Source organism: Gallinula chloropus, assembly GCF_964237585.1.
Source record: "Gallinula chloropus genome assembly, chromosome: 28".
Lineage (NCBI taxonomy): Eukaryota > Metazoa > Chordata > Aves > Gruiformes > Rallidae > Gallinula > Gallinula chloropus.
The window spans coordinates 3,183,015-3,233,986 of record NC_140113.1 but is presented as its reverse complement, the minus strand read 5'-3'; the positions used below and the strand labels follow the sequence as shown (position 1 = coordinate 3,233,986).

General features: G+C 61.0%; 1 protein-coding gene across 1 annotated transcript; it reads right to left on the bottom strand.

Moving 5' to 3' along the window:
• Nucleotides 1-6,020: 6,020 nt before the first annotated feature.
• On the bottom strand, nt 6,021-49,470 carry EFNA2 (ephrin A2; the record flags this gene model as incomplete). Its single annotated transcript, XM_084276542.1, has 4 exons — nt 6,021-6,142; nt 7,252-7,317; nt 10,875-11,164; nt 49,349-49,470. The coding sequence occupies 4 exons, from the start codon at nt 49,468-49,470 to the stop codon at nt 6,021-6,023; spliced, it is 600 nt and encodes a 199-aa protein (XP_084132668.1).
• Nucleotides 49,471-50,972: the final 1,502 nt, after the last annotated feature.

Genomic DNA, 50,972 nt, shown 5'->3' with positions numbered 1-50,972 from the left:
TGAGTCGGGAGCAAAGGTGTCAGAGCAGCTCCAGGAGCAGCATCGGGAGCCGGCGTCCCTCGCCACGTGCCACCGCCTGTGCCGTGGCCCCGCACGCTCCTCGCTCCCGCTGTTTTCATAAATCACCCCCCCTCCCCCACCCCCCCCCCACCCCCCCCCCAATCCTGAGCCAGTACTTCAGCGGGTGCTCGGCAGCCGGCAGCTTGTTACGTGGATGTTTCGGGCTGTATCGCTTGTACCTATCAGGAGATAAGGCCTGGGAGAGGGATGGGGTGGGGGGGGAGGGAGTGCAGATGACAGCCTGGGAGCCGAAAACGAGCAGCAGGGACAGCGGGTCCCCCCGCGCCGCTTTATCAGCGCTCCCCCCGCTCCTCTGCCTCGCGCAGTGATGGATGCACGTTCTTATCAGAGCTGTGCTGGAGCCCGTGCCAGGAGCTGCTGGAGAGACGCGACAGGAGGGGCCAGAGAGGCCATGGTGAGTGCAGGGTGCTGGGGTCCTCCCCCACCGTGTCCCCCCCTCCCCGGCTCTCTGCTCTGCACCGCTGCTGGGGACCGCAGTGGCAGAGGGAGCGGGATGGCACAGCGCAAACCGTGGGTATCAAGCTGGTGCATGGCAGGTCCTGAGCTCTGTGGCATCCACACACCACGTGCAAGGGTGTGATGCTGTCCCTGAGGGATGCCAGGGAGTGTGGGGCACAGCCTGGCCCAGGAGATTCGGTGAGATGCAGCAAATGAAAGCCAGGTGCTAGGGAGGGGATGGGGTGGGGGACAGCTCACCAGGACAGAGCCCAGCACATGGGGCAGGGAGGCAGGCAGCATTTTGGGGGTGAGGGTGTGCTGGCCAGAGAGGGGCTCAGCAAGTTTGGAGAACTGAGTGGGCTCCGCAGAAAGGGTCAGTTTGAGCACAGGTTGCTCCCAGGCCCCCACTCTGCCTCAGCCCAGCCCGTCCTCACACCGTGAGCATCCCACTCAGCACATGGTGACCGGGGCCGCACCAAGCGTTGCCGGACAACCAAGGCAGCATCCGGGCCTTGGAAAAGCCACCACAACGCACAGCGGGGATGGGACCTGCCCAGCTGAGCTTCCCTGCCCCTGCTGCACTGTGGTGCTGGGGACCCACTGAGGTGCCAACTGGATCCAGAGTCTCACCGAGGTGTAAACCCAGACGGTATCTCACCGGGGAGGGGGGGTATAGGGGGAGGCTGCACCTGAGCAAGCTGCGGATCAGGCTCCGCACGGTCCATGGCTGTAACTTGGCTCCAGATGGGATATTCCACGGGCCAGCGGAGCGCAGCGTGCCGCTGCCTGTGCGGGATTGAGAGAGAGAAACTCTTCACGCCGAACCGGAGCGCGGAGCAGCGGCCGGCGGAGACACACGGAGGGGTGATGGGGAAGGTGCTGTTGCAGGGGGGGCTTGGGAACCCCCAGCTGCCCAGGCGCCTCTGCACTGGGGCAGACTGGGAGCACCAAGGCGGGATACTGTGTGGTCACAGCACCCTCCCAAAGGTGCAGCTGGGGTGGCTGGACTGTGGCCACCAGCACCCGTGTAGACCCAAGGCCTTGTGTCCTCCCCATGCAGCACATCTGGAGAGGGGGCACAGCCCCCTGCCTCCCCCCCGATGAATCAACACAGCCAATATTCCAGAGGAAACCATCCCTCAGCCGAGTAGCATGCGGTTGGGAAGCTGGACCCTGGCCTGGAAAACCCCTTTCAGACACCATCACCCATATGTGATGCTCCCCCCTGCGTGCCGCCCACGCTCAGGGGCATCCCCCTGGCACCACTTTCAGCACAACAGCACCCCAAGGGTGAGGGGGGTCCTGGGGATGCCTCATCCCATCCCTCAGTCCTGGCTTTCCCCTCTCACTGCCATCTGTTCCCCTGGGGATGCCCAGCCCCCCTCCCCCCCCATCTCACACCTACTCCAGCTCCCTCAGCATCCCTCCCCACCAGCACAATCCCAAATGCAGCTGGGACTAAGGGCATTTGGGGGTAGGGGGGTCACAGTGTTAGGGGCTCCCCCCAGGCTGGGGGGGCTGTTTCCTCCTCACGCGCTGCCACCTTCAAAGAGAAGAAGGGATTTAAGGGGCGTTTCGCTCCTCTGGGTCAGCGCCCAGAGGAATTCTTTGTTTTCCAGCAGCACCAGGAGCTACAAATAAGGAATGAGATGGGAAACCCACTTCCTGACAGCCCCTCAGCTGCAGGGGGGTATCATCCCCCCCAATTCCCCCCCCCCCCCAGCATCACAGTTGCCCCCCACAGTAACACCGATGGGGTCTGGGATGCAGGTGGTAAGAAACAGGGATGCTCAGGCAGGGGCACAACTCTGCAGGGGCTGTTGAAGCCCCAATTATTAATGACCTGTCCCAAATCACCCCACAGCAGCATTTGTGGGATCCCCACAGCCCCTCACCCATTCGCACAAGACCCCCAGACCCTCACCAGCTGCTCCCTCCCCCCCCAATTAAACACAATAAAGGGCTGCACAGTGCTGGTCCCAGGGGGACACAGCAGAAAGAGGAGGAGCAGCACCCAGGGCTGGACCATCCCCACAAGTCCCTAAATCAAGCTCTGACACAAGAGAACCAGGCTGCCTGAGCTCAGCAATCCCTCTCAGGCCTTAAAAATCCACCACTCAATTAATTAATTACTAACGAGGATCAGTCTCAGCCTTGCTCCAGCCCGGTTGCTATTTTTAACTCTGTGGTTCTGACCCTCCAGTGTTCAAGAAATCACAAGTTGGGCTCCAAAAATCCCAAGTGGAGTTAGTTCTGTCCCTGCCAGGCTCCTTCCCTGGCACCTCTCACAATCAGCCCCCCCCCTTCCCCCAGAGCTCACTGTGGCACCCCCTCCTTGCTCCTGGCATGGAGCCTTTCACCCTCTGCTGGCAAACCTGAGAGCCTCGGCTGGGCCCTACGAGCCTGAATTAATTACCAGCAGGTTGTTCCTGTCCTGTTAATTATGCTGAAATAGCCATTAAACGCTGGGTGTGAACACAGGCCACACAAAATAGGTGGTTAGTGCTTGGGGAAAGAGAAGAGCAGGGTGGAGGGTGTCCCCCTCCCCTCCCTGGTGTTTCAAGGGGGAGTTGTGACTGGGGGACCAAAGGATGCTCGGGATGCCACATGTGAGCAGCCTGTCCCAGCTCTGGTGACCTTCCTACCCGACATTGCCCCAGCCCCATGGGAAACTGAGGCAGGAGCAGGAATGAGTCTGGAGGTGCAGCAGCACCTGGGGAGATGCTGGAGCATCCCAGCCCCGAGCGCCCACCCACCGGGGCTGCATCGCCTCCAATAATTAAATACTATCAACAATTGCATATTAATTAATTTAATATCCATTATTATTCATTAACGCAGTAATTAAATCCTTCCCGTAATTAACACACCACCCAGCAGAGCGGTCTGGCTCTGCAGCCCTGTGTCACGGTGGGAGAAGGATGCTTGGGGAGCAGGGAGAGAGCTGAGCTGCTGCCCCGGTACCCACCGAGAGCGTGTCCCCCCCCTCTTGGGCTCCATGGAACCACTGGGCCATGGGAAGGGAGGCAAAAGCAATTTCTCCAAAGCAAAGGGGGGGCCCCTTGACACGACATTTATTTTTATTTTATTATAAAAAAATACAGAATCCAACTGGGGCGGTGACCCGGTTCCCCATCAGCACGACGTCGAGGACGAAAAGCGGCGTGTCTAAGGACGAAGCTAGGCGGAATGGAGACCAACACGCAGAACCGGCGCCCAACGATGGGCTGCACCCCAAGGACAGCCCGGCCACAGCGAAGCACCACCCCCCCCTCCCCACCATCATCACCCCCCCAAAACCCCCTCACCAACCCCTTCACCTCGGCTGCCCGCCCCTGGCCCGCTGCCGCCTCCACTCCCCCCACTGCTCCCTCCCCCACCCCTTCCCCTTTCCCTACTCGCTGTACACAATATAGATATTTATATATATAATCTATATATATATAAAACACAGACCGGAGGCCAGGTTGTGCCACACGCCGCTTTCCAAGGAGCCGGCACCGTGACGGCGGGTGGGTGCTGCCGGGTCTCAGCACTGGGCTGGGTGGGTGGGTGGGTGGGTGTGCTCCCTCCTTCCCTGCCATCGTTTGCCTTGGAGAACCAGGACCTGGTCTGGACACACGGGGATGGGACGGGAGGGGATGTGAGTTTTTAATTGGGGTTTTTTTCTTTTCTTTTTTTGGGGGGTTGTTTTTGGTGGGGTTTTTGTTTTTGTTTTTGTTTTGTTTTTTAGGGGGGGGAGGATTTTTGGGATGGCTGAGATGAGCTTATTGCAAGAGTTCAGCTTCCTAGTCTAAAAAATAAAAATAATAAAATAAAAATAAAATAAACCCTTCCATAAAATCCATTCTCAACAATACATAAAAAAAAACGCTCACAGTATAGCGCTGTATGTACAGGGACGGGGAGCCCACCCCCCCACCCCCCTCTTCCCCAGCCCCTTCCCCAAAGGGTTTGGGGTACGCTTGGAAAAGGCGCCCGCAGGATGGGCTTTGCCTGGGTCTGAGCCCCTCGCCGTCATCCCCTGGGGCACTAATACCCCCCTGGGGTGTGGGGGGCTCTGCAGGACACACACACACACCTCCCCCCACCCCCCTGCAAAAATAAGGTGGGACAGCCCCAGGTTTAAGGCGAGGAGGAGTCAAGACCCGGGGCTGCGGGGTGGGGGGGGCGGAACACGGACCCCCCCTCCTTGGGGACCTGCCACCCCCCAGGGTCAGGGCCAACCTCGGATGGGGGGGCCTGGGGGCTGGGTGGGGGGGATTCTTATTAATGCAAAGAAGGAAGAGGGAAAAAGCCCCCAGCCCAGCCCGGGAGCACCAGTGGCAGACAGGGGCCGAAGGGCCAAGCTTGGGGAGCACTGCCATGGTCCTGCACGTGGCCAGCGGCCCCCTTGGGGTAAAGGGGGGGAGATTTGGGGGGGGGCTCTGGCACCCTTGAGGTGTTGGGGATGTGACGCGGTGCGAAGCAGAAGGAAACTCCTGCCTGGGGTCAGCACCCCCAACGCGCCCCGGTGAGATCAGCCCAACGCCGTTGGAGCAAGCGTGGCTGCTGGGCGAGCCCGGCCTGCCGGCTCCCAGCGCCCGGCGGTACTCCCAGCATCGTCCAGGCATCCACGACGCTCCTGGCATCAGCCGGGGTTCCCGGTGCCGGCCGGCTGCCCCCAGTGCTCCCAGCATCAGCTCGGCATCCCTGGTGCGTCCAGTTCGCTGTGCTGCCCGCGGAGCCGTGCCGGCATCCCGTGAGGATGGTGGTGACATCCATGGTCACCCCAGTGGGTGCTGGGTGGGGGTACGTGTCTGTCTGGGCCCCCCATGCCACCGTGGCAGAGGGGTGGCAGGGGAAGAGTGGCAGAGCCAGCACCGCAACGTCCTGCTGCCGGGGTGAGGGTCAGGCTGGGAAGGAGTCTGGGATGATGGAGCCGTCGGCACCATCGCCGGTGTCCGTCTGTCCCGGCGCTGCCCGCGGCTCTGCCCACAGCCGGGTGAAGGCAGCGTGCCGTGGCGATCCCGGTGAGGGGCTCTGCAGGAGGGGGCTGAGCGTGGCCCCGTGCGGGTCAGTCTGACACAGGGGGGCCCAGCCCGGAACAGCCCGGCAAATAAAAATAAACCCCTTTTTTTCTTTAAGAAACCCCCCCCAACCCCCAGCCCCCCACCCAGCCCCCCCCACGGACGCTGGATTTGGTCTGGAAATGTAAAAAGCGACATCGGACAGGAAGAGCCGGAGCCCAGCCGGCCGTGGCGCGGGGACGGAGCCGTGGGGATCGGTGCCGCGATGCCCCCCGGCGCGGGCGGCTGTGTGAGGACGGGGTTGGCTTCAGACGGCGGCACGGTGCGGCCGAGCTTCCTGCCGGCAGCACCCACCCTTCGTACCGGCGACGTCCCCGGGCACCGTCCCACTGCCGTAGAAGCCAGGACGCGACGGCGATTCGGATGGGCCGGGATCCGTTCCCCGGCTGCTCCTTCCCCGCAGAGTCACTCCCCGGCGCGTCGGCATCAGCACTACGAGGCCAGGAGCGTCCAGACGACCGGCACCACCACGAGCACGGCGTGCGGGACCCTGAGGCTGCAGCAGGAGTTGTTGCTGGTGAAAATGGGTTCTGGGGACTCGTAGAGGGAATCGTCTGCAGAAGGGGAGGAAGAGGAGACCCTGAGGTGAGCCGGAGAGGCGAGCCAGTGGTGGGAGCCGTACGGGATGGCACGACCGCGCTCGACACCGCTGGGGCTGGAGGGTGGGTATGGGGCGCTCCCGTTCCTCCCGTCCCCTCCTGTGCCCTCTCTGTACCAGAGGTGGGTGTCGCTGTGTGAAGGGGGGATAGCCATGGCACCCAGGGCTCCCACTCACCACTGGGTCCCACAGCCAAACCCGGCCTGGGGTGTGTGGGGACACAACAGCCAACGCTGCCAACTGGACCCTGAGCCAGGAAAAGCAAAGCCTGGTCCTGCCTGGGGACACTCCATCCTCCTCACACACCCCCTGGGGCACAGGGTCACCGGGGTTATCCCCCTCCTCACCGCCCCCATTCCAGGCGCTTCCAAACAAGGACTTCTCCCAGTTGAAGGGTGCCCAGACTGGGATAGACCCCAGGGATCCCCCGCAGCCCCCCCTCCCCAAGCAGCCCTTCCTCTCGGCGAGGCATCGGCGTCATAAAAATCCCAATATTATTAAAATACTACAAAATAATACCCGGGCAAGGATCCCACCCCCCACCCCCATCACGCCCTCGCCCTGCACAGAACACAAATGCTTTTTCCCTGCCAGTTTCATTACATTGGGTTTTGGTTTAAAGCCACGGAAATCAAACCCCCCCTGAGGAAGACATCCCCGTAAGCGGTGACATTTCACAGGCACTCAGCCTGTCCCTGGGGACAGCCGCTGCCATTTGCTAATTACACCTTAACAGGGGAAGAAAATTATTAATTTGTTTTTTTAAACGGCTGAGTTATTTGACTCCAAAAAGTAGCCACTGTGCAGATTATTATCCACCCCCACCCCTCACACCTCAAAAGCCCCCAGCCCCACACTCGGTCTGAACTCGCTGTCAAACATCCAGCACCCCCCGGCACGGTGCCCGCGGTGATTCGGGTACCATCTCCCATCGCGGGGTTACCCTGGTACCCCCGCTCGCTCAGGAGCAGCAGCATCCCCAGCACCCTGAGCATCCCAAGCATCGCTCTCATGCCACAGGGCAGGACCCCCACATCACCCCCCAGTGTCCCACAGGTCACTCACTTGTTGGCCGAACGTAAACCTTCAGCTTCAGGCAGGGCCTGTCCACCATGTTCGGGGGGGATGCAGCTGCAGAGAAGCAAAGGGGAGAAAAGGGGGTGAGTTAGTTTTGCGGGGGGGGGGAGCAGCTCAGAGCCCCCCCGAGGGTCTGTGGCATCGCCGAGGTGCCCAGGGTAGGGTGGGGGAGATGGGTGGCTGCACCCAGTCCTGCTGCACAGGACTGGTGATGATGGGGAGGGGGGTTCCGAGCTGGGGTGGGGGGTGTGCAGCCCCCACATGGGGTTCATGGCATCACCAAACCTTATCAGCTGCCGTGGAGGCTGTGCTGCACCAGCATGGCAAGCCCTGCCCACCCAGCCTTATCAGGACAGCATGGGGCTGGGGTGGGGGTCACAACGTCCCACAGGGACACGCTGGGACTGTGTTGTGTCCCCCCCTCCCTGGGTCACCTCAAATCAACAGCCTGAGACACAGACGGCGAGGCTGCTCCTCTGTGCTGCACCATGTCGGGCAGAGGGGAACCGGGGGGTCCCAGCACCCTCCTGCTTGGGACACAGCCCCCCCTCCACCATCCTGAGCCAGGGCCACATCCTGCGGGGAGCCCAGAGGGAGAGGGCACCGCGGGTCCCAACATCCCAGCAGCCCCCACCCCCCCCCCCCCCCGGCATTCCCCCGCCCCAAGTTACAGTGGGAGGAGGGCTGGGGCAGCCCAGTAAAGGGTCCCCAGTGGTTCCAGTACAGCTGGACCTTTGCTCAGGGAGGGGAGTGGGGCCAGGTTCTGCAGGGTCTTGTGCCCCCAGCTGCATTGTGGAGGGACAGCTGCGAGGTGAGGAGGGAGGCACAGGATGGAAATACTTCTCCTTGGGAGAGAGAAAGGGAGTAATTGCACTAATTACCCTGGCAAAGGTCTGCTCTCCATAGGAGGAATGTGGGGTTATATAGATGGTTCTAAAGGCATTTCATTTTCTCTTCTCCCTCTCTTCCTTTTGTTTTTTTTGGAATTAAAGGAGGGGGGAGAGCATTCTTCACAAGGAAGTTTAATTCCAGATGGAACGGGGGGGAATTGGGATGCTGCTTGCAGGAGAGCCGGTGGGGTAAGGGCACATGCTGCCCCTCCGGCGGCACCAGAACCTACTGGCCCCTCAGGGGTGATGGTATGGGAGGGATGTGGGGGGCCCTGGTACGGGAGGGATGCAGGGGGGAACCTGGTATGGGAGAGATGCAGGGGGGTCCTGGTATGGGAGGGATGTGGGGCCACAGGATCCTCTTGATTTATTCTAGCCAGATAAAACCACGGGGCAGCTGCAGAGGGAGCAGCACAACCCCAACACCCTCAGGCACGGCCGTTTCGGGGAGACACCAGCACCACCACAGACCCTCCCCATTTCTCTCCCACCATTCATCCCCCCACCTTATTTCCCACCCTCTCCAACTTCTCCCCCTTCCCTCCCTCTCCAAGGCCCTACACCCCACACAGGGAAGGGGAAGGTCACACCGAGCCGGACGGTGACAACATCCCGCAGCATCTCCGGCCGCCGCCGGCTCCATCCCCACGGCCGACGCGCTGCCCTTGACCCCGGATGGGGACCGCGAGCGCGTCCCGGTGCCTGTGAGGTTAATGGCATCCCAATTTGCGAGCTCGAGGAGGAGGTAATTTCTTTTCTTTCATGTCTGCTAAATAGGGTTCCTCAAAGAGGCATAATTCCTAATGTTCCGCATGACATGAATCCTAACCGCTTTAGCAATGATCAGCTTCGCCATTTACTTCTGGGTAATCTCTCCCTAACGACATTAAAAATGGGAAAAGGGGGAAAAAAAAAACCCCAAATAAAAAAAATACAAGGGGAGGGTGGGGGCTGGGGGGGGTTGGGGATGAGAGTTGTAGCCGCCGTTATTTCGCGAGTGACATTTTACAGGGGGAGAGGAAGAGGGGGGGGTGGGAATGGTAATTTAATATAGATAAAAGGAACAAATTAAGTGGGCTGAAAACAGATGCTTTAGGAAAAAGGGGGAGAAATAATAAAGGGAGATAAGCGAGCCGGCTGGCTCCCGCGTGAGAAGAGGCGTCCCTGTGTCCTGTGACGCCGTCGAGTGCTCGGGGAGGGGGGCAGTGGGGGGTGTCAGGGCTTCTCATAGAATCACAGAATCCCCAGGTTGGAAAAGACCTTTGAAGATCATCAAGTCCAACCATTCCCATCCTAAGCTAAATCAGATCCCTGAGCACCTCATCTCCCCTTTTTTAAACACACCCAGGGAAGGTGACTCAGCCGCTCCCTGGGCAGCCTGTTCCAGCCCTGACAACTCTTTCAGTAACAAATTTTTTTCTAATATCCAATCAAACCCTGCCCTGGGGCAGCTTCATGCCATTGCCCCTTGTCCCATCTCCTGTCACCTGGCTGAAGAGACCATCGCCCACCTCTCTACAACCTCCCTTCAGGTAGTTGTAGGTGGTGATAAGGTCTCCCCTCAGCCTCCTCTTCTCCAGGCTCAACACCCCCAGCTCCCTCAGCTGCTCCTCAGAGGATTTGCCCTCCAGCCCCTTCCCCAGCCTGGTTGCCCTTCTCTGGACTCGCTCCAGGACCTCAGCGTCCTTCTGATGGTGAGGAGCCCAGAACTGGACCCAGCACTTGAGGTGCAGCCTCCCCAGTGCCCAGTACAGGGGCACAATTATTTCCCTAGACCTACTGGCCACACTATTTTTGATACAAGCCAGGATGCCATTGGCTTTCCTGGCTGCCTGGGCACACTGCTGGCTCATGGTCAGCCTGCAGTCACCTATTTTGTTCTGTGGTTTGCTCCCCTTTATTGACTGCCTGAGCCCAGCCCCGAGCCCAGCCCCAGTCGCTCAGTTAGCCACAGATCCATCGGGCTCCTGAGGAAAACAGCACGGCTCCTTCCTGCTCCGGCGATGGGAATTCAAAGGCAGGGGGGACAGTCCCTGATCCACCCCTCCCTGGGGACCTGAGCCCACAACCTGCACCCGACACCCGTAGGAAAAGCTTTCCCTGGAGCGGGTTGGATGGTTTGGGCTTCATCTGTTTGGTGGGAAAGGGGAGGGAGAGCATCCTTGGAAGAGCATCCCTGGGAGAGCATCCCTGGGAAAGAATCCCTAGGAGAACATCATTGGCAAAGCAGCCTTGGAAGAGCATCCCTGGGACAACATCCCTGGGAGAGCATTGCTGGGAGAACATCATTGGGAGAGCATCCCTGGGAGAGCATCCTTGGAAGAACATCTCTGGGAGAACATTACTGGGAGAGCATCCTTGGAAGAGCATCCTTGCAAGACCATCCCTGGGAGAGCATCCTTGGGAGAAAATCTTTGGGAAAGTATCCTTGGAAGAGCATCCCTGGGAGAGACCCATATCCCCAGCATCCTGTATCATGCCCTCACCCCACGCCCACGGCTGCGTGCCAGGTGCTGCCTCCTCGAGGGGGAGATGCTGGTGCCGCCAGCGCCAAGGGCACAGCCAGGTTTGGGGGGCACCTCCACAGCATTTTGGGTCCCCAACACACAACAAACCCCGGCTCAACCCCAACCACAAAGTGATGCCGGGGACACCCCCAGGGCGTGCTCGATGCCGGACCCCTGCCCATCCCCTCCCACCCCTGTGGCAGCCCCTACTCACAGATATAATAATACTCGTGGCCGGGTCTGAACTCGAAGCCCAGCGAGAAGGGGGTGAAGAGCTGGAACTTCTCCGAAAACTTGAGGGGCCCGTTGGGGGAGTCGGGCCGGTTGCACTCCCAGCGCTTGAAGCCTCTCTGCCGGTAGTCGCAGGACGTGTGCCCCTCGTAGTTGACCATGTAGAGGATGTACCGCTCCATCCGCTCGGGCAGCGGCTCCTCGTAGTGCGGGCAGTAGATGTCCAGGTAGTCATTGATGCTCACCTCCACTGTGTAGTCCCCGCGGTGAAACCTGGGGGAGAACCAGCACCACATGTCACTGGCAGCCCCTGAAACCTTGGTTTGACCCTGACCCTGCCACGTTTTCTCCTTTCCCCATCACCCCCAACCCGGGTACCCCAATCCCCCTGGCCACCCCGACACCCACCCCCGTTAACCCCTCGGATTAACCCGGAGCATCACGCGGTGAAGCGGCACCGCCTGGTAACGAGTCGCAGAGGATTGAAAGAGTAAACAAACCCCAAATCATTATTTGGGGCGCTGGCGTCGAAGTGCTGGCACCACCACAGCCGCAGTCCCAGGGTAATTTGTGTTTCTGGCACTGATTATCTCAGAGATTAAGGGATTACTGGCCTGGAGCAGCTCCTGCCCGGCAGCCTCCCCCCCCCCCGCGCCGGCTCCTTGGGGTGACTTCTGCAACACCCCCCCAGCCCTGAGCTGTGCCCTGTGGTGGGACGGTGCAGACCCCCGGCACTACCAGCACAGCAGCCGATGAAGCCAAATGCCCCAGGAGCCAAAAGCTTGGCTTTTTGTGTCCTCTGGGGCTGGAGAGGGTGCAGCCCACAGCTCCAGACCCTGAGCAGCGGCTCCACATGCATCCTCACAGCTTGGCCCTGGGTGCTCAGTGCTGGAGGAGTCAGTGTGACCCTGGGCTGGATGATGATGGTGACCATGATCCCCCCGCCCCTGGCCACGCCAGTAATGTCCTGGGGCTCCCCAACACCCTCTGCAGCTGCAACCAGGGCTGAGATTGGCTCCAACTCATCACACTGGACACCCATGCACCACAGCGGGGGGTCCTCAGTGCTGATGAGGCAGGTGGAGACAGCAGCGAAGGGCTGGTGGTGGCAGAGAGTGACCCAAAAGGCACCCAGCACCCCAAAAAGAGAAGGGGGGGGCGAAGACAGGAGCTGTCAGGAAGTGGGGAGGCTGGGGGGGGGGGGCGGGGGCGAAGGCACTGGTCCTCCGGCCCCCATCCAGCTCATTACCTGCTTCATAAGCACTCTGATCACACAGGGAAAGGCGCTAATTAAGGAGCAGGGTTTCTCTCTCTCCTTCTCTCTCCTTTCCCGAGTCAGTTGTGCCAACCCTGCCCCTGGCAAGGTAACGTTTTAAAATGGAAAATTAATAACAAAGGGCCAGGATTTACTGGGAAACAATTTTCAAATGCATACAAAACAATAAAAAAATATATAAAATGTAAAAAAAAAAAAAAGAAACAAAAAAACCCCCCTCTCTCTTCTCTCTGCCTTTTATTTCAAAAAAATTATTGATTTTAATGATTGTTATTAAAGGCCAAGGAAAAGGCGGCTGCAACGGGAGGGCCCGAGCTCGTCGGGGGAATAATAATAATAATAATTATGGTTTTTGGAGAAAAAAGAAGGAAAAAGAAGAAGAAGGAAAAAAAAAAACCCCACTAAGTCCAAGGGCCTTTTCCAGACTGACAAATTGCTGAATTAAAGCTGATTAGCTGTGATAAATGGCACAGACGGAGACGGGCGCTGGCGGGGGCTGTGGGGAGGGGTCACCCTGTGCTGGGCTGGGTGGCTGCAGACCCCCATCACCGTGCACCCTACGTCCTGGCATCCCCCACCCCACCAAGCAGAGGAGCGACATCCCACCCACACTCCCCCGGCACCCCCATCTGATGGCTGTGGGTGTCCCACCACCCTCCCCACGCCCAGACACCGCACTTTCAGGTCACAGGGTGCAGAGTCTGGTTTAAGGACCAGAGCAGGTTTGGGGGGGGGGCAGGCATGGGGCGGCAGGGCTGGACGAGGGACGGTGGCACCCCCAGCATGGGGTGACTTTGTCCCAGCTCTGTCCCAGCCTCTTGCTGCTGACAGATGCTCACGTCTCCGGTTCCCCTTGCTGATTCACCCCCTCCTATAAATATTACATTTCTCCCTGATCAAATATTCCCTCCCGGCAGCTCCGCCGCGCTGCGACACGCGCAACCCAGGGCCCAAAGCTGCCTCTCAGCGGGAGCCTGGCCATGCCACGGCACCGGGCACCACAGTCCCAGCACACCAGGCACTGCAGCCCCAGCAGCTCCAGGGAGGGAAAGAGGGGGCTCACTTCGAGGTGCCCTGGGGATGCCCCTGGGAGGGGGATGGGGATGTGGGGATGGGGGTCTGTGCTCCGTATGGGGCACCCCATGCCCAGGATAAGCAGTTGGTGGAGCTGCCTTGTCCTTGTCCTGTCCCAACACAGGATGGGAGGTGCCACCACCTCATCCTGGCTAACTCAGGCTTGACATCCCTCCAGCTGACACCTGCACCAACAGCTGGGATCTAGGGGGGCACAGAGGGGACTGCAGCTCTCACACCCAGCCCCCATCCCTCCAGACATAACTCTGCAGAGCAGCTGGCACCACGGTGCCACCGGGACCCCAGCACCGGAGCAGCAAGGATTGGAACCAACACACCCCACCCCAAAAGCTGCCCACTCTGGAGCAGCAACACCCATGCAGAGACCGGAGCATCGCTGGGAGAGCATCACTGGGAGAGCATCACTCAGAGAGCATCGCCAGGAGAGAGCATCACCGGCACTCGGCCACGCTCAGATAACCGAATTTGCCGAGGGAGGTGGGGGTGTGATGGAGGCTCTCCCCGCGCCAGCCCCCGCGCACGCACGCATGGAGCCGTCTGTTAATTTGTTATCGTTTAAGTCGTTGGGTTCGCAAAATGTCAACAGCATTTTAAAGACCCGCCACCTGGCAAGCGCGCCGCCGCCCCGTGTAATACCCGCAGCAGGGCTGCCGGGCCGCGCTAATTAAAACGAGCGGGGTTTCGACTGTCTAAACGAGGCGCGGCGCTAATTCGTCTCCTTCGAAATGGGAATAGAATCAAATCCGCCTTCCAGGCGGGCAGGGAAAGGGCGAGCGGCTGGGGCAGAGCCGGGGGCTGGCACACAGCTCCCTCTGCTCCCTGGTTTTGGCACGCTCCCGGTGTTTGCGGGAGATGCCGCTTGGCAAACGGCAGGTGGGAGTTATGCCGGGAGCTGCAGCAGGTGCTGGGCAGAGCCCCCCGTGCCCGGTGTGTCCTGTTCCATTGAGGCACACACCGCTCCGTGCCTGGCACGCAGTGCTCTGTCCTGTCCGGCACACCTTGTGGCATGCACGGCTGGGGTCAGCACACACTGGCAGTCACCGTGCTGATGGTTGTCAACGTAGGGGGCTGGCGGGATGAGGAGCCCTGTCCTCAACTCTACAGACCCCCAAGTCCCCCAGACCTGGGCATGCCAGCTCAGGACACCAGGCAAGTCCCCAGATCCATGAGGAACTGCCATAAGCAGGAAGAGGGGCACTGCCTTGGCACACAACCAACACATGTCCATCACGGAGCAGCCATTCTCCACAGGACGGCTGTGCCGGGAGAGGCTGGGCTATCTCCCCAGTCCCCACCCTATGCCAGTGGGCACTGGGTGGTTTTGGCCGTGGGGGTGGGAGCCCACCCCGTCTGCAGGGCTGGCGGCAGCTCCAGCTGCCCTGGCTTCACACCTGGCAGTGCCTAGGAAAAGGACGGTGCTGGGCTGCGTGGCACTGGTGGGGTGTCTGGGGGTCACCTAGAATCGGTCACCCCTCTAGGACAGATGCCAGGACAATGCCATGGCCAGGGCAATGCATGGCATGGAGCAGGGCCAACGCCATCACCAGGGGCTGACACCATGGGATATGGCTGATGCCGTGGGACATGGTTGACGCCATCACTGTGGTTGATGCCACAGCCTCCCACGACTGTCACAGCTGTGCCAGGCAGGAAGCTCACCCGCCCGCCCGCCGCCGAAGGGGTTAAGGCTGAGCCATGTTTCCCTGACAGAGACGGATGGAGCAGCCTCCCCGCCTCACTGCCACGCTACACCTGACAACCCGCTCTGCGCGGCTTTCAGCTCCGTCAGCTACCATTAAGGCTGGGATCCCGGCTAATTGGGTGCTTCATTAGGGGCGTTCGTTACTGTTAGCACTGCCTGACAGCCAAGCAGCTCTGTAGGGGGGTGTTCGGTGGGCTCGCTCACCCCACAGCCCCTCTACTGCCCCCCACACATGGGGGGCCGGCAGAGGAGTGGAGGAACAGCCCATCCTCACACCCTGGCCGGGACGGCCACGACTCCCACCGGACAGCAGCACCATGGAGCTGGGGCAGCTCTGCCATGCTCCCACCCCCAGCACCCAGGGGTCCCATCACCACTGCCAGCTCTGCCCTGGCTCCACCTTGGGTTGCATTAATTGGTAACTTTTCCATCACGTGCCCGTCCCTTCCCATGACAAGAGTGGGAATCCATTGGAATGTAATTGCCTGGAATAAAACATCAGGGCCTGTGAAGCGGCTCTGCCGCACTCCCCTCCTCCCATGCCATGGTGGCACCACCCAAACCCTGCCCGTGCACCCCATGCTGTGCCAGGCAGGATGGTATATCCATGCTGGGAGCCTGTTGGCTTCCAAAGTTTTCACCTCTCGGATATTCACCATGGAGGACAAACCCTCCCAAGAGCCCATCCTGCGAACTCGGGTGCCAGCAGCATCCTCAGCCCTAGACCACCCCCCCCCAGCCACATCGCCAGCTGGCAGAGCCACCCCTACCCACACCCAACACCATGCAGCTCTCCAACCCCCGGTGCTGGGTGTCACAAAACCCCCTCTCCAAACCCTGGTGCTGGTCACTGGCACCGTGGCCAGTACCTCAGTTTCCCCTCAGGGTAGCAGCAACCCCCTCACCACGCTGGGGCCGAGGGCGGCAACTCGGAGCGGGAATGAAGCGGTTCCACCCTGCCAGACCAGCCAGTGTCCCAAGGGTTAAAGAACTGTGATTTTTCTTTCCTGAACAGCTTGAAAAGAGATATGATTGCGCCCGCCGAAATACAGGGGGGTGTGTGGGGGGGTATTATGGATGGAAAAGAGCTATTTAAGCTGAAGAACAGTGTTGGCACATAAACAAATGGGTATAAAATGGCCATGAATAAATTGAGGCTGGAAATTAGAAGGTACGTAACCGTCGGAGGAGCCAGGGGCTGAAGGGGCTCATGGGGGCAGTGAGGTGAGGAAGGGTTTTTGGGGCAAGGTGGTGCCGGTACTGGGGTGTCGGGCACTGGGGTCCCCCCAGTTCCAAGTTCCCCTGTCTTGGCGGGGGCCAGGCACTGAGATGCTTAAAACCCTCCCTTCTGCTTTCATCTCCCGAAATCTCCTTCATTCAAATAGTCACAGCGTGATCGGGAGTAATAAGCCTATTACTGAGCAAAATAAAACACAGCAGCCCCCACACACACACCCCCCCCCGCCGAAACCAGCCCCCAACCCCACCCGCTGCCCTCTTGCTGCAATTTAAACACAACCCCATGAAAATTCAGCTGTTGAGTGGACAACGCCAGCCCCCAGCCCCCTCACACCGTGTGTGTGTCCCCCCTCCCCACCCAGGGAAACAGGGACAAAGCGGCTGCCTGGCACTGGGAGGGGGGTGGGTGGGCAGGGAATGGCCCCCATGGAGGAAGCGCCTGCCCAGCTCCGCTCGGCAGCGTTACGGCTCTTTTTCTCCATTAATCCCGTTGCTCGGCTGGTTCCCGGCGTGTCCGCAGCCAGCGCCCGACTTCCCGCCGGGAACGTTTAAGCTGGTTTTCCCATTTGTGTCTGCTCCTCCTTGGAGAGCCAGGGCTGAGCGCCGTCCCGCGGGATGCTGAAGGCAGCACCAGGCGGGAGCCGGATGGGGATGGGGTTGGGGGGAGGATTTCGGCCAGGAGCCGATCACAGCATCCATCTCTCAGCTCAAGGGCGGTTGCAGCACTCGGGGTCAAAGAGCCAAGAGCCACTCGTGGGGGCTGGGAGAGGATGGAGTAAGATGTGCCTGGACACCTGGGTCTACCTGGCAGGGTCAGGCATCCCCCAGTCACATCCCACTGCCCCAGTGGCACCGAGGTTTAGTTTAACCATGATGGCAAACTCTTTTGTGGGGCCAGAGAGTGAGCACGGCCACCCCAGCATTGGCACCAGCACCCACTGCCTCCCAAACCTGCGCCGGGCTGTGCCAGAGGATCCCAGCATCCCAAGGCGGCCGAGCCCCGGTGTCCGCAGGAACGCGACGGCGATGCTCGGGGTGCCGGCAGGAACCACCCCATCCTCAGCCTCATCTCTCACAGCCCCAAAAACGAAGGCAGTGACGAGCCCCAGTCCCGGTGGGACCGTAGAGCACCACGTGCACGTTCCAGCGGCGTTCCCCAGCGCCGCGACGGTGGGGCCGAGCGGGGAAACGCGTCTGGGGCTGCGGCTCACAGAACGCCTGTAATGTGGTCCTGAGGGACCCGCCGTACACACGCCACCTAAATTATTTAATTTCTCCAAACTGCTGCACCTTTATAAATCATTAAAAGCTCCTTTTGATCTGTGTTAATGAGGTTTCCCGGGCGCGGCGGTTGGAAACGCACTTTGGCGCCTGATCGCGAATCGGCTAATTAAAAAAATAAAGAAGGAGCGAGCGGGAGCGCGGCGGGGCGGGAGGAGGGACGGGCATCGGCACGGGGCGGAGGATGCCAGGGCTCCCCCCGCGCCCCAGCAGGCAGCGATGGGGGGCCAGGGGGTGTTTTAGGGATGCCCGGTATGTATTTTTCCCCAGGGATGGGGTAACTGGTGCTCAGCTCATCCTGCCCCACAACCCGACCCGGCTGAGTGGGAAAGGTGGTGTCAAGTGAAACCCAGCAGGAACGATCCCAACGGCACAGACAGCAGCAGGGGGATGGCATTTACTGTCCAATTTCCCAAAGGTGGGAGCCCTGTGTCTGTCAGACACTGAAGTGCTAGGCCAGCCAGGCTGTGGGTGCCATCCAGCTGCCCATTTCCCCCTCCAAACCTCCCTTTTATTTCCCTTCCTGATAACCCATGAGCAGACCCAGGAGCTTCCCAGCCAGGAGCCCCAGGAATGCACCAGTCCCAGCCGCAGCCACATCACTGGGAAACTCCAGCGCTGGCAAAGCACAGGCTGGGGGGGTGTTATCGGTCCCCCAGTCGCCACTGCGGGGTGGGTGGGAGCTCCCTGAACCCCCCAGGTCGGGTAGGTGTGGAGAGAGGGCCGCGGGGACTGTTTTGGTTGAGGGTACCATCCCGGCGCACGCCACATCAGCCCAGTGGTTGAGAGCCCAGGGTTGGCCCTTTGCTTCAGTGACGAGCCACCACCCTGGCTGGTGCTCAGGGGGAGGGTCTGCTCTCTCTGGGGAGCAGTGGGATGGGTTGAGCACCCCAGGACTGGGGTTGCGCAGAGCCGTGGCCAGCAGGAGCCGATGGGTCAGGCAGCGAGATGCCGGCAGAGCAGGTGTCAGCGTCACTTCGCCAGCCCTGACAGCTTTAATATCAATATTTATCTCAACTACCAAACTCCAAGCCCAGCTACATATTCAGCAGCTCGATTACAGTTATCGGGAATGACGGCAACAGCTCCCACGGACGGGAGGTTAGTTTGGGCTTAATGCTGTTTGACAGCCCCAGCGCAGCCGCGCGACACGGATGGGGACCAGGATGGGGACCTGGATGGCGACAAGGACAGGGATGGTGTCCCAGACAGGGACCAGGAGTGTGATGGGGATAGGGATGGGGATGGGTAGCTCTGTATACCCCCATTGCCTGGACCAGAGAGGCTACACCATACTGAGAGCTGCTGGGCCGGCGTGTGAGCACCAAGGGTCGCCTGCAGCTCACCAAGCCCCCTGGATGCCCGTTCCCCCTGCAGCAGCTGGCAGAGGGCAGCCGGCGCCAACATCAGCCTCCTCACACCCGCTCTCCTCCTTAGCCACAGGGGCCTGGCCCTGCGTGCCCCAACTCAGCTCTGGCATCAGCCTCCATGAGTCACCCCCAGCCAGGTCCCGTGCAGCCCACGGGCACGGCACACCCTGGTATGGATACATCGTTAACAGAGTCATCATTGGTGTGTTCTTCCACCCGCAACTTGCCATCAAGGACGCGGCGAACCGGGTCTGGCTGGTATTGTATTCATGGCACATGTGGTTCCACAGCACTCACGGTTCCAGTTGCCCGTGGCTGGCTCTGCTGTGAACCCCAAACTTGCTCCTTCTAAAACCTGTCTTTTTGTCCACCTCTCTGTGGGTGCCGCAGAGGCCGCTGGCTCGCCCATGCCGGCACCACACGGTTATAGTGAGCCGGAGCACGCCGCAGGAGGACGAGCCGGCACATGCAGCTGCCCAGCAGGCCAGGGAGGGCATGGCATTGTGGGTAATGTATGCAAATTCCCATGCAGAACCATCACTTGATGGCTTGAGGAGCACTTCCCCAGCCCCAACACCCCTTGAGCCGGCGCGGGCCAGCACCGACAACACCATCGGTCAAAGACCGATGCTGGCACAGCTGGGACTGGGGAGCAGCAGTACCACCAGCCCTACCAGGACTCACTTGAGGGATATTTCCCTTTCCCTCCTTGTAATATAAATGCCAAAGAGCCCCACGTCAGTGGGAGAGTGGAGATAACCTCGTCCCAAATCGTTCTGGTTCCCACTGGAGACAACAGTTCCTGTTTCCTGGGGCAACGGCGGGGAAATTATGGCTGGCGCCTAAATCGCCATCATTATGCACCAGAGCCAACGCTCCCCACTTGCAGTTTATTGTCATCTCTTGCTTTAGGGAGATGCTGAGATATTACAGGGCCGGGTGACAGCGCGGGATGAGAAGGGACGCGCGACGAGAGGGACGCGGAGATAAATGGCTACACCGGGAGCTGTTATTTCAGCCTGCGTGTGGATGGAGAGAGGGAGCAGTGAGCCTCACTGCCCCAGGCTAGGGGTGAGCTGCTGAGGGAGAAGAAAACAAAATTTGCTTAAATGCAAGCGCCAGCCTGCCGAACCCACGGCAAAGCGCCAGCACCGCATCCCGGCAGCCGCTCCCTGGATACACGGCACCACGGAGAGGTTTCCCACCCAACCGGTGCTGAAAACCCTGCTGAAGCGGCCCCAGGTTCCCTGCTGCTGTGGGCAGAGGTGCCATGTCCTGGCGAGGAGGCACACAGCCACACTCCCCTCTTGAGTATCTTACCAGATTCGTCCTCTGCTGTCCCAGTTATTCAGAGGCAGGATCACGGCGGCACCCGGCAAGTGCCGCTGGTTTGGATGGAGTAACGCTTCCCACAGGCTTTCAGCTACAAGCTGCTGCTGCCCAGTGCAGGCTGGGGCTGGGACCCCACCTGCAAGGCCACCCCCAAGGTACTCACAGGCCTCAATGCCTCAATCCCCAAAGCGACCCGGCTCCCCTTGCTTCAAAGACATCGAGTTTTTCTCTCTTCCCCCCACCCCAGCCCCTCTATTTGCAGTTACACAAAGAAACGGCAAAGCCAAAGTTGAGCATCACTCCCCCTGCGCTGCCTGGGAGAGCTGTGAGGAGAAGCGGAGGGGGAAGAAACTTGGGTCTTTCAAGTATTTTCAAGGGAAAAAAAAAAAAAAGAAAGAAAAAACAGAAAAGAAAAAGAAAAAAGGGAAGGAGTTCAAAAAATGAGCAGCTTTTCAGGAAAAAGCCAGGGCGGCTTCGGCTCCCCGGCCCTGTGCCAGGCTCCAGGCTGCGTTTCACCACGCACAAGGAGGGATGGGAACCTGTGGTGGGTTTTGCTTTCTGCCTCCCAAGATCCCTTCCCAGCCCAATGCCAAGGGAAGCCAGAGCTTTGGGATCCAACTCAACCGGACAAGGCAGAGCTTTAACACCAGCGCTGGTGAGGTGGGAGCCAGTTGCTCGTGTCCAGCATGAACGGTCCTGCACGCTGCTCCAGCGACGCAGGCACAGACCGCGCAGGTTTCCTGAGCTTTTCATGAGCTCACTCACTTGCCTGGAATAAACCCCACAGGTGTCCATCAGAAATGGGTGTCTCTAACGCATGGATACCCCGTTTTCCCATGCCAGAGCCAATCCTGGGGGGAAGAACACACTCTCTAGCCAGGTGAAGCCTGTCCCTGAGGTAGCAGCCCCTTTTTGGGGTGCTCTGCTCTTGCCCCCCAACCAGCCACTGCAGTTCACACTGCTCACCCTTCATTAGCATGGATGCTCGTTAGCCCAGCACTGAGACTAATCGATACCACCATTAACAGTCTATCCTGAATTAATGTGTTTTAACCTGGCAGGCCTTGGGGTATCGGTCATTCTTCCACTTAACCTGGCAGGAGGAGGATTTTTCCTTCAACGGTGCCTGGTGAGCATGGCAGCAGCTCAGGGAGGGACGCTGGGGACACTTCATCTCGACCAGACGCTGTTCCTCCAAGATGCTGCTGAAGGGGAGCAGGACCCCCACCCAGGATCCCCCGGATGGGACATCTGGAGGTCACCACACCAAAAGCCCTTCTTTGCCAGGGCTGCAGCTGAAGGCAGTGCTGTGCCACCAGCTCTTGGCTTTGCCGCTTACTTCTGGTCAGCCCATGGTTTGCCAGATGCTCCTGAACCTCTAGGAGCATCAGTGACACAAGACAAGGACAGAGCAGCCCCATGGACACGGGGATGAGGACCCCAAAGATGGTTCTGTGGGCTCCACTGCAGCATGGGGACCCACAGGTGTTTGGTGCCACCGTGTCCCTGCAGCCTGTCCAGGATGGTCCATCAATCACCAACCACCCAGACTGGTCCATCAGCCCCCAGGCTGGTCCACCACCATTCAGGCTGGTCCATCACCCTCCCAGACTGGTCCATCACCCCTCAGGCTGGTCCACCACCATTCAGGCTGGTCCATCACCCTCTCAGGCTGGTCCATCCCTGTTTCCACAGGTCTCACCCCCCCAGTCCCTGCGCCCTCCCGGCCCCCGGGCAGCAGCAGCTGAGCTGTTCTCTCCCGGGCACCTCAGAGCCACCCTCCCCTGCTGCTCCCGCCTGCCTCGCAGTGCCTCTGGCTAAACAGAGATCAGAAATGTTAGATCTTTCCTAACATCTCCTGCCAGCACTGTCAGTGGCCCTCTCCAGAGTACCAGGGCCCTCTGTTATGTAAACACAGCACATTCTCTGTCAAAGATTAAAAAAAAAAAAGGCTCATTTGCACATAAAAGCCGCCTCTGCACTAGTTCGGGCACTGTGGCATGTAAGGAAGGCTGTAGGTTAAACTCCGTAATAAAGCGAGGAGGCGCAGAGGTCCCGCTCCAGCTCCCGTCCTGCCCCAGCTGGACTCTGTGGCCAGCGAGCCGTGCCAGCCATGAGCCCCCGCGACGAGGGTGAGGGAGCCCCAGGGGTGGGAGGTGGGTGCACGGCTCCAGTGCCCACCGCTGCACCATGCCTGGCCACCCTGGGACCCCCACCTCCCTGCCCTGATACTCCTCTGTGCCGCCCCTCATGCCAGCCACTCACCCACGGCACCCCCAGACTCTGCCGGACCCACAGCCAGCACCATGTCCATCTTCTCTACCCAGCATCCCAGCCGGATGGGGCACGCTGCCCCGCATCCCTTTGGCGTCTCCACTAAGCATCCCGCACCGCCCCACATCCCTTCGGCATCCCACACTGCCCTGCATCCCTTCGGCATCCCACACTGCCCTGTATCCCTTCAGCATCCCACAGTGCCCTGTATCCCTTGGCATCCCATGCTGCCCCGCATCCCTTCAGCATCCCACACTGCCCTGCATCCCTTCAGCATCCCATGCTGCCCTGCATCCCTTTGGCATCTCCACTAAGCATCCCGCACCGCTCCGCATCCCTTCAGCATCCCACACTGCCCCACATCCCTTCAGCATCCCATGCTGCCCTGCATCCCTTTGGCATCTCCACTAAGCATTCCATGCTGCCCTGCATCCCTTCAGCATCCCACACAGTCCCGCATCCCTTCCCACACACTTTTGGGAGCACCGCGTGTCCCACAGAGCTGCGAGTGATGCCGACCGCCGCCCTCACACCCCGGCACAGTTCGAGCGCCGGCACCACCGGACATCACCACAGGAGCAGCTCCGGGCGAACGAGGCACAAGGAAGGAGCCGCTCTCCTCTAACCGGGAATGCAGCAGCACCTCTTGCTGCCAGCCCTTGGTGCAGAGGTGAAGCAGTGCCCGCTCCACTCCGCTCCTCTCCAGCGGGACAGCACAGGGAGGCTGTCGCCACCAGCAGCTGCCCCTCGCCCTCCCCCAGGAGCGCTTGCGCCCGCCCGGCTCCAGGGATGGCGGCAGACAGCCGCATGTGCCGCCGGGGTCCGTGCAAATTAAATCAGATCAGAAATTTGTTGTCGGGAGAGACGGCGGCTGGGAAGTGTCACGGTAATTGCGTTAGTGCCAGCAGTCCTGCCGGCTTGCTGCGCTGTTCCGGCAGCGCCGCAGGGGCACGGCACTGCCAGGGCAGGGGGGTCACTGGGGGTCCCAAATCCTGGCAGGGAGTGGGCCAAGAGGACTGAGGGCAAGCAGGGCGAGCGCAGGCGGCCAGATGGCTCAGGGTTGGGCAGAGTTGACGTGGCAGAAGGTGTTTACGGTGGCGGCTGACAGCAAAGGTGAGAGGGGCACGGGGCTCTGGTGGGGGGGCGAGGGCACAAGGGGCTGCCCGCACTCGTGTGCACCCACACATGCCCTGCCCTGTGCACGCCCTGCCCAACACGTCTGCACCCATGCACACCCTGCCCGGCACATACGCAGCCTGCACCCGTGCATGCCTGGCCCCATGCAAACCCAGCCCCGTGCACACCCAGCCCTGTGCACACGCACACCTTGCCCCTTGCACACCCAGGCCTGTGCCCTGCTCACGTTCCCCCCTCAAAGCTGTGCAGGAGCTCCCACAGCTGTTGGGCCCGACACGTCGCTTCCAGCCAGACATGTGCCAGCCCGTGCACGAGGCCACGCGTGCTCATACGTGCTCTGGCTGCTCACGCTGAGCGCCCTAATTAACACGTCTGGCGACGCGGGCGGGCGCTGATAACGGGCACGGGACGGGAGCTGCTGGGGGTTATCTGACGGAGGCAGCCGGGCCCCCCACCGCCCACGCCGCCTCCGCGCCGCAACCGCCGGGACAGCCAGATCAAGGCGCCCGTTTGGGGGTCTCCCGCATAGGGACGGGGTAAACAGCCCCTGGGGCTGACCTCATTAGTCCTGATGTTCGTTAAGGCTGGCTCTGGCATGCTGTGGGCAGGCTGCCGAATCCCCAGCACCGCGGCCACCAGTGCTTGGCCCCAAACACTGTCACCACCTCCCTGCCATCCTGTAGTGCCATCGCCGGGACAAGGGACCAGCTTTCCTGGGAATGACCACCCTGCCGGGATGAAGGGAGATGCTCCGAGCGGCAGGTGACAGTCCCTACCTCGCCCCTCCCTAAGCTGGTACCCAGCAGGCAGCAGGTGCCATGGCCTGGCGATGCTGATGTTGGTGCTGAGCAGCTCACAGACCAGTGGCCGGGGCACAGTCAGGTGCCATGAGGCAGCAGCACACCAAGCCACCCGTCTGCAAAAGGCACCAGGAGGATCAGCATCACCCTTGGGTCTCTGAGCTGAACCAGCCGCTGCCCTGGCACTCCCCAGAGCCGCTTCACCCCATAAGCACTTAGCACAGACCTGCCGGGACACCGATGCAGCAGCTGCTACCTCTGTGCCTCAGTTTCCCTGTCCCAGTGTGGGACCACCCTGCTTGGCATGGGTCCATCAGCACGAGCAGCAAACCGGGAGCGCTTTGTCCACCCCTCCTGGCTTAAAACATCCAAATTAATGTGGATAAACGCGCATTATTCCATCACTTCAGTCATCCACCACTTTATTTTCTGTCAGTGTCTCAGTCCCAGGGGCGGGGGGGGGGGGAAGGAAGGGAGGGAGGGGGGCAGCGGGGGCGTACGGGCGACTCTTTAACCTTGCACCACTTTAATTCGCAGGGAATTTCACGCGAGCGGCGGGAGCGATTTCTGAGCGTGTTTGCCGGCGAGCGCGGCCGCCGCGGTAATTTGATCGGCAGGAGCCGGGGCGAGCGCTGGCCCCGCCATCACCGCAAAAAAACCGCCGACGAGGTGGAAATCGTGTCCGCCCGACACGCTGCGCAGCGGGACGTCGCGGCGAGGACAGGCAGGCGCTCGGAGGTGGACGGAGGGACGCGCCTCGGCAGGACAGATGCCACGGCACCATACGGCGGTTCGGGGAAGGAAGGGACCTGCCCACTCTGTGCCATCCTGGGGGATGCTGGGTGGGATCCAGGCCCCCGGTGACCCCTCAATCCCAAGGACAACGCAGGGCTTCTCCTCCCCACCCCGACGGTGACGGGCTGTGGAGCCGTAATTTATCACACCAGTCCCTGACAGCTCCCTTTGACGGGGTCCCCGGGGGGAGGGGGGGGTGTGAGCGATGCCTTTTGTCTGCCCAACAATTAATTATTTCCTGGCTAATGATGAACTCCGACTTGCAAAGCAGGTAGCAGCTATGTGCAGGAATGAGAGCCGTGTTCCCTTCACTCCTCTCCTGTACTTCATTGGGACCTACCCTGGGACCCTCACCGATGGCCCCATGGCAGGCTGGGACAGGGGGATATTGGGGTATCAGGGGTTATGGCTAGATTTTGGCACTCCCTGCATCCTGCTGTCCTTCCCATGGGCATGCTGTGCCCAAAAAAAAGGTCGCCCCAAGACCAGACAGTGCCAGCTCCAAGGCCAGATGGAGCATGCTGGAGAGATGGGCGCCGGGGTGGCAGGACAGAGCCCGCTTCGGTGGTGCCGGCGGGTGGGCGCTGCGCTGCGGCAGCAGATGTCGGCTGCGCCGGCGGAGAGCACTTTAAGTGCCAGGCACTGCGACCGCAGCCCCAGAGCGCTCTGCGACGAGAGGCTGATAACTGGATGATGGCTCCGTGTTAATGGAGAAAATCCATTTAGGTTCACTCGATCCTCTCCCACAGGCTTTCATTACACCTCGGGGGGTCGCGGCGCGCGGGGGCCCCTGATAACGGCCGAGCTGCGAGCCCGGATCACATCTCTGCCCTTTATCCGCCTCGCGGAGCAGGCTCTGGCACGGCGCGGCCAGGGATGCTCGTGTGAGGAAGGATGGCTGTGTGTGCAGGGAGTGGAGCGGAGGAGACAGGGAGGGACAACACACATGTGCTCGGGGTCTTCATCCCCACAAACACCCCGAACAACAGGCCCCAAACCTCAGAGGAGCAGGCACAATGGGGACCCTGCCTTGAGGAACCCCAGCTTGGCTCAGCGACACGGCGACGGGCGCAGGGTGGGATGCCCAGCAGTGGGAAGGCACGCTCCCAGCGCTGGAGAAAAAAAAACCCCACCCCAAACCCCAACGGAGCCGTGCAAAGAAGTAAAATAATTATCAGGAGCTCCCAGCTCGGCAGCCCCGCCTGGTGCTCTCTGTTTAAGGCTAGTTAATAGGTAGTGTTCTCTGGTTAGGCCTGAGTGACATTTCCATGGTTATAATAACTGAGCTATTACTTGCCGTATTGATGCATTCCCCCTGCCGGCAGCCGGCTCATCCCGCGCCGCGCCGCCCGGCCGCCGAAAGCTCCTTTAGTCAATAGCACTTCTATTTTTCATTACTCCCTGGAAATGTGGCTCTTGGAAGCTCATCCGTCATTCAATTACGCCCTGGTTCAGTCCTATCATACACGTGTCATAAAGTTCCTCAGATCTGAACCGCTGTTAATTTTCTGCGCCATCCCAAGGGGATGCCCAGGACGTGCTTGGAAAGCAACCAGGAGGACGAGGGCATGCCGGGTATACGGGAGGCACCGGGAAGCTTGGGGTGGGGGGGCTTACGGCGGTGCCGATGGGTGCGAGGGGGCTCGCCGCCGGCCGGTTCAGTGAGGAGTTTAGGCGCTGTCCCCCCTCCCCGTGCAGCAGCGGGGGCACCGGCAGCTCACGACCTTGGCAGTGAAGGCAATTTATTCCTTCAGCTGGTTTATTCTTTTATCAGGTGTTGGTTTAACAGGGTGAGCTCTGCACGCCCCCCCCCCACCTCCCGCTCCCCTTCCCCTTTAATCCTATCGGCATCTGTGTTGGGCACGTCCGTACACAGAATAATCACCTGCCTGGCAGATCTGTCACTTCACCAGATGTAATCGGGGAACTTTCTTCTGCTTTTATTTATTTATTTGAAACCCGCCCGATTTTCTGGTTCTTAGAAGCTGCAGCAGCTCCCAGGCCAGGGTAGGGGGTACCCGATGATCTGCAGGTTCGCCCCCTGCCCGCGTTTTGGGGGCACTGAGGGTGGATGCCAAATGCTGCACGACACTGTGCTGCTCCCTCCGGCCTGTGCTGCCCCGGAGTGCTCCCAGCCCAGCACAAACCCCAGTGATGCTCCCAGGAGGGGGGTGCTGGAGGTGCTGGGGGGGGGTCTTGGTCCTGATGAGCCCCAGGGTCATCACGCAGCGAGACAGAGGAGAGGGGATGGGCACTGCGCTATGCTGCAGCGGCACCGGGATGGTGCAGGGGGCACACACAGTGCTGGGGGGGCACTCGCCATCTCGAGGGTGGAGGGGGTGAGTGGCAGAGATCACTCTCAAACACACAGGAACCGCCAACAGCCCTGCCCGGGTATTCCCACATGGACTCTGAGCTGTGCGGCATGTTCGCCCCACTCCCCTCTGGAGACCTTTACAGCATCGTCCCTCCTGCCCCCCCTACACCTTCCTGGCCCCAGGGGTCAAGGCAGGGGTCCCATCACCGCCTGTGTGGCTGTGACCATACTGTTCAGTCTCACAGGCATCCCAGCCAAAGGACGAGGACTTTGCCAGGGTCCTGCTCGGCAGCAGGACAGTCCCTGCTGACCCTCCCCAAGCTGGGATGGGCACGTGTCCCGGGGTTTGCAAACGCTGGGTGTCACTCGCCAGCACCCCACAGCCACACTGTGTCCCCCTCCCACGCTTTTGGGACGGCTCCAGCCACCCCAACGGCCTCCGACGTGCTCTATAAACAAATATTCCCTATCAGGAGGAGGATGTGGCCACACAGCCAGGGATGCAACCAGCCATGGGGATGCTGCAAAGCTCTCATGGCACCTGGAAGCATCACCGGCCCCTCGGTCCTGGTGCACAGAGCATCATCCATCCTGGCTGCCAATCTGGGAATCAAGGCACGGAGGGGACTGTCTTTGCTCAGAGTGAGATACAGGTGCTGGGCATGTCCCTACTGCCAAAGGATGGCAGGGAGCAGGGTGACCCTCCTTCCTCAGCGGCTCAGGGCCACAGCAGTGGCCCTGCATGGGCACCTCCTCCTCCTCTTCCTCCCAGCCCGGCGTTTCCTCCCCTCCCACTCACCACCGAGACTCCCGCCTCGCTCTGGGCCATGGCTAATGACTGGCCTAATTGATCTCTGACGAGGCTCTGCTCCTTGCCGGGAGATCGATGCTGGAACCCGCTCAAGGCTCTGCGAAAAGCCATCTCTCCTGGTTTCTCCCCGCCTGCCCAGCCGGGCAGCACCGCCCCGCGCCCGCAGGGAAGAGCCCATCGATCGGGGCGAGGATCGATCGGATGGAGAAGAGGATGGAGGGGAGGGCAGCCACCGCCACAGAGGGGAGCAGACCCTCGGGCAGCCTTTGCTCCAGCTCCATCCAACCCCAGGGCGCTGTGGGCTAAGCCGGCGACGGTGTCGGGGGCTGGGGTAACCCTCCCAGCCACACCAATAGGGTTCCCCATCTTCCTGAGCCCTCTCCCAACAGCCAGGCTCTGTCTGCACAAGGACATGGTTTGCCCATCGCGGCTCCACCGCCTGTCTGAAGAGTCAAACCCAGGCACAACCATCCCGACCCGCCCGGAGATGCTGCTGACCCAACACATGCCAGGAGCCAGTTAGACGGGAGGGCAGAGCCCGGTGTCACCAGTGGCTGGACCTCCTACAGCCTGGTGCAGCCAGTGAGCACCACGGGCCGTGCTGGGGCAGCGTGACTCCCTGGGGCACGGAAGCAATGGAAGCAGTGACTGGAGAGACACGGCACATCCGACCGACTCGCCGGCACGTTGCTGCCAGAGCCGCGCTCACCAGGCGAGGGGCTGCGCCGAGCACTCACCCTGCACCCAGCGTGCTGTGGGGCACAGCGGGGGGCACGGCGCAGCCCCTCATCCCCCTCCGAGGAGCTGGGTGACAGTGGGGCACAGTGGGGGAATGGGGGTCTCCCTGGCACGGCTGGAGGGGATCCCGACCCCCCCAGGCAGGGGATGGCAGAGGGGGAGGTCAGGGAGACAAGAGACCCAGGTTTAGTTCTCAGCCCGGCTCTGCCCCCTCCTGTTATCACTTCCCCTCATCTTCCTCCGGCTGAATTTGACCTAATTTGGCAAGATCAGCCAGGGTCTCCCCTTCTTGGGTCACAGTGGCCCCCCTGCCCCTCCCCGCTCCTTTCACTGGGGTTTAAGCCTCTTCGCTTTGTCCATTCTCTCCAAGACTAATCAGATTAAAGCCTTACTGGGGTGACCCCCCCCCTCCCTCCTCGTCCCCCCTTCACCCCTTCAAGGCTTTTGGCAGCCCTACGTCACGGTCCGGGTACCTTTGGGGTCCAGGGTGCCCCTGGGAGATGGGTGCAGGTTGGGCGGCTCTCCAACTGCAGCCATCTAGCACTTTGGGGATCCCCCCCAGCTCACCCCCTCCCCAGCCCCACTCACTGACAGAGCAGCCAAGAACACGACGCAATTACCAAACTGGACTTTTTTTTAACATATTTCAACATATTTTTCCACACCAGCTCCCCAGCAGCGCCCAGCCTGGCTCCTCAGCAGCTCTGGGGAAGCAAATTCCCACCTAGAAACTTTCTGGCCCCATCCCACTCGCTTCCCCACGTGCTCCAAACCCCTCCCAAGCCCTCCCCCCTTCCAAAAAAAAATCACCAAATGCTTCCCCCCCCCACCCCCCTCAAAAAATAACCTTAAAAATTGATTTGGGTTCCCTTTGGGCCAGCTCAACACACAAATGCATTCGACACGGGCGCGCTCCCCCAGCCGGGGCTGTATGCAAAGGCAGTTAGGGGTCGATGAATAATTCATCCTCCGCTGTCTCTCAGCATTAGACTGTGGAAAAATAAATCTGAGACTATATAAAATAAAATAAAAAGAGAGAAAAAAGAAGCTGGGGGGGTTTGGGGAAGGGAAAGGGGGGGGGATGTGCACAGCATCCCTCGCCCCTTCGCCCCCTCGGCCCTACCCGGGCGCGGGGATGAAAGCGTCGGCGGCGCGGCGGCATCTCCTCTTCCATTGAGCAGCTCGACATTGAGGTCTGCGCGGAAACCACCTCAGCCCCTTCCTGGGCTTTGTTCTGCTGGCTTTTCACCCGGTCCCACCGAGGTGGGGGGGAGCAGGGGTCTGGGGGACCCTTTGAAGAAACCCACTCATCCGTTCGGCTGGTTGAGTTCAAGGGGCAGCGTGCCGGGGTGAGCGGGGAGGGGGAGCGCTGAGCCCTCAGAACACCCCCCTCCACTCCCCAACGGCATCACCAAACCAGGGCCACCTCTGCCTCATGCTGGGTGGGGGTGGGGGGCATTGCTAGCCCAGGGAGGAGGAAGAGGAAGGCTCTGCCTCATCCCTGAGGGGGTCTGCAGAGCCAGGCTGGGTTTTGGGGTGCCCAAATCACCAGTAGCAGCTGCAGCTTCACCGGCTGCACCTCCACACGCACACCCCCACCCCAGCCCCAGCTGGCAGGGGCCATGTGCTCTCGGCACGATGTGCTACTGGGGAGGAAAGGAAGCGGGAATTCACTTTAATTTGGCTATTTAAAAATAAAGAAATAACGCTGGCTTTGAAAGCCCGGCGGGGTCCCAGCGGAGAGACCTCCATCCCCCCCTTCAAAGGCCGCCTCCGCTTTCTTCCCCCCGATCGCTGCGCACAAAGGTGCACGAGCACTTTCGTCTCTGTGGAAAGACCTTTTTAATTGGTTCCAGGCAGAAGGTTAAAATCTCTCCACCCCACCCCCCCACCCCCCCCCTTCCCTGCACGCTTTGCCAAGAGGGGAAAAAAAAAAAAGGGGGGGGGGATAAAAATAATAATAATAAAAAAATAATTAATACATTTTTAAAAAGAGAGGTGGATGGAGGAGGGTTTGAGGTAAGGTGAGGCGGCTCTGCCAGGCACAGAGTGGCCAAGCTGGGGGGTGCACTTTGGAGCTAACATCACCCCCCAACCCTGACATGGGGTCCAGGGTGGCTGGGAGTGGTGGGCATCCTCTTCCCGGCACAGAGTGGCCAAGATAGGGGGGGCACTTTGGAGCTAATATCACCCCTCCCTACCCCCCAACGCAGGCTGGGGGTGGTGGGCATCCTCAGCTGCACTGGGACAGTGACGGGCTCTGGCGCAGGAGATGCTTGCGGGGTAAAAGGGCGATGGTCCAGCGCAAGGATGCTCCACGCTCCTGCGGGATTCCCAAAAGGAGCAGGCAGAGACGAGCTGCCCACGGCCTCTCAGTGGGGAGGGTCATGGCGTTGGGAGGGGATGGGATGGATGGATGGGACAGCAGAGCACCCTCAACCCTCCATCCCCAAGAAAGGGGCATGGCGGTGCCACGCCGCCATCCCCCAAAGCATTCACGCGTGGCACCCCCAACCCCAACCCCACCCTGCTGGAGCACACGGCCGTCCTCCTCCCGGCACTTGGGTTTCCTTTCACGGAAGGGGGAGCTGAGAAAAACGCATCAATTATTGAGCCGGGGCGCCGCGAGCCCGACGCGTCCCCCTTGCTAATGCCGCTCAGGTAGAGCCGCGCGGAGCCGCAGTCAGACACCTCCTAACACGATTAGCTGCAGGGCTCTTCCAGCGCGCTTCAAGGTCAATTTTTCTGAGGCTGACAAAAGGCGCGGGCGGGCAGCGGTCCCGTTCCCCTCCCCAACCCCCAGCCCCCCCCTCCACACAGCCTGGCACACTGGGGATGGACATCGGTGATGACGCCCAGCAACGCCACCCGGCTAAGGGGACCCCCAGGGCGGGACAGTGCTGGGGGGAAGAAGGGGGGCGGGTCCCAGCAACAGGATTGGGGATGCGGTGGGACCATCTGCAGCAGAGCAATGCCCGTCACGCCACGTGGGTCCGGCCCGGCCGGCTGCACGTGGAGCAGCGATTGCATCCAGATGTTTCTCCCAGCAGCCAGAAAATGCTTCCCCCATCCGGAACGTGCTCAGCAGCCCCTTCCACCGCCCCGCACCGGCTCTGGGGGGAACCGGCAGAGCGGGCAGGCCGTGCCGGCACAGCCATGTGCCACTGGTGCTGGGATTTACCTCAGTACAGCTGGGTAGAGGGATGGGGCAGTTTGGTGGGGTAAGGGTGCAGCTCTGCCACGGTGCTCCTACACTCGCCACTTTGGGGTACGCAGCAACAGGACCCCCAGAGTGGCTGCGCTCAGGATGCGCGTCCAGCTCCCCCAAAGCCAGACTGGCACACCGGCGCCTGGCCAAAGGGGGAGAGGCCAGCCCCTCTACCACCTGTGGCGGGGAGGGAAAGGGGAGATGGGCATCCAGGGCTCACTGATGGACCCCAATGATAGCTGGAGCGGGGTGAAGCCCCCTCCCCCGAGCAGCAATGCTGGAGGTGACCCACCCTCCTGCCCCAAGCGCATTGCCTCTGCGGCCGCGGCATCACCCCACAGCCAGGGGTTTGCTCTGACGCATCAGCATCCTATGCCCCGCAGCCAGAGCAGGGCCAGGTGTGTGTCCCCCCCACTGTGTGTGACCCCCATGCCAGGAAGAAGGTACATAGTCAACACCCCCCAGCCCAAAAACCTCTGGTCTGTGGGGACCCAGCCGCAATGCCCAGGCAGCCCCCAGCAATGCCGGATACAGGTCCCTTCAGAAGCTGTTCCCGAGGGTCTCCCGAAGGATGGCATGACCCACGGTCCCCATCTGTCCCCCCCCACCCCCAAATCACATCTGCTTTGAAAAGGGTGCCCAGCGCAGCATGTCCCCGCACGGGGCAGGGACGTGTCTTTTCAGCCCCTCCACCCTTGGAGCGGTGCAGGGAGAACCCGGGGAAGACGCCTGAACTCCCCCAAACCCCTGGGAGCCCAGATTCACCCTCTCGTGGTGTTTAAAGCCCATCGCAGCCTCCCAGTCCCACAAGGATGTGAGAAATCCCAACCACCGCTGAAGGAACGCGATTCTGCTCTCCACATCGCGGAGGTAAGCCTGAAACCAACCCCTGGGCACCAAACAGCTCTGGAAAGAAGACAAAAGTTTTTTAAATAATTAAAAAATAATGTAATTTATGTTATTTCAAACCCAGCAGTTGGCAAACCAGTCCTGGGACTGGTGGGAACCAGGGCGGTTCACACTTCAGGGGAAGCAGGGACGTTATCTGGGCTGGAAAGCAGGACCATGGTCACGCCGAGCCCACCGGTGCCACCCCTTCGTCGTCCCACACCCGTCTGATGGCTGGATCTGGTTTAAAATGGGATTTGAAACACCTCTGAGGTCATGGGATGCGGCGCCGCGGGACGGCGTGGTATCCTTATCGTTAGCTCTAGGTTAATTGCCAGGGTGTTATTAACTGCACAGAGTAGGGTCTGGGCAGTGGGGACACCACTGTCCAGCCTCTGACCACCCGCCCAAGCCCAGATGCAGTTGGCAGAGCGGGGTGTGAGACCCAGCACGCTCACCACACACATGTGCCTTGTGCCGTCACTGTTCCACGCTGCCTTTGGTGACAACCAGGGCCAGGAGCCATGGATCACCGCCGCAGCCTCCCAGCTCATCCTCTCCCACCCTGTCCATCCTGCAGACCACTTCTCCCCCAGCCCCAGGCAGAAGGAGGGGGGCTTCCCCCCTGCCGTCCCTCCACCGCAGGTGCCAGTCCCCTCCAGTGCTCTGCAACTGGGAATGCTCCCACCACCATGGGGCTCTATCACACCCCACCAACCCATCCCTCCCGGGACTTCACCATCCTCCCCCCATCTCCCTCCCCTTCCCTTTTGGGAACCATGGGGCTAATATAAAATTAGCAATAAAAATAGCAACCAAAAAAATTAAAATTTGCTATAAAGAATAGCCAAAAAGTCATTTTTGTGCCTTCAGCAGGAACCCCCCCAGGCTGGTGGGACCCTCCCAGGGTCACGGGGAGTGGGGTCCACGCTCAGCTCTTGCAGAATTGAGCTCCCTTCACTGCTACCCCCTCGCAAGAACCCCCCCCCGCTCGGATGCTCCGGGAACACTCCAGTGATGCTCCATACCCCCTAACCCTGGAACACCCTTCTGCTAACGATCCCCCCTCTGCCCCAGGGATGCCTGCGCGGGGACCCCTCGGCCGCTGCCATCCCCCGGCAGCTCCGTGTCCCCGCGGCTCCCAGCGGCGGAGCAGGAGGGGAGGCGAGGAGCAACACGGCACAGCGGAGCCGCTGCTGAGAAATCATCTCGGAGGAAACAAAACCTGCCAGTCAGCGATCTGACTAATGGCATACGGGAATTAAGACACCAGAAAATGCCCTCCCGCGCCTGCCAGCAGCTTCCCAGGCAGGTGCGGCCGCGGCAGCGACGCGTTTTCACGGGGGAAGCCACCGTGCTCGTGCCTACGCGGCGGCGCTGACGTGTGCTCAGCGCATCGGCTCACACCTCTCCCAGCTCAGCATCTCCCAGCCTCCTGGGACCCAGTCATGTTGCTGGTTTGACCCCATAGCCCTGCTCCGGGCACGGCATCACTTGAGATGCTGGATACGGTCAGAAAAGGGGTGTGGGAAGGGGATGGGTGTCTCTGAGCAGGTCGAGGTGGATGGGGATTGGGGGTGCTGGAGGTGCCAGAGCAGGCTGGGTAGGAAGAAGCAGCGGCGCACGGAGGTGACAGCAGTGATACCTCGATGTGCGAACTGCTTCCAGCAGCAAAAGGAGCAGGATCAGGCCTGGGAGGATGCTCAGAGGAGCTGGGGTGTAGGGCTGCACCCCAAGCTCTGGGACAGCCGCGGTGAGACAGCTGCCACGGGGCCTCCCACACAGCCCTGCTCTCCTCCCAACACCAGTGGCCTTCCCAGTTTGGCACTGGGGAGACGCTGCCTGCCAGAGACCAGCAGCATCCCCGGGGAGATTTGCCTTACGGGGTCGCGCAGGACGGTACCAGCGCGGAGACATTGAAGCGGCGTTTTACCATCAGAAAAAATTAGAGTCGCAATATTAATTAATCCTCAAAGCACTTTAGGAACATTAACTAATTAAGCCTCCCAAGCCCTCTGCAAGGTGGGAAAGGTATCACTGTCCTCCTTTTACAGCTCCAGAAAATGAAGCGCGCAGAGGTGACGCGACTCGCCCAAGGACACTGCGAGCTGGGTGACAGTGCGACAGGGACCCCAAAATCTCCCCCATGCTGCCCCCAAATCCCCAAGCAGGACAGGACACCACGCAGCACCCCAAAGTCCCCCCCCACCAACCCTCAGCGTGCATCCCGAGCCGGGTCCCAGCATCCTGGTCCCTTCCCAGCAAGTCGGAGGCGCACAAGCCAAGACCCAGCAACCCACACCCATCGCGATGGGCAGAGTCCCCCGACACACAGCGCCAGGGGAAAACCATCCAGAGCCTGGGGCAGAGTTAAAATAGAAAACGCTGAGGGGTTTTATCGAAAGCACAAACGACCCTGCGCGGTTTAAAAGCGATTAGAGGCCCCGGCTGGGTTATCAACCGGTGTCTCAATCACGCGGCATCGATCCAGATAATAGCCGGCAATTGTTCAGATACAATATCATAAAGTCACTTTAACTACAGCCATAAAGCTTCCCCTGCCTGCGGCGCTGCCGGGCGCTGCCCGCACCGCGCTGGGGCTCACGCCGCCCCGGGGGGCTCGAGCTGAACTGGGGAGGGGGCAATTGGCAAAAGCCTCATCCCTGTTGAGCGCCACGAGCATGTGCTCAGCTCTGAGCGCGGCGGAGGATGATGTTGCAGGAGCCGGTGCCGGCCTGTTGCCCCGTGATGGGGTGTGAGGAAGAAACCGGTCCCCGGGGATTGCCACATCCTGCATCATCCCGCTTAGCCCCTATTGCTCACCCGTGCTGGGCTGGGAGCAGAGGGGTCTGGGAGGGGTTCCCCTTAACTATGCTCCTGGGAACCAGCGGAACACGGTGCCGGGGCAGCTCGGAGGCAGCCGCTGAGATTCGCCGTTTCAAGCTTTAATCTGTAGTTGGAAGAAAATGCGTGGTGACGGCCCCCGGCACCCTGTACGGTGCCGGTGAAACCACCCCCCACAAAGGGCCCCTCCTACCTCCAACAAATATGTGGCTCCCAGCTGGGATCCAGGTCCTCTGGATCCCCTCACCCAAGCCCAACACCAGGGTCTCTTTGTGCCCCCAGGGTGGCCGTGGCCCCTGCCCTGGCGATGGCGGCACTGGAGAGGTCAGTGGGGCTTTGGTCACCAGCGATCCCTGGGGACACCGCCAGCAGCTCCCCCCCGTGCTGGAGAACGCTGCTTCCTCCCCTGCCGCTTCCCCCTGCTTAATGAGCACAAAATATTTCCATGTTGCCAATTACTTGGTTCGTTTGTGCTGCCGTGGGCAGCGCTGGTGCAGGGAAAATCCCCCTGGAGCCGCTCCAGCCCTTGGGGAGCTGGCGGGGGGGATTCCCCCCAAATCCTCCCCCCATCCCTTCTAGGGCTGTGCATCCCCCGTCCTGCCCACACACCCCTGATGCCCCCTTGCCATCAGAACCATCAGAGCCACGTTCGTTAGCAGCTGGCTAATGGCTTTCCTGCATCCCCAGTGCAACACCAATTCTGCCGCTGCGGGAAGGCGAGACCTCCCCGGGATTCACCCCATCCTTCGAGGGTTATGGTGAAGCCCCCCACCCTGGTTTGCACAGGCTGTAAGACACATTTCCCCACCCCCATCAGGATGCACACCAAAGTACAAACATGGGCCAGGGTCATCCCAGTGAGATGGGACCCCCATGGGCAGAGACCCCCCGTGTCTCCAGCCGCCAGGCCGAGGCGTGAAGGCCCCTCGGCAACCGGGGTGCTGCTCACCCCAAGCACCACAGCAGGATCTGCCCCCTCCCCACCTCCCTCATTCAGGGCACAAGCACTGGTCTGATCCGAACAGGCTTCACAACCCCACTTTTCAGCTCATGGGGGGGCTGAGCACCCCCACTCCTTTCACTCTGCTGATTCACACCAGCCAAACACAGTTCAGGGTCCTACCCGCTACCGTGCCAGCATCGCGGCACCTTCCAAACCGGAGAAAACCCCAAGCAACACCGCAGTCATGCCAGACCTCAGGCCATCTCAGTGCAGCCTGGGGACCAACCCCCCCAACCCCTCCCAGCCTGGGCAGGGTTTATTTATGGCCAGTGAGACCTCTCCCCTCGCCGAGACCGGTGCCGCCACGCCGCCATCACACACACATCGAACTGGGCCGGTGCCCGGGCACTGCGCTCCTCTCGCGGCAGCAGCACCTGCACCGTAAGTCCTGCCATGACAAGGCGCGGTGATTTATACGGTGAAACAAAATGTTAGGATATTTAAGGGAAAAAAACACCAAACCCACCCAGCCAGGCCCCTTCCCCACAGGGATGGGGCTTGCAGGACCCTTGGTGACACCAAGTTTTTGCCTGATCACAGGATGGGGAGGGAACACCTCCCCTACCATCGCCCAGCAAAGGGATGGCATCCATGGGATGCCGTCACATCCCTGGCACTGGGAAACCGTGTCCCCATCGGGGCCCCAAACCAGCCCATGTGGGGCTGGGGACTGCAGCTTGTCCTTGCACCCTGGGGCTCTGCGGACACAACAAAGGCGCTTCGCAGCCGATGCCTTGGCAGAGCTGTTGGGGGGATGCACCGGCTCCCAGCCGAAATTCCCAGGTCCAGCCCCGGAGCAGGAGGACACACTGTGCAGCAGCGCAGCGCTGGGAGAGCGATGTCCTTCCTCATCTCTCCATGTACTCTACAAATATTAATTGCTTCATTTAGCCTCTGGCAGCAATCCTCACCTTAAGAGTGGAGAAACTGGGAGGGGGTGTGGGGGCTGTGTTGGGGGGGAAGCCATTTGTCTCTGTGTAACGAGCTGAAAGCGGGTCCAGAACTCACACCCCAGCTCCGATCGATGGGAGCGTCCCTCCGCCTTATCCAAAAGATTTCTATTTTAAAAGACAACATTACGGGAGTTTTAATATTATTAATCAGCTTTGAAATGTTTCCTGGAGGTCAGCTCCCTGCTGCCGTGTGCCCACACGAGGCCCCGGCACTCCCCAGCCCCACCAGCGCTTTGCATCCCAACATCACACAGCGCTCCGGGACAGAGCCACGGCTGGAAGGGAACAACCAGGGATAGGGATGGGTCTGGCTGGCTGACCCATCCATTGGCCACAGGCCACCCCCACCCCCCCCCCAGAGCTGGCATGCATCGTGGCTGCAGGTCGGGAACGTGGGGAACCCAGCACGGGCGATTTACTGCGGTGAATACTCTGGAGCATGTGTCCCGCTACGGAGGGTGATCCCCATTCCCATCCCTGGCTTCACCCTTCAATTCCACCTCACAGGGCCATGAAGCGCAGGAGCAACACAGGACGAGGGGGGTCCCCAGCATTCCCCAAGCCACCTTCCCAGCACACCTTCCCAGCCTGACTGGGGTGACGCTGGACGGGGCTCGGAGCCAAAAGCCATTTCTGTTCTGGATGGCAGTGCTGGCGCCGTATCCACCGGCAGTGGTATGACCAGCCCAAACCGGGGAGCCCAGAGCTCACCCCCCACCCCAGGCAGAACAGCCAAGGCAAAGAGACACCGCACCGCGACCGAGCCAAGAATTTATCCCAGCTTTAGGAAAAGCCCCTTCCCGAGGGCTGGCACGCCGGTGCAGACACAGCCAGCTCCAGTCTGGGCATTAATTTTGGCTGAAATAAAATCGAATGTCAAAGAAAGGGAAGAGGATGGGCTGCTCAGCAAAGGCCCCAACATGGAAAACACGGGAAAAGCGGCTTTTTCCTGGTGGGAGCGGGAGTGGCAAAAGCGCATGAGACGCGGGGCGAGGGGACGGTAACGGCTCTTTGCCAAACGTGCCAGCGTTCTCTGGAAAACTCAGACATTTTTAAAGCGATGCCGAAATAAAAGCAGCTGCCCCCCCCATCCCCCTGACCCACTCAGATGCGGCCACGACAGTCGCCCGCACGGCGGACATGGCCTGGGCGGCACAACCGACCTGAGCCTCCGCCGCCGTGCGGGGATGGGAGACGCGTGATGCAGCATCGCTCCCACTCCCTAAAGGAGTTTGGGGCTGAATCAGCATCCAGCATCCCTTCAGAAGCTGGAGACCCCCAGCCCCGCTGTCCTGGGAGGAAGGGGGGGGGGGTCCATCCCACGTTTTTCCACTCAATTTCCTTCCAAGCCGGCAGGAGATAAATCCCTGTGCCGAGGCAGGCGGCCGGAACGGCAAAGCCAGCGGTGCCAAGTTTAATAAGCAACCCTGATCATGAAACCAGATAATAATTGGGATTATCGAGCTGGCTGGGGAAGGAGCATCCCAGGCTCCTGACAGACCCCACAGCCGCTCGGGATACTCCTGACTGCTCCGGCACCCCGCACCGGCACCCAACGGCTCCCACAGAGCTAACAGCAGGACCAGGATGGCTGCCAGGCACGGCGCGGCTGGGACGCTGCTGGGGAGCAGCGTTAGATAAGGTAGAATTAATAAATCACAAAATTAAGGCAAAACAGGAACCCCCTTTTTGGCTGCACCACTGTACCTGTCGCACGAGGGACCCGTGTGCCCCCACCACCAAAAAACCCCCAACCAGGTACACCACTCCCCTCATCACTGGAGGAACCGGCGCCGTCCCAACACCCGCGGCTGTGGAAAGCTCAGCCGGCGAAATAATCCCGTCGCGGTTGGATTCCGCGCAGGGCGGGAGGGCCAGGGGCTTCTTTTTCTCACTGGAAATGGGATTGGAAAAAGGAAGAATTGGGGATTTTTCGAGTTCTCTGCGGGGTCAGGCTCGGCCGATTTTATTGTACCACGAATATAAATAAGGCTTAAAAAAATAATAATAATAAAATAAATAAAATTGAAAAAAAAAATAAATTTCAAACCAGGCTAAATAAAACCCCACTGGAAGACAGGGGAAGAAATCCCGCTGGAGGACAGGCGGGAATAGCTGTAGCCAGGCCAAGTGCTGAGGAGTATTTGTATTTGCCATCTAAACACTTTATCTGGTTCCCAGCACATGGCAGAGCTTTCGCTCCAGCGTAATGCTGGAAGAGAAAAATAAACCCATCCAAATAACCCAACAATTTTTAAAAAAAAAAATCCAAAAAAACCTACAAAACTCAGTTGCAACCGAACTGAGGCAAAGCTGGAAATATTTCCAGGGAAATGGGGCCAAACACCACGCTCAGCAAATCGATGGGGAAGAGATTTCACCCCCCCAACCTTCACGATTTATTCACTGCTTTCACCTTTTTGTTGTGCTGAAACCGGTGAGCCCGGTGACAGCGGTGACACTGGGTAGGCAGCGGTGACACTGGGTAGGCAGCGGTGACACTGGGTAGGCAGCGGTGACACTGGGTAGGCCGCGGCTTTTGCACCGCTACACATCTGTGAGCAGGGGTGGAGGGAAGGAGGCGGAAAAGTCTGTCGATGCCAAGGAGAGCCGGGGCAGGGGGAAAACCACCATGAAAAGCTGAAGATTGGCAGGTCGGGACGAGCCCGTGTGCTGAGGGAGCAGACGGCTGGATCCTACCGCAGCCACCAGGATCCCACCACTGTTCTTCCCATGGGACTGGACGCCGGCTCCACGCACTGTTCCATGAGGAAGGACTTGGAGACATGGGAGAGGGGAAACGTTCAAAAGGGGGAAGAAGGGGAAGAAAAAACACCAAGCAATGCACCACCCTGATGTCTTAATCCCCTCTGCTGCCGGCATCCCTCTCCTGCCATTAGTGACCTGGAGGAAAATGTCAAGTGGCTCCAAGCCAGGCTGGGAAACTGGAGCACAGGTCTCACCGGCCCCAGGGCTGATTGGCTTCACCACAGACCACGAGACATCAATAGCCACACTCCATGGCATTGAAATCGCTGCTGGGAATCGATACAGCACCGTGTCATGGGTCCCTACCACCACCAGCCCTACCAGTGACTCTGTGGGCATGCTGGGGGGGCAGTGAGGACTCCCAGCCAAACTCCCTCAATCCCCAGACCCAGTGCTGGCTGCCCAGCCTTGGCCTGCCTCACCACAGGGGCGAGAACCCCTCAGTTTCCCCCACAACCCCCGCCCCAAAGCCAGCCCCCCTGCCTGGGGCGGGCTGGGCAGGATTAATGGGGGCAAGGGGGGAGGCTGTGACCCCAAAGCCTGGGCTGGGGCTCGAGTCCCTCTGCATTTCCATGGGCTCGGATGGCCACGGTCCCCCCCCACACACCCAGCAGGATCCGAGCGCTGCGGGGCACAGACCTCTCACTGCCCGAAGGGAAGGGAAGCCACCCCCCTTCCTTATTATTGTAGGGACTAAATTTTCCACCTGTGCTTTATTTTTCCCCACTGTTGTTGCTTCACCTGCCTCATCGCCCCTTGAAGTCTGGGATTCCGCCCAAGCCCCGGAATTGGGGGGATGAAGCCCAGTGTCAGTGGGAGTGGGGTGGGCAGGGCAGAGGGGAGGTGGGTGCGATCCCAGTCCCCATCGGAGGGAAGGGTCCTTCCTTCCCACCACCACATCTGTGGCACAAGCCACCGCAGCCTCATGCCTGCCGTGCTGCTCCGGCCTGAGGGACACACGTGACGGCGGGTCAGAGCCAGGACCCAGTGAGCGGAACCCCAACTTCTGCTCTGCACCCCTGGACAGGAGGCGAGGACCCTCGGTACCCGTGCCACGTGGCTCCCTCCGGCCCAAGCTCGTGAAGGCAGTTGGGACCAAGGGCTCACACCAGCCCTTGCCCCAGGGAGGGGTCAGGTCCAGAGGACGCAGAGCAGAACAGGTTTGGGGCTCAACACGGGACTTTGTGCAAAGCCAGCATCCCCCCAGCATCCTTTGGGGTGACGCGCCAGGCTGGCCGCGATGCCACTGCGGCTCTCCCCACGGCCCAGCAAGCAAGCCCCAGTTACAAATCATTGGTGTGGCAGAACCAAACCCAACCACTGTCCCCGAGAGGGTCCAGTGCCCCTAGCCCAGTCGTCCAGAGTGCCCAGCCATCCCTGGTGCTGGGCCAGGCAGCCCTTTGCCGGCGGAAAGGCAGCCCACCCACCCCACAGCCTCCACTCTCGCTTGGCTTTTGAGTAAGGAGCCTCATTAAGAGGTAATTAGCTCCTGAACAATGGGAAGCTATTTAAACAACCCAGCCACAGCAGCAGCAACAAGCAAAGGGGGAGAGGAGGGAGGAGAAATAAATAAATAACAACACTCTGACCGCCCAGGAACACGCTGGGACTGTGCTGGGTGCCAGCACCCTGCCCCGACAGCGGTGTGGCACGGCATGGTGTGATGTGGCATGGCGCGGTACTACCCAAAGGGGCTCCATCCTGGCTGCCCCGCTCTCACAGCCTCATCCCTTCCCAGCTTTCCTCCTGGGAATAAATCAGTCCCGGTGCATCGCATAGACTGAACCAGCCCAGACATCCCCATGTGTGCTGCTGACCTAATGTTGCTCCCACCTGGTCTGGCAGTTCCATGGGGTGGGCAACAGGTCCTCGAGGCTCAGTGGCTGGGGGCAGAAGGGCTCCCAGCCCCACGCTGGTGAAATGCAAGCCTGCTTTCCGGCACGTCCCCAGCTGTGGAGACACCTCCCGAATCCATTCGGCAGCTTCGGCCCGGCTCACTGCAGCAGCTCGGACCAGTGCTGGAAGCATCGCTTCCCCCTGCGCTCACAGAGGCAAAGCCGGGGTTGGTTTTGGGAAGCATCGCTTCCCCCTGCACTCACAGAGGCAAAGCTGGGATCGGTTTCGGGAAGCATCGCTTCCCCCTGCACTCACAGAGGCAAAGCTGGGATCGGTTTCGGGAAGCATCGCTTCCCCCTGCACTCACAGAGGGAAAGCTGGGATCGGTTTCGGGAAGCATCGCTTCCCCCTGCACTCACAGAGGGAAAGCTGGGGTTGGTTTCGGGAAGCATCACTTCCCCCTGCACTCACAGAGGGAAAGCTGGGATCGGTTTCGGGAAGCATCGCTTCCCCCTGCACTCACAGAGGGAAAGCTGGGATCGGTTTCGGGAAGCATTGCTTCCCCCTGCACTCACAGAGGCAAAGCCGGGGTGGGTTTCGGCGTCGCAGCGATGCTCCGATGGCAGGAAAAGGGCCAGACTTTGGGCTGGAGCACGTCAGGCTCCAACGGGTCACGGCGGAGGGGAAAGAAATTGAACCTCCTCTTCGGGGCTGAGGGTAACGGCGCTGAGGCCTGCTCACCGCCCGCAAATCCCATCAGCTCCCACGGAGCAGGGCAGGATCTCTGCCCCGACCGCGGAGGAACGCCTAGGGTAGAAAGGAAGCCTCTAAAAATCACGATTAATATCTAACACAAAAGAACCGGAATTCTCACCATCGGGAACGAGGAGCTATTTAAGGAACAATTGCTGCAATTTTACAGCCACCCTGGCTGATGAACCCTGTCGAACGCACGCGGGTATGGATACAGATACGGGTACAGATATGGATACGGGTACGGATGGCCACCAGCATGTGGGCCATACATGCATATGCAGCGAGACAGTCCGATGGGCGAGACGAGGCCGGGATGCCGAGCTCTGTGTTGGGAAGATGTGTAAATCAACCCTGTTCACATCCCGCAGCCCGCAGGGAGTCACACGGGTGTGACACGGGACGGCGGCACACGGGATGGCTGCAAGGCTGGGGGCAGAGGGGTGTTTGGGGATTATTCAGGTACCACTTACATGTAGGAAGAGCCTCCGCGTGCACACACACGTGTGTACATACGTGTGCACATACACACAGGGAGCGCTCGTACAGCTTTCCAGTGTAACCAACGGCGTCTCTCCCCCCCTCGCCCTTTACCCTCTGTGCTATTCCCACTCCCATCCTCTTCATGCCCACCCCGCCCCAACCCCACACCGGGACACACCAGAGAGCGACTGACCTGCTGGCAGCACCGCGCACCCCCGGCGCGTCCTCGCATTAGGATGCGGCGCATGGCCGGCGTTTGGATACCAAATGTGCGACCAGCAGGGAATGTAATTGCGGCCCCTGGAAAAGGGACGGGCGGAGAGACGGAGACAGGGAGAGAAAAATCTCGTCGGAGACGCTGGCCCTGTTTGTATCTGCTCTCCATTAACCGCGCTCGCCGCAGACCCGGGCTGGTGAAGAATAGCTAACACGGCTTAACGGGCTGGAAAAGCGGGGCGGGAAGGGCTGCGAGGGATCTCGGCACAAAGGGGAACGGGAACAAATGGAAACTAAAAAAAGAGCTGTAATTGCGCGAGGATGCGGCCAAGCACCGGCATCATGAACCCCATCCCCACCCCACCACTCCCACATCCCCCAAGCCCAGCGAGGGGACTCAGTGTGCCAGTGATACGGAACCAACCAAGTGCCAGGGCAAAAAAATCAGGATAAAATTGCACTGGGGTGTGTTTCTTGCCCAGGACCCCGGCACGATGGCGACGGGAACTGGGGGGCACAATGTGGGGATGCGGTCGGGGGCTGACACCAAGGTCCCTGCCCTGGCAGCCCCGGTTGCAGTTGGGACATGGAGGTTTTTGGGAACCATCCCCAGGCAGGGCTGTCACCGAACCCGCCACAGCATGGAGGTGTGGGTGGGCGCGTCCAAGTGCCATGCACGCATCCCCAGGCCGAGCCCAACCACTCCTCTCCAGTGCCGAATTCCCCAGGAAAACCCCAAACACATGTGGCCTTCGGTCTCTCGAAGGAGAGCTGGCACACGCGCTGCCGCAGCCCCTCGTGACCCGCAGGCAGGTTAACACAGTCTGGCCCCAGCCCTGACTGTTCGTGGCTTCGCTGCTGCGCTCCGAGCTCCGGCTACCGTGCACCGAGCTCTTGGACAATGCACCAGCCATCCGGCACCATCCAGTGCTGGGGCTGCAGCTCTGGGCAATGGCAATGCCAGAGAAAAGGGGCACAAGCGCCGATGGACGGGGGAGCATCACCCAGACCACCACCCCCCCACCTCAACACGTTCCTTTGGCCCCAATTACGCCGTCCCTGCGTACCCATTCCCAAAAGACAGGGTATGCAAAAGGACACCCCCCCACATACACACACTCCCCCAAAAGTCCTGCTGTGCTGTCACCGCCATCCCTGAGCATCACCCCAGCTCCCAGCAGCCGCGGTAAATCCCCATTTCTCAGGCTGCGGGTTGGGGAGCACGGTGGAGCGAAACAGAAACCCCAGCTGAGCTCATCCCAAATCCATCCCCCCCCACCCGCCCAAAAATATAGACTAAATCAGAACACGAGCCTTCTGAGGCAGAGAAACCAAAACCGTATTCACCATTAAATATAGGCCACGGGTAAAGCCCAGACCTTTTACCGCATCCCGCTCTGCGCTGCAAACAGCGAGCGGCACAGCGCTGCGTGCCCGACACCGCTCCCCACCGCAGGAACCGCGTCCAGCTGCGGGAATGCTGCCCTCCGGAATCACCACGGCCTGCCTGTTACGTGCCAGAATTAGAGCCGGGGGGGAGGGGAAGTGGGGGTGTGAAAACAAATGTCAACTCCTCCAACCCTCCTTGGCCTTCCAGAGGTTTCCAGTCGCATCTCCAAGGCTGTGGGGCGGGCGGTGCTGGGATCGGGGGGGACCCCTCCGAGGTCAGGTCACTTTTTCCCATCTCTCCACCCTACCCTGTAGTGTGGGGGTTTCCCAGACCCCCCAAGATTTTGCTGCATGACACGCCGGGGCGCATCCGAGACGTTCACCCAACATCCCGCTGCGGCGCGGGGTCGCGTGAGCAAGGGGGGCTGGAGGTAGAGACGCCAACCCGGCAACGCCATCCCACCAACAGATGCTCTGCGACACCCATCCCCACATCCCAAATCCAGAAACCCACCCAAGAACCCAATGGGCGAGCAGCTCCCATGCGACCCCCAAAGACCCCCACCCGCGATGCCGACAGCAGCCAGAGCCCCACTAAGCCCTCATGTGCTGCGGTATCATCCACATCACACCATCCACACCACACCCAGAGCCGGCTCTACCGCTGCCCTGGTACGGCCACCGCATCCCAGCCCCACGATGATACACCCAACGGTGATTAAACCCGCGGCGGGGCGGCCGTACGCGCCGTAGAGCAAAATACCCCCATCCACACACGGGCATCGAGCAGCACATTACTGGACAGAGATACAGTTTTGGCTATTTCCAGAGCAACCCTGAGCCGCATCCGGCAAAGCCCGTGCAACCTGTCAGCAAAAACCACAGGAACACCTCCCCCCCCCCAAAAAAAAAACCACCCCTCTTAAAACCACAGCGAGTAGCTCAACATCTCCACAGATAAAGCAAAACGCAGCATCCTGAAGCTTCAGTTCTTTTTAATTTAGAGCCAATTATGAAATATAGAATTATTCTAATCTGGGCAAATCGTATCGACCGCGAGATTTATCGCCCTCTTGGTAGAAAATAGAGATTTGGGGCGTAAACCTGAGGAAAAAATATTTAGCACCAGGTCAGGTCTGTGCGTGCAAACGAGCGCTGGGCATCAGAACCTCTCATTTCCTCCCTCCCCCCCCCCGTTTTATTTTTCAATCCCTTTCGCTTTCCCCTTCTGTTAAAGGATGGTGGGGGGAATAAAGAAGAGAAACACGGGACTGGGTAGACATTGCTCGGTGGTTTTTAAGGGCGAGAGGGAGTTTTCCAGCAACTCCCACAACGGGCAAAATAAAACCACTGCTGGGATGGAAAAAAAAAAAGGGGGGGAATTAAAGCAGGAAACTCCAGTGGTGATTTTCCCCCTTCCCCACAAAAAAAATAAATCAAACAGATCACCTCCAATCCCCAGACCTGAACATCCACACCCGGCACCTCGTCCGGGGTGCTCCCACGTTGGGAAATTTGGGTCACATCCCGGAGCCCGGCACTGCGGACGTGCCTGCTCAAACCCACCAGCCATTGTCTGCTCTCCCCTCCCCAGCCCTTCGCGCTTCCTCTGCCCTATTTTATTACTACACCCCCCCCCCCCAAAAAAAATCCCTCACCTGCCGGCGCCAGGGTTGATACATCTCTGTGTATTTACAGGGAATAATAAGCCAGCACCTATTTTGGAGGATAAATTCCCCGCCGCCTTCTCTGCGGCGCCCATGCCGGCGCGTACGATGGGGCAACAGGGACACGGGCAGCTGGCAGGGCTGAACCGATGCCACCACCGATGCCAGGTCCCAGGACACCCATCACCCAAGGGTGAGTGGGAGCTGCTTTCAGTTACCGGCGCTGCCGCAGGAACCCTTGGGTGCTAAACCACAGCCACGGTCCCGACTGCTCAGCGATGCCGCCCTCGTCTCCAGCAGCCAGGATGCCGGAGTTTTCATCGGGAAGAGGGGGGTTCTCATACATGTTTGGTGTTGGGCTCTTTCCTTTTGTTCTCCAAAAAAGTAGGGGGGGAGGGGGGGTGGCCGGGGAGCACCAGGAACTGTGATCAGCAAAACTTTGCAAACGGGTAAAAAATAATAAAGAAGATATTAAAACCCAAAGCGACACCCCCCCCCCTCCCTGCCTCCTCCAACCCCCACAAAAATGCGAGGGAGATAATAAAATCCATATGCACCGCGGGCGGCCCGCGGCGAAGGCACCGCCGCACACAAAGGGACAGGCTTGTCCCGATTTTGGGGTGGGGGTGACAGCAGTGGTGGGGTGGGTGTGTGTCCCACTGAGGGGGGCACAGAGCGGATGGGTGGACGGGCAGACAGCAATGCTCACAAGTGTCCTTGTCCCTCTGTGCATCCCACAGGCTCCGGGTGCGAGCGGCCGCCCGCCGAAACGCAGCCGGGAACTTTTAATAAACTATGATGGTGTCACCGGGACGCCGCCAGGAGAGGAGATGGTGCCACCAAGGGGGTCCCCGTTCCCCCACCTCCCCCCCACCCCCAGTTCTGCTGCCACCCAGCTGGGAATCACCGGAGGAGCCACCTCGCAGCACTGGTGACCCCGTCATGGGGACCGGTGCCAGGCCCTGCCATGGAGCCACACAAACCCTCAGGGTCCAACTCGGGGAGTGGGGTGGGGGGGGTGGTCACACACACAAAGGAACCCCCGTTTTACCCAGAGAACGGAGCATCCGCTGCAGAAGCGAACCCAGCGTCGCTCCGAGCCCCGCGACCCCTCAGCTCAGCGGGGGCCACTGCGGGGCCGGTTTAACCTGGATTACTTGGGGTGTGTGGGGTGGAACCCCCTGATTTTGGGACAGGCTTTTTAAAATTTCTGGCCTTTTACGAGAGTCCCCAGAAGTCGGTATCGGAAGGGAAGGGTGGAGGGGTTCCTGGTGTTCCCCAGGAGCAGAATTCATCCTCTTCAAACTCTCCGACAGTTTTTTTTTGGTTCCTCGGAATTACAAAGGAATCGAGGCGAAAGGAACCCTCCCGCTGGAACCCCAACCCCAAATCCCATCAACTCCAAGGAGAACAGGCCGCTGCTGGCTTGGGGGGTTGGGGAGGGAAAAAATATAATAAGAAATTAATAATAATAAATCTCAATTTAGAGACAGAGCAGGGAAACAGGACCGAGCCCAGCGCCACGGCGTCCGCTGACGGGGATGCGGGAAGGAGCGGGGCCGAGCTCCGGGCACTGGTACCCAGCTCCAGGCACCGGTACCCATCTGCTTGCCCGGGCAGCCCCCCCGGCCCAAACATTCCCCCGCCTGCCCCTTCCTCCCTCCCCCGCCCCGTTTTGCCGTTTCGGCCCCAAATCGGTATTTTCGGTACCCCCGCGTCGCCAGTGCCGCATCACGGGGTGTGTGTGTGGGGGAATCGCGGGGCCGAGCCGTCCCCGGGAGAGGGACCGGGATTGGGGGGGTAGGGGGGGTGGGAGTGTAGGGGGGTGACCGGGAGGAGAAACTTCAACTTCGCCGAAGTTGGGCGCTGAGGGGCTGGGGGGGCCGAGCCGCAGCCCCCGCCGCCCCGCTTCCCTCCCGGGGATGCTCCCGGGGCTGCCGCAGCCCCCGGGGACGGCTCCCCCCCGGAGCCCCCGGCCAAGTGCGGATGAGGGCGTGGGGCGGAGGGAACCGGGAGGAGGAGGAGGCAGCCCCGACCGGGAGGCACCGCCGGGGCCCCGCGCCGAGCCCCCCGGGGCCACCGCGAAGCGTTTACCGGAGCGAACCGGGACCCGATCCGCAGCGGACGGCGGCGGCCGCCTGTCACCGACCGGGGGCGGGGAGGTGTGTGTGTGGGGGGGGGGGGGGGGGTGTCGCGGGGGGAAACGGAGCCTGAAACTCGGTTGTGGCTACAGCCCAGCCCCCGCCACCCCGGGACCGGCCCCCGCCGCGCCCGGCCTCACCTGGGGTTGCTCCGGTTCCAGTAGACAGCGTACCGATCCGAGATAACTTTCCCGGTCTCGTCGGTCCAGACGCAGACGCCGACGAGCGCGGCGAGCAGCGCGGCCGCCTCCCAGCGCACCATCGTCCCGGGCGGCGGCGGGCGGCGGCTCCGGCCGCTTCAGGGGGCGGCGGGGCGGCGGCGGCGGCGGCCGGCGGAGCCCTGGGGCCGGCCGGGGGCGGCGGGCGGGCGGCGGGCGGCGGCGGGCGGGCGGCCAACCCTCACCATCGCCCGCGGCCCCGGGCGCCGTCAGCGGGGAAAGTTGGGGGCGGCCGCGGTGCGGCGGCGCCGGGGCAGCCGCATCCCGCGCCCGGGCAGACGGGGTGGGGGGGGGGAACGGACCGGCCGGTTCCCGCGGCGCCCGCGGGATCGCCCCGGCACCGGGGAACCTTGGCCGCCGCCGCGCCTCCTTCTCCTCCTTCTCCTCCCCACCCCCCCCACCGCCGCCGCCGCCGCCCCACCCCGCCCCGCGCCGCCGAACTTCGGCCAAGTTCCTCGGAGCCTCCGCGGCGCCTCCGCCCGCCCGGTACCGAGTCCCGGTGTGTCGTGCCCCCCCCCTTCGACGTGCGGGACGGGGGAGCGGGGAGGGGGGCTCGGGCTCAGCCCCGGGCCCCCAGCGCGGAGCTCCTCCGCTCCCGGGGACACCGGCGAAACAAAGGCCGGGCCGGGGAGGCCGCCGCTCCCTCAGTGCCGCCGCGCCATGCTGCGCCCGCCGCCCGCCCCGCGCCCCCCGCCCCGCCGCGCGCGCCGCCCCGCCCCGCCCCGCCCCGCCTCGCGCCGCCCCGCCCCGCCTCGCGCCGCCGCCGCCGCCGCCTCTGACACATTGTTGCCACCGGCGGCCGCCGCGCGCGCCCGGCCCGGTCCCAGGGCGGGGCCCCCCGCGCGCCGCCTCCAGCGGTGCCGGTGCCGCGGGCCCGGATCTGCGGGGAACGGGGGAGCCGTTGCGGGGGGGGGCTGCAGCGGCGGGGCTGTGAGTGGGCGGGGGGGGGGGGGGGGTTACACCGGCTGGGTCATCCCAGCGGGGGTCACACCAGAGGGGCTGTGAATTGGGTGGGGGGGGCACATCAGTGGGGCTGTGAACTGGGGGGTCCACATCGGTGGGGCTTTGTGTTGGGGGGCACACCAGTGGGGCCTTTGCAGGGGCTGAGGGGGTCACACCGGTGGGGCTTTGAATGGGGGGGTCACACCGGAGGGGCTGTGAATTGGGGGAGGGGGGGCGCACATCAGTGGGGCTGTGAATTGGGTGGGGGGCACATCAGTGGGGCTGTGAACTGGGGGGTCCACATCGGTGGGGCTTTGCGTTGGGGGGCACACCAGTGGGGCCTTTGCAGGGGCTGAGGGGGTCACACCGGTGGGGCTTTGCATTTGGGAGGGGTCCACATCGGTGGGGCTTTGAATGGGGGGGGTCACACCGGCTGGGTCATCCAAGGGGGTGTCACACCGATGGGGCTGTGAATTGGGGGGGTCCACATCGGTGGGACTTTCCATTGGGGGGCACACCAGTGGGGCCTTTGCAGGGGGTGGGGGTGTCCTACCAGTGGGGCTTTTGCAACAAGGGGGCACACTGGCAGGGCCTTTGCAGTGGG